The sequence below is a fragment of the Mytilus edulis genome, chromosome 4 (assembly GCF_963676685.1).
Source record: "Mytilus edulis chromosome 4, xbMytEdul2.2, whole genome shotgun sequence".
Classification (NCBI taxonomy): domain Eukaryota; kingdom Metazoa; phylum Mollusca; class Bivalvia; order Mytilida; family Mytilidae; genus Mytilus; species Mytilus edulis.
Window position 1 is genome coordinate 46,656,101 of NC_092347.1, and position 72,089 is coordinate 46,728,189.

Sequence of the window (72,089 nt, forward strand, 5' to 3'; positions counted from 1 at the left end):
GGCTATCTGAACAAGCAATGCAGCTTACCACAGAAATAATAGAGTTCGTACAAAAAGCTTTATATAACTGAGGTAAGATTGAAGTCATTTAATCAATACCTATAAGCTGAAAATTTGTCACTGTGAATAAATCAAGAATTTTGTTTTATGTAATATATACAGCAACAGAGCAACACAAACGACGAAAGGACATGTAAAGGTCAATAGAAAGTCGTCATCAATATACAGGTGTTTTACTATATGCCAAGCTCTATAGCGTCCAAAGTAAATCAAACAGAAATTATCAAATCTTTGTCATCAACACACAATTCTCTTAAAAATAGAATTAAACAAGAATGTGTCCAAAGTACACTGATGCCCCATCTGCACTATCATTTTCTATGTTCAATGAACAGTGAAAATGTGAAAAAAAAAAATCTCTAATTTGGCATTAAAATTAGAAAGATCATATCACAGGAAACATGTGAACTAAGTTTCAAGTAGATTGGACTTCAACTTCATCAAAAACTACCTCGACCAAAAACTTTAACCTGAAGCGGGACAGACGGACGGAATAATGAACGGACGGACACACAGACCAGAAAACATAATGCCCATAAATGGGACATAGAAAACATTTCTGACGAAAAGCGTGACGTGGCACATGTTTTTATACATATTTGGCGGGTTCAACTAACAGTTTAAAGATCTCAACCTTCATTTATATCTCGATCAGTTGGAGTTTTCTATTGTTATCATTTTTCCAAATGTGAATATATATTTTTTCGAACGTATATTGTTGTATTCTTTACAAATGTACCATTTAATGTTCTTTGTACTAATGTTATTTGGTTTATTACTCGGGGTTGAAAGTATTTGTTTCCACGACTTGTATATTCAATTTTAACATAAAAAATATGCAGTGAATTAGGTATTTCATTATTATATCTTTCTTGTAATTAGAAACTTCAGTGGACACGGTAATCGAATTTACCGAAACAATTGCAGAGGCAGGAAAATTTAAAATTGAAAGAGATATTAATCAAAAATCGAATATTGTTGTTAAACATATTTTGTCTCAATCAGAATCAGACATTTTTACTGCTAGTCTTCTTAAAAACAGATAGCACACACAACGTTTATTGTCCAACATGAAATTACTTCAGCTCTGCAAAATATTTTTAAGCCATACAAGGTCAAGAAATTGATATGTTTGTCCTGATCTGTAAAAGAGGGACGAAAGATGCCAGAGGGACAGTCAAACTCATAGATTGAAAATAAACTGACAAAGCCATGACTAAAAATAATAGACAAACAGATAAATAATAATAGAGAAGACACACCATAGAAAACCCAAAGACTAAGGAACACGAACCCCACCAAAAAAACTGGGGATGAACTCAAGTACGACGGAAGCGTAAGCAGATCCTGCCCCACCTGTGACACCTGTCATGTTGCTCATTTTATACAAACCCGGTAAATAGTCTCATTCGGTAGGTCACATTTATGAAAAGAGAAGGGCATTGTAGTTACGACAAAAGGAACATATACAATATCATCTGTTAAACGGCTATTCCACAACGGTCAACCAACTGGTGATGGCGTCAGTAAATTTTACGAAGGAATGATTTCAACTTCACCATTTGGAACTCTTGGTTTAATAGCTTCCTTGTGAGCAGGAACCCTCTATCAAGGAAATCATGATGATAGGAAACACAAGCCCGGAAATATCGTATCAATAGGGAGATATATACTCTGCATGCAGGCACTGCTGGAATATTGCTATATGGAAATGTAAAGTTCACAATTGTGAAGCTGAAATCATCTCTTTTGTTCTAAAGTTTTGTTTTCAACCGAACCTCATTGTCAATTTCTAGATGAAAGTCAAGATATGAGGCAGACTTAACTGTATCTGGTGTATCCTTTATCTCTAGTTCGATGGGATACATGCGTTCAACATAGTCACCAAATTTTGAATTATTTAGTTAAATAATATCTTTATAGCGGAAAATAAAGATAAAGGATATTGCTAACTTCTTATATCGCATCATAAGAAGTTCCTGTATAAAGTCGGCCTCATAATAATAAAAAACCAAGTCGGCAATGAGAGGGGCACACTTGGTCTAGATAGGATTGCCGACAGTCTGTTGAAAAACACGTCCTCCAAACGTAACAAATATGTTTTTTCTATCAAGAAATCAAGACTCTTGCTAATGTCAGTTTCAGAGAAATTTTTGTTTGAATCAGAGTGATCTTATACAAAGTACGATTTATCTCTCTCTAAGACAAGATACTTGTATCTACGTTGACCATTCTTTTTCTGAATTAAAGCAATACCAACTCTTTCAATTTGTCTTTTAGTTTGGAATGGGGAATACTTGTGTAAGGTGTAGAAAAATCAAATGTTTTAATACTATTGCACTATGTATAAGTCTAAGATTGTATGTATTCTAAAAGATCTTTGGAATTTATTAGTATCTTCATCTGGTTCACGCCACCTCTAGAATAGGCAGTTTCAGAATAACTTTAAAAATCGGCTTTGATTGCTGATAAAATAGATGTTAATACTAGTAATCAAGAAAGAGATTTCGTGGAGCACTTGGAAGACCCAGCAATATACCGTTGTTTGTAAGGACACTGATGTAGTTTAGGCATCCAATACAGTGATGGAAGATCCAGTTCATCATCTTTGGTTGAAATTCCAAGCTTAAGGGAACATAGAACAGGCCTATGATTATCCAGCATTTCCTCTTTGGTAAGCGTTGTGAGAGTATATGTTGAGTTTCCAGGTGAATTGTCAATACTTTATTCATTTATTAAGCAGTTTATGTAATGAGTTTTACACACAACATCGATGTTGTTTGGGGCTTTATGAACGGGGACAACAACATATTTGTCATGGAGGTATGGCAATGTTTTGCAACATTAGGGTCTTCAAAGATTGACGTAGCATGGGTATTGATAGACCAATTTAGTTTCTCAATTCTGATTTGTATCAACGACCTCACAGCCTTAATTCATTCGGAAAGAGTGTCTACGTCTTCCTTCTTGCGCTTAGCCCATTGCCTAGCATAATCCTCGACTGAATCCATCAGCATTTTGAAGTTGTATTTTCATATGATGGATTTAGGTTCACGGTATTTCGGACCTCTGGATAACACCATTCGCAGAGAAGTGTTATTGACGATGTTGATGTCATCGGTTATAATGTGACCAGCCAGATTATATGTGAATTGTGAACTTACACAAGTGCAATCAGGAGGTTTAGACTTGAAGTCTTCAATATTGAGATTCTGCAAAACGTGTTTGTAATTGATTTTTAGTAGCAGTTAGTTTGGTATTGGTATAGGTATAAGAAATGATTGGTACAGGCTGATCTTTGAAAAAAGGAGGTATTTTCGACTGAACTAATTTATGATAAAAATATTGGATAAGTTGACGCCATCGAGATCTTTGTTGGTAACATTTCGGTGTTGACATGAATATCAATAATGTGGTCATTTTTAGAAATTTCCTGTTTACAAAACTTAGCCGTATTTGGCACAACTTACTGGAATTTTGAATCCTCAATGCTCTTCAACTTTGTACTTGTTTGGCTTTATAAATATTTCGATATGAGCGTCACTGTCTTATGTAGACAAAACAACGCGCGTGTGGCGTACTAAATTATAATCCTGATACTTTTGGCAAAGGAAAGTTAAAGAATTTCTGTTCTCTTTTTCATCTTTTCCAATGCGAACGGGTTTGAAAAGTCGGTGACTTGCAATATCCAAAATGATAACTGTAAGTTTGTATTAGTTTGAATGAGGTCTGTAACAGTGGTTTCCAAATATAAATTGAACATATTTTCCGCGGCGACATCCAGATTATGCGCCGAAATAAATATATTTTTTTGTGTCTTTATCCACTGAATAAATCATTACATGTGATAATCAAATCACTTTATTCACTACATTAATGAGGATCACAACACCTAAAATTAACAGTTTGAGAACGAATGAATATTTTAAAATGATAATGAAAGCTCACGCTTTAAGTAATTCATAATTCATAGGCATGACATTTCATATACACAAGATAATGAATTGAAAGTTATGTAAGGGACATATAAGATAAAAAGATGGACCCTGGAGTTCAGGTTGATAAAATATTATATGCTCTAGGGAGTTCAGGAAAATATCAAAGAATCCAATTAGCATTATGCTTTCTTTTTACTTTGGAAAACTCATTTCATCTTATTGCAGCTGTTTACATTGGTAAGTGAAACCTAATTTTCGTTTAAAGATAAAAATAAGTATTAAATTCTAATTCGTGAACGTTCTTAAAATTAGTAAACGTGTAAGTACAAAAGATAGAATATACAAAGTCAATAATGATAATATTAACAAATGACCAGTAACCAAACAAAATATGCCAATTAGTAAAACAATTAGGACTAATATCATATGAAAACTATCATAGAAATCAAAAGCGCGAACACATTAAGCGAACCGAAAACAAATGTCATATTCCTGACTTGGTACAGGCATAACTTTTAGTTTGAAGTTTACAGGATCGAATGTGACACAGTTGATCTGTAGCAGTTCATGATTGTGTCAATCAAACTTTTGAAAAATGACTTCAATTTTATATTGAAATAAACAGGTTATGTAATTTCCTATGAAAGAAGTCTTGATAGGAAAACTACTCTCTATTCCATCATAAAGTTTACTCTCATCCTATCTTCATGGTAAGTGCCAAGTCTTCAAAAAAGGTTTTATGACATCTTTATTTCCTAAAATAAAAAAGATACGTAAATAAAGGCAACATTAGTATACTGCTGTTCGAACGTATCAGTTAAACGAAAATTTGCAACAGTCAAAACAAAATTGACGGTGGCAACTATTTAAATACATTACTGTTAGCCCGATTCTAATGCATTGCAAAAAGAAACAATACGTAAAAGGTTTTATTTAAGGTGGTACCTAACACTACAGGGAGATAACTCTGTAAAATCAGCAGAACGTTTTAATGACGTGGTGTTGTTAAAGGAATGTTAAGCTTCTCAATGATCAAAATAAGTTTTTGTCAAACTGCTATATAGCCAGTGTAATTTTTCTGATTAAACGGTTGGTTCAAATTTTTTGAAATTTTTATATTTTTGTCAGAGGGTCAAATTATAAGAAAATTAAACGAGCCAAATTAATTTTAGCTCAGGTGTTGGGTGCCACCTTAAATGATTTTGGCACAAAGACGTCGTGTCTACTACCGGCCTCACACATTGGCGTATAGAACGACATGCAGACGGACAGAGAAAATAGACAAAGTTCGTATAGTTTATGTGCACGCAAAGTTACGCTAAGTAATCGTTAGACGCACGTTGCATAAGTTTGAAGTACGTGGAAATGCAAAGGTATACGCTTAATGAACTTTTTAACTCCAGGAATTTTTTATGCAGCAAATATCCATCTAGCTCTCGATCGATAGCGTTTTTCAAGCGTATACCTGTTTGCTAAACTAACGTAATGCATACATTACAAGCGCGTTGAAAACGCTATAGATAAGTTTGAGACACGTTTAGGAAACGTTATATTAGCCTCAAGATCGTTCGACTTTTATTCGGACTTTTACTTTGACATATACAGGACATGCTTGTAACATACGCCTGGCGTAGTTTCACATTGCCTGACCCTTTAAAGGGCACCCGTGACGTATCAAAAACATATTCTGACATTTAACGAAAATTGCTCTAACATTTATATAGTGGGATATGTCCATGAATTTACAAGACCATGTGTACCTAGAAAACGCTAGTGCAAACAATAAAATTGAGAATGAAAATGGGGAATATGATAAAAGGCAACAACCCGATCAAAGAGCAGATAACAGCCATTTGCTACCTTTAAGGGGTCTTCAATGCAGCGAGAAAATCCCGCACCCGGAGGTTGGCTTCAGTTCGCCCCTAAGTTTATATGTGATCTATTTCACTGAGTAAAACATCCCATAATTATAAATTAAAAGTAGATGGGGTAGGATTGCTAATATGACAACTCTCTACAAGAGACCAGATGACACAGAAATTAACAAATATGTATATATAAGATATAAAAGGCCCCGACATCACAAATGTGAAACAATTCAAACGAGAAAACAAACGGCCTAAAAAATGTACAAAAAAGGCTCCTGACTTGTGACAGGAAAATACATACCGATTGCGGTGGGGTTAAACATGAAAAGGGGATTCCAACCCCTCCCCTAACCTGGGACAGTGAAATAACAGTACAACAAAAGAACATGTGCCATTACAGGTGCCAGACACGCCAAAAGCGCGGGTAATCATACCAGGTACGACCGGGACGCGTCTCATATACGTTCAAGGACATTATTCCTTCAACGCGTGCATTTCATCTACTTTAGACAAACGCCAGACATATTCCAACACCCGTTTCCTAAACGCCCTATAAACGTGTATGTACGCTTCTCGTACGCCCTAAACACGCTTTTAAAAGCTCGTTGAGCACACGATATAAATATGATTGACAAGTAGGATGCGTCAAAAATAACACGTATAGGCAGCGTACGTGGTTTTTAACTACGCCCGACGTACGTTGGTGTTACACACTGATGTGTGACGCCGGTATAAACATGACGTCTTACAAAAAAACCCTTGAAAACTTAGAGTTGTTGCGTTACCTCTAAGGTTCAAATTTGGTAATAAAATCACGTCAAAACGGCGATTTTGAGGTAGGTGTTATTTCATTTCGATAATATTGTAGTAATCGAACATTTCTTGGCCCAAGCATTTCAAAATTGCGAGTCCCTAATTAGTAACGATATGTCAACTCTGGATTTATTGGTAACTTTTAGCCATTGAAAATAAAATTGTTACATATGATTGCATTGAATGTTATTTCATGGTGAACAATTTCATCCCTATTGGAATTCAGGGTACAGACCGTCATACCAATGTCAAGACATCAATACCACAGCATATCTACAGAGACATGACCATAACAACATATCAGATATAAACGTCCAGTATGATAAATGTAAAATCAATATTTTTGTTAATTCATCGGACTCTGAATACCAATACACCGAAGGTTGTCTTAATGGCTACAGCTACGATATTCCCGATGATCGATCCACAGTAACAGAAGTAGGTACTTTAAAAAGGAATGTATACAGTAATCCCCGATTATAGCTCCAAATATTAAACCAGTATCGTAACAATATAAGATTTGATCAACATTATTGAATACACGGATTGGCTTGGCTAACTTGGATGATGAAATAAAAAAAAAACTTGGGACATCCGAAAATCAAATGAAAAAAAATACTTACACCTAGACCCAAAAAAAGAGGTAAAAAATTTAATCATAAACCATGGTTGAGCTCGTGTGTTTCAACTTACAAGAACGAACTACTGGTTGATTGTGACTGAACAAAATGAAAATCTTAATATTTATCAAACGTAATGTTTTACTATGTCTTGATGGCAATAGACAATACACTCACATAATGTAGACTTATATTTCTTCAATATTTGCTTTTGACAACAGTTTAAATTAAAATTGTATAAGTTTAGTATATTTGTATCAATTAACTATGATATCAATTTTGTTTTCAAATAATGTTCACTACTATAATTTAAAATGTGATTTGTTTAAGTGGAATCTTGTTTGTTCTGGTGCAGAGAGATCTGAACTTGCTAAAACAATGATCATGCTTGGGCAAGCAGTCGGTGCCGTTATTTTTTCACCTATAGCAGACAGGTTTGGTAGAAAAACTGGAAGTGTCATATCAAGAATTCTTTACTTCTTAACAGCTTTAGCAACAGTCTTCACACCAAACATTGAAGTGTTCTTACTATTCAGGTTTTTGCAGGGGACATTTCAAGGGGTATGTATAGTCAAAACATAAAGTCATGGTAAAATATGTCCTGGCGGACACAAATTACTAGTAGATGTATAAAAAGTCCATGGATACATGGTTTACTAGCATTTTTATTCCAATGTCGGCAATTTAGGTTCTCAGATAAATTATCAAAGGCATTCATGTCCATGTTCTTAACATTCCTAGTTGAAAATTTATTGTCCTATATTTTACAGGAACATTCTTTGTGAAGTAGACCTTAGATGGATTTTACTATTTTCTTATGTTTTTTTTATTATAAAGCTATACGACTGTTTCGATTCCTATACATCCTTGTTTTTCAAGTAGTTGTTATTTATACACATATTCTAATTTTCCAAAACAAGTGTAGCAATATACATTTGAAGACTTGTAAACCGATCTTTTTAATGTATATATTCGAAGACAAGAACATTATATCGTTAATGAATGTTCATAGCGATAACATATTTTTTTGTAAACGAAGTTTTCCTCTTCTAATTTCATGAACCCGCAGTTTACAATGATCACAAGTTTCTAATATTCAAATTTCGTTATCAGTTTTCGTCTATGTGAATCAAATGCAGGGAAAACTTGAAACATATCTCTTTTTTTATCAATGTTTCTATTCAGGGGAGTGTTATGACGAATACGATAATGTATATTGAAATTATGCCAAAGGAGTTACGCCATCGCGCAGAAGGTCTTATGTTAACTGCATGGACAACAGGTCTTGTCCTCACAACTATGATTGGATACTTGTGTAGGAATATGTCATGGCGTTATATGCAGTTAATCTTGTCACTTCTAACATGTCATACGCTTTTTGATTGGCTGTAAGTATAACATAATAAACACCCATTATCCAAATAAAACCATACCATTGATGGTGCAAAATAAGTATTAAAAAAAAACCAGAAAAGTTGAAAAAATGATTTATGAATGTTATTGGTTCCAATGACAATTTCTTCCTACAACATAACGCACACGAACTGTGGTTCACAATAAATGACAAGTTATATCAACATTGGTCCATTTTGGGAGTGTTACAGACTTGCCTTTTTTTAATCAAAGCGTTTGAAATGTTTGGGCTGTTATGTAAGTAATATCTAAGAATATATATATATATGAATTCTGATATGTGTCGGATTGACAAATGTGTTATGTTATTCCATAAATTGATATTACTTTTTAGTTTTAATTAAAGGAACTAAAGAGTCGGATGATCGGTTCCTTTAAAATATCATAAATAGATATAGGAAGATGTGGTGTGAGTGCCAATGAGACAACTCTCCATCCAAATAACAATTTATAAAAGTAAACCATTATATGTCAATGTACAGCCTTCAACATGGAGCCTTGGCTCACACAGAACAATAAGCTATAAATGGCCCCAAAATTACTAGTGTAAAACTAAGGATTTGTATAGTAAGACTACAAATCCTTGGTAAAACCATTCAAACGGGAAAACCAACGGTCTAATAAAGTACTGATACAAAAAGCCTTCACCAGGTCAGGAATATGACAGTTGTTTTCTATTCGTTCCATTGGTCAATAGAAGTCTTACGTCATATTATATCCGCGGAAGAAGGATGAACACATTTTAGAAAATCTTTATTAAAAAAAACACAGGTGAAAATCAAACACACAAATTTGTGAAATATATTCAAAGCAAATCGTTCTGCTGTCTGTTATTTTTGAATTTGGAACAGTTATTATATATTTTTCAGGGTTTTTTTATTTTGCTATGTTAAAATGTGCTCATATATTAGAGATCACAAAGGATTGGTTTTATGTGACACATATTATTTGTAATTAAAACTTACATCTTAAAAAATATTACTAATTGGTTTTAATTGGGTTGTATTCTATAAAGGAACTAGACTTATCAAACCTAAATGTAGTAAGTGTTGATCGACTATGTAATATAGTTGAGGATGAATTGATAGACGTTTTCTAAATTATCTAAATTATCTAAAAGATTTTTAGAGGAAATACTCTTAAATTAGATGATAACATACTCTTGGTATTTTTTGAATGTCTGTTCAATGACAAATTAGCAAAATTGTCTAAAAGATTTTAGAGAAAATACCATCAAATAAGACGATGGTATACTTTTAATGTTATAAAAGAATGTCTGTTCAATGACAATAAGAAACTATTTATAAAAATGCCCCCCCCCCCCCCCCCCCTAAAAAAGACTTTTATGACGCTGGTATTTTTTGTTATTTTACTTCTTGTTACATAAAGTACGTATATTCACTATTTTCGGCATATTTTTATATCTTATTAACAGAAATTGTAATACCAATAAATAAATATTAAATAGCATACTTTTACCTCAGGCATATACTACCTTAGCTGTATTTGGCATAACTTTTAGGAATTTTGGTCCTTAATGCTCTTCAACTTCGTACTTTATTTGGCCTTTTTTACTTTTTTGGATTCGAGCGTCACTGATGAGTCTTTTGTAGACGAAACGCGCGTCTGGCGTATATACAAAATTTAGTCCTGGTATCTATGATGAGTTTATTTACAACCACTGGGTCGATGCCACTGCTGGTGTAGACTTATTTCCCCGAGGGTATCACCAGCCCAGTAGTCAGCACTTTTTGTGCTGACATGAATTATCATTGATATGGTTATATTTATAAATTAACTGTTTACAAAATGTTGAATTTTTGAAAAACTAAGGCTTTTCTACCTTAGGCATAAATTACTTTAGCTGTATTTGGCATAACTTTTAGGAATTTTGGTCCTTAATGCTCTTCAACTTCGTACTTTATTTGGCCTTTTTTACTTTTTTTTGGATTCGAGCGTCACTGATGAGTCTTTTGTAGACGAAACGCGCGTCTGGCGTATATACAAATTTTAGTCCTTGTATCTATGTTGAGTTTATATACATACACACAGTTTAATGGCATTATAATTTACATACTTTCCTTAGTTTTTTAGATGAATCACTCAGATGGCTTGTAGCAAACGGGAAAAGGGACCAGACCGAAAAAGTATTGAAAAAAGCATGCAGAATGAACAATGTTTCTTACGAAAGTGTAACTGAAAACGTTCTTTTATCAAAGGAAATTAACATTATTGCTCTTGAGGAGACACACGAACTGAACCCTGGGAATGAAAATGGATTAAAAAAGGAAAAAGTCGAGAGATATACAGTTTTTACACTTTTAAAACATAAAAGAATCCTTCTCGGATCCGTTGTATTATGGATAGCATGGTAAGTCATCTCATTCCTCTACTTTTGTCATTAGGATTTTCTTTTAAGCTCACCTGGACCGAAGGGCCAAGTGAGCTTTTCCCATCACTTTGCGTCCGTCGTCCGTCGTCCGTCGTCCGTCGGCGTCCGTCGTCGTCCGTCGTCGTTAACTTTTAAAAAAATCTTCCCCTCTGAAACTACTAGGCCAAATTTAACCAAACTTGGCCACAATCATCATTGGGGTATGTAGTTTAAAAAATGTGTCCGGTGACCCGGCCAACCAACCAAGATGGCCGCCATGGCTAAAAATAGAACATAGGGGTAAAATGCAGTTTTTGGCTTATAACTCAAAAACCAAAACATTTAGAGCAAATCTAACAGGAAGTAAAATTGTTGATCAGGCCACGATCTATCTGCCCTGAAATTTTCAGATGAATCGGATAATCGGTTGTTAGGTTGCTGCCCCTGAATTGGTAATTTTGAGGAAATTTTGCTGTTTTTTTGTTATTATATTGAATATTATTATAGATAGAGATAAACTATAAACAGCAATAATGTACAGCAAAGTAAGAACTAAAAATAAGTCACTATGACCAAAATAGGCAATTGACCACCTAAGGAGTTATTGCCCTTCATAGTCAATTTTTAACAATTTTCTTTAAATTTGAAGATTTTCAATAACATTTTCCACAGAAAGTACTGTTATAGATAGAGATAATTGTAAGCAGCAAGAATGTTTAGTAAAGTAAGATCAACAAACACATCACCATCACCAAAAAACAATTTTGTCATGAATCCATCTGTGTCCATTGTTTAATATTCACATAGACCAAGGTGAGCGACACAGGCTCTTTAGAGCCTCTAGTTTTTAATCGTGTTAATGTGTCATATTAATATATAAGAGTATTCTTTTAATCATATTTTGAGATTTATTCGTAATTTTTTTTTTTAATTTTATATCTTTTAAATTCGTTCATGATTATTGAATTATATCATTTGTTATTATCAATTAGAAAATTGAGCATTATATATATGTGGATTTTTTTTTATTTCTTCTTTCTACATAGTGGCCATCCTTCTGGTAGCTCTTCTTTGCTAGTTTTTTTTGTGTGTTTTAGTTTGACCACATATGGAGGGGAACGTAAACCTGTCTTAACTTTTCCATTGTTTGTCTGTGCACCAAGCAGTGCACTCGTTCCTTAGAAAGACAAAGCATTAGACTTACTATTAAATACGTCCATTTCATATCATGTTATTCGTTGGTCTAGCTTACATTTGATTTTGTCAGTTATTGTGGAATTCTCCGTTTAAGATATGCCAAGGAGTTCTGTATTTTTTTCCCCAACTTTTTTCATATGAAAAGGATTATATATTGTTCTCACATTATGTACTTTTTCATTTGTTCTCAAAGAACATTTGTAATCATGCAAGTTTTTAAAATCTATTATTGTTGTTCTATTTCTTGCAGGATAACGAATACACTTACTTACTATGGTTTAATGCTGACAACATCAAAACTTTCTGGTGATAGATTTTTGAACAATGTTATAGCAAGTCTGGCAGAATATCCTGCGGTTATATTACAGCAGATTCTCATTAACCGGTATGTTTTTACAAATAAAAATTGAATTCTATACTAACCCACCAGCACATTATACGAAATTTTAAAGGACACTCCCAAATAGTTAGTTCCATGTTATTATTTCAGTTGACCCAACGCGTTTGTTTATAACATTTGAATGTGGTCTAGTTGGATCGAGTGCCTAAATCATTGATATGATTATCATGTTGCTGTAAATTTATTGTTTATAATATATTGAATTATAAAAAAAAAACGTGTTTCTTTCCAACATATAGGTGTCCTTAGAAAGATTTGACACAACTTTCCGCAATTTAGTTTTCAGGCTTTCACAACTTCCTATTTAGTTTGGTTTTTTTTCGAGCGTAATTGATCAATTTTTGTACTCGTCCGGCACTAAATCACGAGCCGGATATATTTGGTGATGTTGTTCTAAATAACTAAAAGGACATTGATAACCGAAAGAAGAAGAAAGACTAAAACTAGAACATCGACAAAAATTTACCAAAAGACAGGACAAATTTGTTCATTTGCAATACAAATTTAAAAAAAAAAGTAAGGTTAAAAAACATTTTGCGTTCTTTTATTAATGGACGGACAAGAATATTGTGCAGCTAATTATTCCAGATAAAACATGATTTAGTCATTAGTATAAATAAAAGTCTAACAAAAATATATTACTTCATACTAAATCCATTTATATAGTCATATACTATACATGATATATTACATGCATGATGTGAGTCGAAATTAAATTTGTCTTTAAAGGAGGAACAGTTATTCACAATGCAGAATTATCTTTTTTTTATTTGATATATTGATCATCTAAATTGTGTTTAATGGCGATAAAAAATAAAATGCCTAACTGTTTTCAGGATTGGACGAAAATCTACATTAGTTATTTTTCATGGAATTGCTGGTGTATCCTTAGTGCTAGCCACGGTCTGTACAACATACGGAAGTGAGTTATTAAGGCAACAGATGAGGTTAAAATCTTATAAAACGATTAGTTAAAGACAAATTAAAATAAAAACAGAAAGTAAGGGAATCTCACACTCAGTAAACATGCCATCGAAGTAGGAAAGTGAGATTGTGCACGTTGTTCCAGTACTGCTGTTATTACACACACTTCAATCATCACTATAAAATTAGTTTTTTTCATTATTGTAAATCATCAAAAAAAAAATGCAACAGTATACAACAAACAACATAGAAATCTAAAGACTGAGCTGATCTCAGTTTAGTTTAAACATATTTATTTATAGTGGATTGGGAAACAAGTTTTGCAACTTATATTAATCCCTTTCCACTTTGCGGGTGCGAGTGCTGCCTTGCAGCGGCATTAGCCTGCTCTTTTTCGAAATCTACAAGGGTGTCTTTAACTTGCAAGAGATATGGCTCTCTCTTAACACGGGTCAGCCATGTATCGTCCCCTTCCGACGGACTATCATCGTTTCCTCAAGACCATACTCGCAAATGGTGTCAAGGGAGAGCCGAAAATTCAGTCCCTGAAATTTTCATTCCAGTCGGGATTCGAACCAGGCACCTCTGTGTTAGTAGTCCGATGCACTAACCTCTACACCATGGATCTCAGTTGCTTTGGAAGGGTAAGCAGATACTGCTCTACATGACGGACCCGTCGTGTTACTCATATAAGTGTAAAGCCGATGATAAATCTTATTCAGTTGGTCATTTTTAATATTGTGGTTTAGACATTGGAACATATCCGTCGTCATCTGTAAAACAAATATTCCATAAAGGATAACCAACTTGTGATGGAATGAGTCAAAATTTCGAAGAGATGATTTCAACTTCACCACTCGGAACTCTATCTTTAACAGCATTCTTGTGAGCAGCAACCCTCTATTAAGGAAATTCTGATAGGAAATGTAAGCTATCAACTATCGTATCAACTGGAAGAGATATACTTCGTATGTTGGCGCTGCTGGAATATTGCTTTAAAAAACCGGAAAATTCACAATTGGAAAGCTGAAATCGTCTTCAACTACTAAATTGTCTGTTTTACTTACTAGTACACTTGGTACAATTAAAAACCTGATAATAAATTGTTCAAATAAGGCCTTTGAAAATAGTGGAATTAATTACTTTCGGAGTGTCAAAAACTCGTTGGAAGTACTTGATAAATTGCATGCATATATTGGTGATTTTGAATCTGTTCAAAGTTTTGATTTTTCTACCCTATATACCACTTTGCCTCATATTCTTATTAAGAAAAAATTCACATCCCTAATTAACTGGGCATTTAAAAAGTCGGAATGCGAGTACATATGTTCAAACTCTTTTAGATCATTTTTTAGTAGCAATAAACAAAAGAACTATGTCAATTGGACATGCTTTGATACTATTTATGCACTTGAATTTTTACTTGATAACATTTTTGTTCGTTTTGGAGATTCCGTATATCGTCAAGTTATTGGAATTCCAATGGGGACTAACTGTGCACCACTTATTGCGGACCTGTTTTTGTATTGTTATGAGTTACAATTTATGACTAAAATTAGCAAAGACCCATCAAAACAACATTTGATACAAAAATTTAACAATACTTTTAGATATTTGGATGATATATTGGCTCTAAATAATGACGACTTCAGTATGTATACTAAAGAAATTTATCCTGTAGAACTTACTTTAAATAAAGCTAATGATAACAATGACCACTGCCCTTTCCTCGATCTTGATATCTATATCATAAACGGGAAGCTTAATACAAAAATTTATGATAAAAGAGATGATTTTCATTTCCTATTGTTAATTATCCATTTTTAGATGGTGACGTTCCCTTGTCACCATCTTATGGTGTTTATATATCTCAACTTGTACGATTCGCTCGTGTATGTAACAATGTATTAGATTTTAGCGAGAGAAATTTATGTATTACTGAAAAATTATTACACCAGGGTTTTCGATATCACAAACTGGTCAAAACATTTACTAAATTTTATCACCGGTATAAGGAAATAATTCGTAAATATAACTCAACATGCAGACATCTTATACGTTCAGGTATTTCACATCCAAAATTTTATGGAAATATTCTTTATAAAGCACAAAAATGTCAGTATTCTCCTCAGAAACTAACAAAACCTTTAAATAGACTTATTAAAAGAGGATATAGTTACGATACTGTTGTCAGGTCATTAAAGATTGCATATTTTGGCTTTAACATTGATTCACTGATAGGGTCTTTGCATCGGAACTAAACACATTTATTTCTAAAAAAACAGTTGTTGGCATGACACGGGTTATGTTCTTCTCATATATTTTATGATAGTATGATACTAAACCCCTAACGGGAGGGATTGTACCTGATATTCATATGATGAAGACATAATCTTTCAATCAGTTTAATTGAGGTCTGGAGCTGGCATGTCAGTTAACTGCTAGTAGTCTGTTGTTATTTATGTATTATTGTCATTTTATTTATTTTCTTTTGTTACATCTTTTGACATCAGACTCGGACTTCTCTTGAACTGAATTTTAATGTGCGTATTGTTATTCTTTTACTTTTCTACATTGGCTAGAGGTATAGGGGGAGGGTTGAGATCTCATAAACATGTTTAACCCCGCCGCAATTTTGCGCCTGTCCCAAGTCAGGAGCCTCTGGCCTTTGTTAGTCTTGTATGATTTTAAATTTTAGTTTCTTGTGTATAATTCGGAGTTTAGTATGACGTCCATTATCACTGTACTATTATGCATATTTTAGGGGCCAGCTGAAGGACACCTACGGGTGCGGGAATTCTCGCTACATTGAAGACCCATTGGTTGCCTTCGGCTGTTGTTTGCTCTATGGTCGGGTGGTTGTCGCTTTGACATATTCACCATTTCCTTTCTCAATTTTATTGTTTGTCTAAAACTCTCATTGCCAGTTGCTACATGTAAGTCTATAAATGAGACAGCCTTAACCTTGGTGTATCCTTTATTTCAAGTTCGATGGCATACATACGTTCAAAATAGTAAACAGACATAGTAAGATTACATCATCTATATAGCGTAAAATTAATTAAAAAACATTACAATTTGCAAGTCCGCAAGGAGAAAGGAGAGGTGCACAATTTCAAAAGGACAGAGTTTCAATATGTGTTCGGGTATTCAAAAGTCGTGTTTATACTTCAAATAAAATATAGATAAAAGAAAGATGTTTCTTTTGGAATATGTGCGGAGGGAGCTTTTTCTTGTTCCCTGTACTGTTCTGGCGTATATACAAAATTTAGTCCGGGTATCTATGATGAGTTTATTTAGCACATATCAACATCTTCTTTCAAAATCAAGGTGATAATCGCATTTCCTTTAAGGTCGGTGATTTCATTATAAATCAACATATTTGACCATGAATAGCTTTTTTTTTGTTATGAAAGGTATTTATATGTTTAAGTATATCAAAAACTAATATCTGGTGAATATCTTCAAAATGTTGTTTAAAGACTGGTCCATAACGCTTTACTTAGAATGCAGTTGGCAGAAATGGGCAACAGTAGTATACCGATGTTCGAATATAAATAGGCCTTATCAAGCCTTTTGGTATACTAGATGGTAAAATGTAGAGTGATTTGATCCTATGAAGACTAAAAATAGCAGATTTGTATCGAATTTGTTGTATGAGTGGGGATTTCTTTTCGAAATCATACATCGATTTGGCATTTTCAATCATTTTACGTTTTAAGTATTGTTAACATTTAATTGTGATCGCCGTCATTGCAGGTGAATACTCATGGCTTCCAATACTAGGTACTGTCTTCTCCTTTGTCGGAAGATTTGCTATCACTGGATCTTTTAGTACTGTATTTCTATATACACCAGAATTGTATCCAACAAATTTAAGGTATTGAACAGAGTAATTTTAGTTAATTGTTTGATTGCCGTAGATACTACACGATTTTTCTGGAGAAAACAAACATTAATGAAGTTTGGAAATTCTAAAATATAAAATGAAAAGAAAAAAAACTGGACATGAACAAAACATACAAAATGTGTTGTCTATTGTCAAATATGCCAGAGATAAAATCGTAGCTCAAACGGTTTCATGTTCATGTGATCTGTCAATTCAAAAATAAGTATTTCTTGAACATTTTCAATACCAAAGCACTGCAGTAAAATCTTATACTTTGAACCTGCTTCCCTTGTTCTTGAAGTGCATTTATCAATATTTGGAAACACTTTAGAGTTCGTTGTTTTCTATATTGCTTCAACTAACTTTAATTCCTGTAATTCAAATTGCAGATTCGTCGCAATCTCTTTTAAAAACATTTTTCTATTGATTGCCAAAAAACTTGGTATCTCTTACTGCATCTGGTAAGTTAAATTGATACCATTTGTATCATAAATATTGTTACATTAGAGAGAAAAAGGAAGGTTAGATCTCAACATTAAATATTGACCTATCTTTGTTCTATGTTGTCCTTTTCTTTGATGTGTACATATATCACTTGCGACACCAATATATTAGCAAAAATTACATTAATGAGTCTTGTTATTATTAATACTCTCATTCGTGTGCGGAATCGTTTTGGATTATTATATATAATTGTAAATTCTATAGTATCATTCCGATTTTCACAACATTACTTTAAAGAGACAATTAACCATGTGTTGTAGAAATGTTGGATTGGGTATGGCTTCAACTGTTGCAAGAGCGGGATCAATGATGTCACCCTTTGCTATAACATTGGTAAGTATTTGCAATGTGATTAGAACAAAATGTTTAGTATACGGCAATGCGATAACAAACCATTAATTAATAAACATAAAAGACTTTAAGAGGGTAACATAGTCTTCGTCTGTTAGAATAGAACTTGAATATCAAGCATTCGGCAATCCTCGGTAGAATCCGCTTCTCTCCTTCTATCCTCTTAGATGAGGGTACGGAATCGGCCGAGTTGTGACGAATGGAATATCAAGCTCTAGATTGTCTTGAAAATTATGCATAAATCTGACAGAACCAGTTTGAAGTCTGTCATTCCAACTTTTTCTCAACAACAAAAAAAAGCCAATAAGATATGTTTATTTGTCAGGAATAAGACAAATACTGCTGATGAGAGTCCTAACTTAGGACAGGCAGTTGCAACTAAAGCAGGGTTAAATATCATATGTTGAACCCACCCCTTATTAATCTCGATCATTTAATAAGACTCAACAATAGCATACAATAAAACCCAGTGAAGAAAACAATGATAAAATCTAAAATAACGGTAATATATGTAATAAAAACACCTTAAAAATAACTAATACTGCATATTAAAACATGAACTGATGGAATATCTAAACCAAAAACAGAAAAATACCGATTGCAAAAAACAGGAAATGCAGTAATTCGTCAGTTTATCAAGTCACTGACACAGATTTGAAGGAATATTCCTTTAAGTGATGGCTTTGTAATTAATCTGGATGGTAAATAAACTTTTTATCAAATTCCTTGAATCATACTTCCATAATGAAACCCTCTATTGCTTTTACTGTGTTTTAAAACGTAAATTTCTTGTCTATTGAAAAGGTCTAGAAAAAGTTTTGAGCAATTTATGATATCAATAATCCTGTTGTATATATTCTTTGTAAAATAATGAAAATAATACGTAAATAATAATCCAATTGTTTACTACAAACAAACGCATATACTTAACCAAGAAAGATATATTTATATGAAGGAGCCAACCTGGAAAAATAACAAAGAAAGGGAAAAAGATTCCTACTGCCTTGATTTATCATAAATTTCAGTATAGATGGTACCATGTGCAATTCTTACATAGCAGGGTCTAAAAAAAAAACATCCGTCAATTAAGATTTAGTACGACTAATTTCATTCGAAAAGCAAGAAAAATCTGGATTATTTGCAGAAAAATATCATCTCATTGTTGCTTGTAATGCAAACTTTTTAGACTTTTTTTTTAACAGATTTTAAACCAGGCATGCAAAAAGGTCCGTAATTACTTTTTTCAAAAACAAATGAAATCCGTACCAGACAATACATACGGATAGGTAAAATGAGAACACAAAATATTGTATTATAATTTTTATGTTTTAGGCAGAATATATATCTTGGGGACCAGCTGCAGTGTTCGCTACAATGAATGTCATTGTTGCCATTTCTTTACTGACATTACCAGAGACAATGGGACGAGAACTTCCTACCACTATAACTGAATTGAAAGATTGGTATAAAGACAAGGGTGGCCATGGAACTAAAGCCAAACACTGACATCTATAATTATCTCAATTTAACTTCTAAAAAATTGTAATCAGAAGTGCCTGTCATATTTTGCACAGAGAGAGATTTGTATGTATGTCCCTATGTACACTACTGAGTGTGCGATTCATAAGGCGTTCTACAGATTTCAAATTGCTACTCTAATGTTTAAATTTCAGATCAGTGACAAACTGGCTTCGAGCCTACTAATCCTCTATATGAAATCATTAGTGGTTCTTGTACATTCATATAATATTTGATCTTGTATTAAAAGTTTTACGCTCCCTCCTCTGTTTATATTTTCTCTCATTTCATCATATCTGTTAGTTTGGATATTTTATGTTCTTGAGAGAGGCGAAAGATACCAAAGGGACATTCAAACCCACAAATCCAAAATAAACGGACAACGCAATGACAACAAATAAAGGCAAATACAACCAACAATACACATAACACAACACAGAATACCAAAGACTGAATAATTTATGAATGGACATTTGAACAGATGATCCTCAACAGATTGGATAGCCTTATCAAATGTTTCATGTTTCTACAATGGACGGCCAATTGGTTGATAATAGAAACAAAAAACCAATTGAAGAATTCTTATGACTTTTTTTGGATTTTAGCAATACTGTGTTCCACTTTCAAGTGGGGAATATGTCGACGAGATTAAACATGCGTTTCCGGGCAAGGTTCCATGATGTCACAAAAAAAAACCCGCTTGAAGCTCTGAATCCGTTTGACGTTTCAGTTCAATTAAATTTGCCGAGAAGTTGCATGTATCAGATAGCTGTTCCGAAAGTTAAAAGAAAGTTATGGATAAGTATTTGAAGGTCGGGTTTTTTTTATTTCTCAACAAACAATCGACATTCTCATGGGAACCAACTGTGATCCTCTTCTCGTTGAATTGTTTCTTAATCTATTCATTTGAGATAGACTTCAAACAGGGTCTTCTGATGACGAATTACAGTATACATTAACTTTATTTTCGGCTATATATACACCCCGCCAAAAGTAAAGCAACACCTGATGATTTTTCAGAATCGTTTATCACTGAATTCATAACTAATTGAAATATCGATACAATGAACTAAAGTGTTTTTTTAAGATAACAGATATAATGTTATTTGAAAAGTGAAATTTTGGACTGTTTTCATGATTTAATTTTTTACTATTTCATTTTGAGCATATGGTTGTAAAATGTCAAAATAAAATACAAGATCTAAAGTTTCAACTTATTCTGACGTTTTTGAAAAATTTGCTTTGCAATATACACAAAATTCTTTTTTAAACTCGAGAGTGACAATTTGAAAATACATTAAAGTAACATTTAGATCACTAGCGAGTGTATCCTTCACGCTTCCGGAAAATTTCATTAACACGTCGTCTCATGCTTCGAAGTAAGCGTCGTAATGTTCTAACGGGAATTCTTTGTCATTCTTCAATCAAGGCTGCTAGTAATTTCTGTTAAATTCTTACCAGCAGGAATCATATTGTTGATTTTTTTTTATCAATTTTCATCCAAGACATGCTCAATGGGATTCATATCCGATGACATGGGTGGCCAAGGAATAGTGTCAGTTACCTCCTTGTGTAAACAATCTGAAACAATGGGTGCTCTGTGTGGCTTAGCATTATCGTCAATGAATATTGGTCTAGATTGTGATAGTCAAAATGCGGCACATCGATATCCCAGGTATGTTATCGCGATATTTTTGACACGTCATTGTCCCATCTAGAACATAAACCTCTACCACCAAACGCTGTAGTTCCGAAAATGTGCTGTTTCCTGTATGCTGTATTCCGAGGACGCCATGTGCGCATGTGCTCATCAATATTATGATGGAGGAATCTTCTCTCGTCAGACCAATGGACTTAACGCCACTGTCTCAAAGTCCCTTTCCGGTAACCAAGTGACCACGACTAAAACGTGTGCAAAACAACACCAATATTATTAGTTACATAGTGTGCTAGTGACCTAATACGGTATATATGGGGTCAGTAAATTCCATATGGGGTGAGAGCGAAGCTCGAATCCCCATATGGAATTTATTGACCCCATATATACGGTATAAGGTCACTAGCACACTATGTAACGAATTTATCTTACCGACTATCTTAACGTGTGAAATTAAGACTAGTGATTCTCAAAATGAGCAAGTCTTCAATACTGTTAGCACTAATACTTCCATTGATCCTACACAAACAGATGCCAACAATAACGACTTGTAAGGTTTAAATGTGTTTTATGAATTTATATCAATCTTCATCATCAATTTCTTCGTCTGTTGGAACTTTTAAGTTTTTTTGTCAGTACCGTTTTGTTTTGATAAAGGGACATAACACCATTACCAACCGTGTATGAAATAAGCCCCGCCCCTTCTTACCTAATATGGCATATAAAGGGACGTAACTCCACTACTAACCGTGTATGAGATAAGCCCCGCCTCCCTACTAACCTAATATCAAATATACACGGTTTGCACGCGGACGCTTTTAACCAATCATATTCCTGGAAATGTATAGGAGGTAAGATAATAGATTATCTCCTAGTTGGTACGATATTTCTTGTACGATTTCCTTGATAGTTGGTAGCTGTTTATCTAGTTGTTATTAATATATTATAGTGAACGCGAGAGGTTTAGCGCTATAAAACCAGGTGTAATCCACCATTTTCTACATTTGAAAATGCCTGTACCAAGTCAGGAATATGACAGTTGTTGTCCATTCGTTTCTTATGTGTTTTGTTATTTGATTTTGCCATGTGATTAAGGACTTTCCGATTAAATTTTCCTTGGAGTTCAGTATTTTTGTGGTTTTACTTTTTACAAGAAAAACCGAGAATTCCAAGTGGTGAAGATGAATTCTTCCTTTGGAAAAGTTTACAGACACCATCAAGAGTCGGTTGACTGTTATGGAATACTAGTATCTGTTTTACAGATGACGAAGGATGTGTTACAATTGTTGTAACATCAATCTCGTCCCATCGGACCTCTTTCCTCAAATATGACCTAGTGATCATGAATGGGGCTTATCACTGGATATTTATTTAACGTAAGCAACACGTGTGTGTCACATTTGAACGGTATAATCTGTTTAACCTTCCAAAGCACCAGAAACCGGAGAGTTTTGGTCATTCTCAAGTTAGTTTTCAATTTTGTATTATTGCATACTGTTGTTTGTCTTTTGATGATTTTCCGTGTTTACCATGACATTTTCAATCAAGTAGTTTTCGACTTGTGAGTTTGAATATCCTTTTGGTATCTTTTGATTCTTTTGATAATTTGATTCTACCGTGAATGTCTAGAATTACCATGATATATAAGAGTTTACAGTTCCCGGCATACCAAATCGCGATCGTTGCCCTGACTTACTATGCAGGACACATCTTTTGTTTTCTTATTTTTGTTTGTATTTATTATACTGTCTTTCTATTACTAGCTGACACAGAGACGTTTTCTACCGAATTCAGTGTTGTAATATCCGCTTGCAGGATTTGTATAGTATATGTATGGTATACAAATCCTTGGTTATATCGTCACGTAATATTATTTAAAGGCATACGATACAGTTTTGATCCCATATTGACAGTTTGTTGACAATATGCATATAAGCTATGTTGTGCCTGATTAAATCAAATATGTAAGAGAAAATATAACTTCATCTCATGTGCTACTTCAAAGTTTTCAAGAGTAAAATGAGGTCGAAATTTTATATATTTGCTTAAAATTCGGATTTGTGGACGTATTTTCCTTTCGAAAGAAATATATATTTTGTTTGTTTTAGAACATAAACACAAGCTGTGTTTTATTGAATTATTTGTAAATTCAGTTGCGCCTGTGGGACATGAACCTTTTGTTATTTTGGATCTTTCTCGTTCTAATTTTACACCTTCGGTTTTCGGTTTTAAGCTACCTCTTCAGTTCCGTTTTTGATTTTAATATTACTATGTGTGGTTTACTTGGGTTACACTAATGACTGGACCGAATGACAGGACCGAATGACAGGACCAAATGAAAAATGCTAATAACTTTTTCATTTCTCAAAGGATTGATCTCAAATTTGAAATATAATAAGATTTCATCATTTGATATATAAATTTAAAAATATATATAAAAAAAAATTGTAAGAAACTTTAGAAAACGTGACATGACCAACTCTGGTAATGACAGGACCAACATCGACAATGACAGGACCAACATCGACAATGACAGGACCAAATAAAAATGCTAATAACTTTTTTATTTTTCAAAGGAATTATCTCAGATTTGAAATATAAAATGATATGTCATATTTTGAAACCAAAATGTTATAAAAAGTATAGATTTTTTTCAAAAACTTTTGAAAACGTGACATGACCATCGCTGACTGACATGACCAACCTCGACAATGACAGGACCAGATAAAATTGCTAATTTCTCTTTTATTTCTCAAAATATTTTTCTGAAATTTGAAATATAATAAGATTTCATTATTTGATAAATAGATTTGAGAAAAATAATAAAAAAACATTGTAAGAAACTTTAGAAAACGTGACAGGACCAACTCTGGTAATGACAGGACCAACATCGACAATGACAGGACCAAATAAAAATGCTAATAACTTTTTTATTTTTCAAAGGAATTATCTCAGATTTGAAATATAAAATGATATGTCATATTTTGAAACCAAAATGTTATAAAAAGTATAGATTTTTTTCAAAAACTTTTGAAAACGTGACATGACCATCGCTGACTGACATGACCAACCTCGACAATGACAGGACCAGATAAAATTGCTAATTTCTCTTTTATTTCTCAAAATATTTTTCTGAAATTTGAAATATAATAAGATTTCATTATTTGATAAATAGATTTGAGAAAAATAATAAAAAAACATTGTAAGAAACTTTAGAAAACGTGACAGGACCAACTCTGGTAATGACAGGACCAACATCGACAATGACAGGACCAAATAAAAATGCTAATAACTTTTTTATTTTTCAAAGGAATTATCTCAGATTTGAAATATAAAATGATATGTCATATTTTGAAACCAAAATGTTATAAAAAATATAGATTTTTTTCAAAAAAAAGCTTGCTGTAATGTGACCTGGTCAACGTTGTCAATGACAGCTAGGACAATCCTCGACAATGACAGGACCAAATAAAAATTCTCATTATGCTTTATTTTTTGTCTTAATATTCCTCTCAAATTTGAAATAATGACAATTTAGACCATTTCGCACATCATATAAGAAAAATATAGAAAAAAAACGTATTGTGACCTGACCAACATCGGCTATGATCTGGCCGATGAAACTGAATCATAATTTCTTTCTTATTTTACTGAAATTGTTCATTTCTGATCAATAATAAGTAAGATATTTCTTAAAAATTCAGGAAAATATTTTTTATGGTGGTTAAAAATCTTGACCTGGCTGCTAAACGTATGTTGGCGTAGTTAAAGAGATAGTTCATTTAACTAAAAATAAATTAACATTTATTGAATTATCATCATAATATTTCTTGATATCATGAAGTCCAATTTAAGCCACTTTGGAAAGGTATCAAATCTTTTAAAGTAGTCCGTGAAAATGTTTGCTTCAGTATATTTTATGAAAATATTTTAAAACTACCAAGAAATCATGCATGCAATGGTCGGGCATACTTCAAGAAATGTTTATTTGTTTATTATAAGAAATAAAACTAACAAGATATATCCTGCATTTACTCGAGCATTCCTTAAGTAATGCATGGAAATAATTATTTACTGTTCTGAAAATATTAATAAAACAACGACATGCATGAACTATTATGTGATTTTAATTACTGTCATCACAATCTTTATTGGATATATCAACTTATTTATGGCTTATGTCACATCTATTGTTTGTTACCTTATAATTGTTTTCAGACGTGTCAGATTATGACCAGTAATTAATATACAAAATATTCTGAATGAATGAATGAATGATCTTTATTCTCATACACCAAAAACATATAGTTACAGAGAAGATATAACAATGATATATATAGCATACATGAGATATAGCATGTGTGAAATATCAATTAATATGATAAATATTTGCACAAAAGATAAATAAACATATAGTTGTACTAATCAGAAGGATAGACTTTCACAGAAATATATTTAATAAATCTACAAAGTTTCTCAAGCTCAACAATATTTCTACACCTCTATTTAATATAATATACCAATAAAAAGTTCAAATAACGCAGTGGGCGTTCGCAGACCTAACGTTTTTCCCCAAGTTAGTTTTTTTCCCCTTATTTGCTAAAAACTTAATCATTCAATCTTAATGTGTGTTTTTTTTATAATTAATTTCAACAAGGATTTGTATAGTAGGAACTATGGTCATTTCACGTTTTCGCAATAAAAAAAAATAGATTTTTTTTCTTTAGGTATGCCTTGTCTTTAATTGATGTATCAAAAGATGAGATCTTATTATATCTTAAATCTGAGATAATTCCTGTCATTGTCGAGGTTTGTCCTGTCATTGTCAGTGTCGGTCAGGTCACACTACAGCAAGCTTTTAATAAAAAAATTTCTATATTATTCCTTTCTCTATGTATAAAATGGTTAAATCTATAATTATATTATAAAAATCTATATTTTTTTATAACATTGATGTTTCAAAATATGACATATCATTTTATGTTTCAAATCTGAGATCATTCTTTTGAAAAATAAAAAAGTTATTAGCATTCTTATTTGATCCTGTCATTGTCGATGTGAGTCTTGTCATCATCAGAGTTGGTCCTGTCACGTTTTCTAAAGTTTCTTACAATGTTTTTTTATTATTTTTCTTAAATCTATTTATCAAATAATGAAATCTTATTATATTTCAAATTTCAGAAAAATATTTTGAGAATTAAAGAGAAATTAGCAATTTTATCTGGTCCTGTCATTGTCGAGGTTGGTCATGCCAGTCAGCGATGGTCATGTCACGTTTTCAAAAGTTTTTGAAAAAAAAATCTATACTTTTTATAACATTTTGGTTTCAAAATATGACATATCATTTTATATTTCAAATCTGAGATAATTCCTTTGAAAAATAAAAAAGTTATTAGCATTTTTATTTGGTCCTGTCATTGTCGATGTTGGTCCTGTCATTACCAGAGTTAGTCATGTCACGTTTTCTAAAGTTTCTTACAATTTTTTTTATTTTTTTTTTAAATTTATATATCAAATGATGAAATCTTATTATATTTCAAATTTGAGATCAATCCTTTGAGAAATGAAAAAGTTATTAGCATTTTTCATTTGGTCCTGTCATTCGGTCCTGTCATTCGGTCCAGTCATTAGTGTAACCCGGTTTACTTCCGTCAAAAAAATTGTCTCTCTCAATCTTCTTTGCTTTGGAAATATCTCTAAAGAGATTGTAATTCAACTTAAAAGTACCTTCATTTGGGGTTTTAAATGTCTCTCGTCGCATACTATACTTCTAGTGACAATGACAGTGAAGACGAGACGGATGTCAAACACCATAAAAACAGCACTAATGTCAATGAAACAAACCACAGTGTGGGGTCCGTCGGACAAACAACAACAAATGTTTCCATAGAAAAAACGACGAAATCGGAAAATGAAAAACCACACCAGACACAAGAGATTCAAAGTTTGATACATGGAGTTGATGATTCTGTTAACTCTCTCTTAAAAAGTATGTCCATGTGTCTACTTCATAATTTTTCTAAATTATTCAGTGTTCTTCTCGGCCTGTCTAGCGTCGCAGTACTCCAACGCTATATTTTTTCCAGTAACGCTATAATTATTTCTGCAGTGCTATAATTATTTGTGGATGCTATTTTTCCTCGTCTCTATACATTATACATTGCCAAAAAACCAATATTTAAATTTAAATCTAATTACGGCTTGTGATCATAATACATACATTATGTTTTAATGGTACATTTCTCCAATTTTTGTATTGTATCTTCGATATTCATTCACCTAGTTATATGAAATTAACTGAAACTTGAAAATGAATACATTTTCTGAAAAATCAACATGAGCTTGTCCTGCATTAGCTAGATATAACAGTATTCGTCCACACCAATTTTAAACAAATTAAGTTGTCTCGCAGGCCTCCAGAAATTTTTGAAAATTTAGTGTTCACCCCAAGAACCGGTTTGGCCATAAATAACAATTTCAAGTTATCTACTTTTTACAGTCATGACAGTGTGTTTAAGTTAAGTATGTTTCAATGAACATATGTTCCCATGATTTAGGATTTTATTCAAAATGCATGTACATTGTAGGTTGAAAAATACAAAGTTTGGATGTTTATGAAGTGTCCTATATTTTGACTTTAATGGAACCTTAAGGAGTAGTCAAATACAATGATCATGGCATCTTTTTCCACTTTGAAAAAAATATAAAAATCTTTTTTCTTTAAATTTAAGGATGTTTGCTTCTCTTACATGTCTTATTTCAAAATTACAAGCTCTTTAAAAGACTTATAAATTAATAGTAGTTAAATATAGGAACTTAAAAAGCAGACAAGAAATGGGTCTACATGTTATGTATGTGCTTGTTGTTGAAATACATACATACATACAAAATACATACAATTAAATTTTGGCTGGATATTATTCTTTCTAGATGTTTCATACATTTAACACCTGATTTTTTTTTAAAGCAAAAAATGACAAGAAATTGAAATAATTTTCAAATATGGATTTTTGAACTGCATGTATAATTAGTATACTAAGTACATGCATGACATGTAATAAGAATTTTAAAAAGAAAAGTAGGGATTAGGCTAGCAGGCAAAACGTTTCAAACATTTTCAAAAGCACTATATAGATAAAACCAGTGGTTTCCAAATATCTTGCAAAATTCCTAAAGAAAAGGAGTATACATGTACATGTACATGCACATGCTTAAAATGTGGATAGGAAAAGTCAAAGCCATTTTAAAAAAAATACCAAACAATACATATTTTTATTCAGAGCCCTTTGATAAGACTAAAAGTAAGGTCATAATGAATTTCGATTGAGGACGAATCACTACCTGTCAGATGATGATTTTAGATACACGTTAAATAATTGTCTTTATAGTGTAATTTTACAGTATCCATGGTACCCATTAATTATTATTATGGTTTTGGGTATTTATATTTAAGGGCATACAATACAGTTACAGGAGAGGTAATGACGTTGCTAACGTAAATTGTTATTTTTGCGACGTCAAACTATGACTTATTAGGAAAAGATGCAGTTTTCGACTGATTTTTATCATTCAAACTTATCTAACTTGAAAACAAGTTCATGGACCCCTCTTTTTAAAAATGCCATTTGGTTTGATTACGTGAGAAGATTATGAGTTCCAATTTTTATGAAAACGAAAATAGTGCAATGTTTTATTTCTACATCCATATGACATTTGTGAAAACAAATTGCACAAATTTAAAGGACATTTATATAAAACAGATTTTACAAATAATTTCACAAAAAACAACTTGTGTTTATCTTTTCAAACAAAAAAGTTATGTATTTCTGTCGAAAGATAAAATACGTCCACAAATCTGAATTTTGAGCAAATATATAATATTTGAACCTCATATTACTCAAAAAGTAGCACATGAAGGTATATTATTTAATACATATTTGATTTAATTTGGCACAAAATAGCCTATATTAAAATTGTCAGCAAAATTTAAATATGGGATCAAAACTGTATTGTATGCCCTTAAATGGTGAAAACGAAACAATGGTGTGGGGTTAATATACTATCATGACAAATGTTTTTCAAATAAATATATATATACATATGTATCATTTCATAGTAGATCTCAGATGTGCAAGAGACTACAGCGCTGCTAAAAGAAATTTAGCTATACATTTGTAGGTACTTTACAAAGAGAAAAATATATGAAAGTTGGTGAAAATAGTATTGTTTTGGTGAAAGGGGTGGCTAAAAATAAAATGAACCCAGGGGAAACAGTGATAAGAATGTACATAATTCCATAGTGTCATCTTATTAGGTTTATAAGACCTATACACATGTACACATAATGTTAGTTAAATATTCCCATCCTTTAATATTTTTAAGAAGAAACTGAGAGAATAAATTAAACAACAGATGCTTGTAGCCTTGTGTGGATTCAATATCTGTATAAAAATTTATTGGCGAATTCTAATTAATGTAAATAAAGTATAAAATGTTTATAGACTGGTATGCACTGATTGCAAACTTTGGCAAAACTACAAGTCAAATAACCTTGAAAATATGATTTTTCCTCAATCCACAAAAGTTGGTACTCACAACACTGAATGAATCCATACTATATTATCATGATTATGGTTAATTGTACCTCCTTCTTTAATGTTTACAGAGTTACCTGCCCATAGTATATTATGGTTAATTGTACCTCCTTCTTTAATGTTAACAGAGTTACCTGCCCATAGTATACTATGGTTAATTGTACCTTCTTCTTTAATGTTTTACAGATTTACCTGCACCAAAAACAGTGACACAATCTGATAGAAAACAAGATGATTATCTGGAAGATGCAGTCAAAGCTAAACCATCACAGATAGCAGATGCACCCAAACCTCCATCAAAAATTAGAAAGCCAGTGAAAATATCTATCCCTACCATTGATTCAGTAAGATTATTTCAGTATATTTTCAATTTAAGTTTGGAATATGCAGCATGGTAAAAGAGAAACCCCTTGACAGTTTTCCATGAAGTAATTTTTCAAGGCTGTAAACAGTTACCATGGTTACTGATAGATGATTTCTAATTTTTATAAGGTTTTTATGACAATTGGATGTCATTATGAAGATTTCTTTCTTTTAAGAGGACATTCATATGTGCATCGAACATGTATTGTGTCTTAACCAATGTGTTAAAAGGGTACATGTTAAAAATAGCCATGTACATTAGATTAAATATTAGGTATTCATAATGAGTCAGCAACCAAACAATAAAAAAGAAGCATAAAGGCATCTAGAGGTCAACATATGGTTTTCAACAATAGGCAAGTGTCCACAACATAAAACTTCATTTTAGTCATTAATACATATGGAACATTCATGTTAGAATCTTTCTTTTTTGCCATTTACTTGTTTATCAATTTTGTTTAAGGGCTCATAGAGATGAATACAAGTAAAGACATCTGCCTTTTGAATCAGATTTTGTCAGATATATAGTATTTCATTGAATGTGATAAACGTATGTATAAAGATATTTATTTTTTTAATTTTCAGGATTCAGATGATGAAAAAGAACCAAGAAAAAAGAAACAGAAAATAGGACCTCAGACAGTAGGTTATTGGTTTACTATGAAAGAGAGGTCGTGAGTATGTATGTCAATGGGATGGGAGTAACCAAACAATACAAAAATGAAATCTATAGATTTTGTCTAGCTGAGGGAGACAAATTATGTTTGAATGTAGAAAAAGTACCACTTTAACTTGTTGCATTACCATGATTACCCGTACAAAAAAAATCTTTCATTAAAATAATACTGTGACATATTTATTCAAAATATGAGTGTTTATGTTTTCATTTTTTGTATATACAACTTAGTAAAAACAAAACTTGACTAAGGAAAGGAGTTCTGAATTTTATAATTTTTTTTATTTTTGGGTTCAGTTTTCAAATTGGTCCACATAATTAAAAATCAAACTGATTTTAATTTTCCGAAAGACTGAATTCAAGGGGTTCTTTGTAAAATGAATGTATGTAAGCATGTATTTAGATTTTTGATTTTGGACCAAGTATTTCTTTATTGTGTTCCAAAATTAAACTTCTGTGTCAGAAACCTATGCTATATAAAATATTTAATCACAATCCAAATCCAGAGCTGTATCAAGTTTGAGTGTAGTGTACATACTTGCCCCAACTGTTCAGGGTTCAACCTCTGAGGTTGTATCAATCTACTACAGCAAAGCATTTTATTAAATTTATATTGATATGAGGATATCTTTTTAATGACATTATTAATATCATTACAGGGTAAAACAGGATTAACAGCAAGCTTACCACCTCCTATTCATTCTTCAAGAAAAGAATCTGGGAGAACATTATTACCTTATGTATTCACAAAGAAGAAACAAACAGACTCTAAGCCAGTGAAAAATAGTACTACCAATAGTGAGAAATCAACAACTGTTACTAAACCTGTAACATCAGTAACAACTAAGACTTTAAATATTGCCACATATGGAAGTGAAAGTGACGATAGTGGAAATGAAGATGACTCATCAAATTTCTTTTCTTTAGGTTCAGTTGAACAGACAGTTAAACCTGCTGAATCATTAAATTTTTTCTCATTAGATACGCAAATTCAGCCCATAAGATCTGGTGTGCAACCAACTATGCATTCAACTTTACCTAAAGTAAATTTAAATCTTCCTCCTCCAATTAAATCTGTGGAAACAAAAGTGACAATAGAGACTAACCAATCAGATCTATCAGCACAACATACAAGTTTGAAGAGAGGTGTAACTGAAAATGATTCCTCAATTGTGGAAAGTCTTAATAATCAGGACAAGCCATCAAATTTGAACTCTACCATGGAAAATGCGCCTTTGACTTTTAAATCTACAATGAAAAAAGCTTATAGAAATTTTCCAAGTTTTCATACTCCAGAAAGTTCTTACCAACCTGCAAATTATGAAACAGACACAGTAGGTCCTACTATCTGTGAACAGAATGCTGAGGTAATGTTTTATTTTGGTCAGTTATTTTCCTTTTGGGCAAATAATTTCATAGTTCTGCAGATGAATGGGGCAATAGATTTAATCAATTTGACCCAGTAGGGTTCATTCAACTTTGGTGAGGAAGTTGCCTCCCTTTTTTTAGCTCACCTGGCCCGAAGGGCCAAGTGAGCTTTTCCCATCACTTTGCCTCCGTCGTCCGGCGTTGTCCGGCGTTGTCCGGCGTCCGTCGTCGTTGTTAACTTTTACAAAAATCTTCTCCTCTGAAACTGCTGGGCCAAATTAAACCAAACTTGGCCACAATCATTATTGGGGTATCTAGTTTAAAAAATGTGTGGCGTGACCTGGCCAACCAACCAAGATGGCCGCCATGGCTAAAAATAGAACATAGGGGTAAAATGCAGTTTTTGGCTTATAACTCAAAAACCAAAGCATTTAGAGCAATCTGACATGGGTTAATATTGTTCATCAGGTCAAGATCTATCTGCCCTGAAATTTTCAGACGAATCGGACATTTCGTTATTGGGTTGCTGCCCCTGAAATGGTAATTTTAAGGAAATTTTGCTGTTTTTGGTTATTATCTTGAATATTATTATAGATAGAGATAAACTGTAAACAGCAATAATGTTCAGCAAAGTAAGATCTACAAATAAGTCAGCATGACCAAAATGGTCAGTTGACCACTTTAGGAGTTATTGCCCTTTATAGTCAATTTTTATCCATTTTTCGTAAATCGTAGTAATCTTTTAGAAAAATCTTCTCCTCTGAAACTAAGGGGCCAAATTTAACCAAACTTGGCCATAATCATCATTGGGGTATCTAGTTTAAAAATTGTGTCCAGTGCCACGCCCAACCAACCAAGATGGCCGCCATGGTTAAAAATAGAACATAGGGGTAAAATGCAGTTTTTGGCTTATAACTCAAAAACCAAAGCATTTAGAGCAATCTGACATGGGTTAAAATCAGGTCAAGATCTATCTGCCCTGAAATTTTTAGATGAATCGGACATTCTGTTGTTGGGTTGCTGCCCCTGAAATGGTAATTTTAAGGAAATTTTGCTGTTTTTGGTTATTATCTTGAATATTATTATAGATAAAGATAAACTGAAGACAGCAATAATGTTCAGCAAAGTAAGATCTACAAATAAGTCAACATGACCAAAATGGTCAGTTGACCAATTTAGGAGTTATTGCCCTTTATAGTCAATTTTTAACCATTTTTTGTAAATCTTAGTAATCTTTTAGAAAAATCTTCTCTGAAACTACTGGGCCAAATTTAACCAAACTTGGCCATAATCATCATTGGGGTATATAGTTAAAATAATGTGTCCGGTAACTCGGTCAAAAAACCAAGATGGCCGCCATGGCTAAAAATAGAACATGGGGGTAAAATGCAGTTTTTGGCTTATAACTCAAAAACCAAAGCATTAAGAGCAAATCTGACAGGAAGTAAAATTGTTGATCAGGTCACGATCTATCTGCCCTGGAATTTTCAGATGAATCGGATAATCGATTGTTAGGTTGCTGCCCCTGAATTGGTAATTTTGAGGAAATTTTGCTGTTTTTTTGTTATTATCTTGAATATTATTATAGATAGAGATAAACTGTAAACAGCAATAATGTACAGCAAAGTAAGAACTAAAAATAAGTCAGTATGACCAAAATAGTCAATTGACCCCTAAGGAATTATTGCCCTTCAATTTTTAACAATTTTCTTAAAATTTGAAGATTTTCAATAACATTTTCCACAGAAAGTACTGTTATAGATAGAGATAATTGTAAGCAGCAAGAATGTTTAGTAAAGTAAGATCTACAAACACATCACCATCACCAAAACACAATTTTGTCATGAATCCATCTGTGTCCATTGTTTAATATTCACATAGACCAAGGTGAGCGACACAGGCTCTTTAGAGCCTCTAGTTTGCTTTGCTTTATCTGACTGCCAAAAACTATAGTTAACAGTCCATTTCGTTATTGGTTATTTTATATTTTTGTTCAGGTTGATGTAACTTCAATCCTTCATTTATAACATGTATAAGTATAGAAATTAAAAGACAGAACCAATTTATGTTTTTATTCATCAGAAACAAAGTTAAAGCGTTGGCACTTTGTATTTTATTTGAAAGAAACAATGTTTTATGTAAACACATTTTCTGTCGTTCTTTCTGTTTTAACTACATGTACCTTAATTCAGGGTTTGGAAATAATAAAGTCCAATGAGAAAATTATTGATCTTAAAAGTGATGTAGGAGTCTCTCCTCTCATATATTTAAGTGCTTGTACAAATAATTTGTGGATGTCAATGCAGAAGATTTCATTAGTATAGCTGAATACCAAAAATCACTAAGTAAAGAATAAATGTATAACTTGAGAGAGCTCATTCACAAGAGAAAAGGTAACTTCAAATGTCTTACTGTGTTTATTCTAGGATTATATATATATGAAAGGAAGATGATTGTCACTAGATATTTTCATGTGCTGTATTTATTTATTTTAGGTTGAAGGCTATTCTAATGTAGATGACATTAATGTTTTACAGCAGGATGAAGAGGTATGTATTTTCAAAATGAAGCTATAAAAGAAAGTTGCAACTTTTGCTTTTTATGCCTGCATGTAGCAGAATTATATTTACTGGTAAAACTGAAACTTATATGTTATATTTAATTGCAAAGACTAGAACAAAATAAATATCTGATAATTAAAGCCTGTGTTTTAATTTTTGTCTCAATTGTGAAAGTCAAATTTGGTTAGAAGAAGGAATTGCTTTTCTTAATATCTACTATATATAATTTACATTTTCGTACTACAAAATAAATATGAATGAAATTAATTGAATACATATTAAATTTTGAAATTATTCTGTAAAACTTCATGAATTTGACAATTATATCACAATAATGCATCAATTGTACAAGGTTCCTTTGACACTTTTCAGTAAAAAAATTACCAAAAACAATTCCTGTATGATTTGAACGTTTTAGTTTTACTTGAAAAACAGATTTTTTAGTGAAAAAAGCTACTGAATTGAAATTAAATTATAATTTATAAGGTTTCATTATGATTTATCAATTGAATAAAGATATTCTGAACTTTGGAAACGAAGTATTATTTATGGAGAAAACATTTGTTTAGTAAAAAGCAGTGATCCTATGTTGATTGTTTGTTTATGTTATTTTGTAGTTTCTTAGGTTACAAGGTAAACACTCACGTGGCAAAGAACCTATACAATTTGTAGATGTCAATGCAGATGATTTCATTAGTACAGCTGCATACCAAATAGCACTGACTGAAGAGACAGAATATAGACCTTCACATAAAAAGGGGGATGGACCTTCTTCACAACAGAAAAGAAAACATCACATTACTTACCTAGCTCACCAGGTAAAGTATTGTAATTTTTAAACATTTGATAAATACTATTGATTAAAAAATTATCATGAAAGTTTATACATATATTAGACTTTTTTCATATTACCGACTTTTGACCCTAAAGTATGTAAATTTTTGACAGATTACGTACTTTTTGGTAGGCATTCTGGTACTCCCTCAAGTAAGAGCAATTAAATGAAGTAAAGTCAAGCTTACAATCATTGTAATTTAAATGAAACATAACTTTTATGTTTACTACACATAATAAAAATTACTGGAAAATAGTTTATTTTTCCCCAAACTGTATTTATAGTCTAGACAATAAACTTAAAATAACCCAAGACTATCCTGATGAAAACTATCAACATCAACAAACTATCCTTTTTCACAACTATGTCAAGCTATATATTGTCTTGAAAAATTGTAAATAAATCTTTCAGAGAACAAGAAAGATAAAAAATACAAAATTATTAAAATACTTTTTAAGATGGACAAATGCAAAATAATACTTTTCATTTAGTACATGTATAACAAAAAATAATTAATCTATAAAAAATGATATATTGTAATTTCAGGCTAAAGAAAGGGAGATTGAACTGAAAAATGCTTGGTCACAGAATGCAATGTCCAAAAGACAAACACAAGCAAAATATGGTTTCTGATAGTATATGTAAATATAGAACAATTACAATACACGCGTGTCAGCCTAAATTATAATTGTGTACAAATTGGAACATATTGTAAACATAAATTATAAAAGAATAAAACTATGTCTCTTTAAAAAAAGATGTTCTGACAATTTATCTATACCCCTGTAGCAAAGACTAGGCTAGTGATGTCATGTTACCATTCTGTGTTCCATTTTAATGTGCTTGTGTCATTTGAATATGGTTTCTAGATCATCTCTCTTATTTCATCATCTTAATTCACTAATCTACATTATATCTTCATTATTTTGCATTTCTTGATTATATAAAAATTAATAAATAAAAAAAAATTCAATGAAAAACATTTGGATATTGTTTATTTTAAGCAATGAAATACATGTATTAATATTGTTGGGGAAAATCCTCTGTGAAAAATGTAGTAAAAAAGAAACCCTGCATGAAGTTGTGGTCACATCAATTTAAAACTAAAGTACAAAATTATGATGAAAACTTTTAGATATAAGGATTTGCAGAATTCTTGTATTTTATTGAAAAGATAAAAAAAAAAAAAAACTAAAATGCCTTCAATTAAGGGACGACATCAAAAGTTCAATGTAGGATAAAAAACTTAATTCAAATAGTTTTTTCACTGAATGGAACACCACCAAGAACTAAGGTAGGACAGATGTGTTTTTAAAGATTAAGCATTTTAAACTCCACAAGTAGCACATGTCAAGTAAACATTGGGTGATCAAATAATTAAGAGCACAAAGTTCTGAATTTGGACATCTGTGACTGCTTACTTTGGTAAACCTCTGACAAATCATGTGAAATTTAATAAAAAATAGTAAGGAACTACTCAACACAGGTCCACTTTTAATTGACCAATTTCACACTTGTCTTTCTAGAGTTATGTGCCTTTATTAAATTGATGGGGTTAAATAGTAATCAGGTCATCATCTATCTGTCCTGAAATTTTCAGTTTGATTGGACAACCCGTTGTTGGGTTGCTGCCCCTGAATTGGTAATTTTAAGGAAATTTTGCTGTTTTTGGTTATTATCTTGAATGTTATTATAGATAGAGATAAACTATAAACAGCAATAATGTACAGCAAAGTAAGACCTAAAGATAAGTCAACATGACCAAAATCAGTGATATTGTTTGCCTTAAATTACCGGAGAATAAAGGCTTTTTCCACTGGAGAAAAATCCCAATTTGAAAAAAAAAATGGCTTAAAATTATTCCCCAAAAGACTACTTTTTCCAAAACTGAAAAACACTCTTTTAAACATTTTTCATGCCAAAAATTACTATATGTGCAGATTTGAGCGTCTATTTATGTATCATAAGGGGTCTTATTTTAAATGAGGGTTTACCTCTTGAAAGGGGGTCTGCATATTGAATTCCAGTCAAACTCATGGTACATAATGAATTTCCCAATTTGATAAAAATGGCGCATATTTTCCCAATAAAAAAGGGTAGAGGTAGTTTTGAAAAAAGCCAACAATATTACTGAATTACTATTAAACAAGAAGACCTCATTTTTAAGGCAAACAATATCACTGAGTATAGATGTCACAGTTTGACGTTGCGAAAATAACATTTTAAGTTAGCAACGTCATTACCTCCCCTGTACATAGGCGTAGCATGCCCCAAAATAATGGTACGGTTTCCGGAAATGAGACATATGAGACACGAAGTGGCCCATCCAGCGAGGCATTTCGACAGGGGGTTTATAGCGTTAAAATCCTGCATTCTGAGTTTCCTAGCTCTTTAAATTTTTTGAAAAAAAAAATGAATGTCTGTTTCTTGCGGGTTTTGTAGTTTGTTTTTATACAACCGCAAAAATTGAAAATTTTTTGGTCGTATATAGGTATCACGTTGGCGTCCTCGTCTGCGTCGTCGTCCGAATACTTTTAGTTTTCACACTCTAACTTTAGTAAAAGTGAATAGAAATCTATGAAAGTTTAACACAAGGTTTATGACCACAAAAGGAAGGTTAGGATTGATTTTGGGAGTTTTGGTCCCAACATTTTAGAAATTAGGGGCCAAAAAGGACCAAAATAAGCATTTTTTTGGTTTTCTCACTATAACTTTAGTTTAAGTAAATAGAAATCTATGAAATTTTGACACAAGGTTTATGACCACAAAAGGAAGGTTGGGATTGATTTGGGGAGTTTTGGTTCCAACAGTTTAGGAATTAGGGGCCAAAAAAGGGTCCAAATAAGCATTATTTTTGGTTTTCGCACAATAACTTTAGTATAAGTAAATAGAAATCAATGAAATTTAAACACAAGCTTTATGTCCACAAAAGAAAGGTTGGGATCGATTTTGGGAGTTGAGGTCCCAACAGTTTAGGAATAAGGGGCCAAAAAGGGGCCCAAATAAGCATTATTCTTGGTTTTCGCACCACTACTTAAGTATAAGTAAATAGAAATCTATGAAATTTAAACACAAGGTTTATGACCATAAAAGGAAGGTTGGGTTTGATTTTGGGAGTTTTGGTCCCAACAGTTTAGGAAAAAGGGGCCCAAAGGGTTCAAAATTGAACTTTGTTTGATTTCATCAAAAATTGAATAATTGGGGTTCTTTGATATGCCGAATCTAACTGTGTATGTAGATTTTTAATTTTTGGTCCCGTTTTCAAATTGGTCTACATTAAGGTCCAAAGGGTCCAAAATTAAACTTAGTTTGATTTTAACAAAAAATGAATCCTTGGGGTTCTTTGATATTCTGAATCTAAAAATGTACTTAGATTTTTTATTATTGGCCCAGTTTTCAAGTTGGTCCAAATCGGGGTCCAAAATTAAATTTTTTTTGATTTCATCAAAATTTGAGTAATTGGGGTTTTTTGATATGCCAAATCTAACTGTGTATGTAGATTCTTAATTTTTATACGACCGCAAAATTTGAAAATTTTTTCGTCGTATATTGCTATCACGTTGGCGTCGTCGTCTGCGTTGTCGTCGTCGTCCGAATACTTTTAGTTTTCGCACTCTAACTTTAAAAAGTAAAAGTGAATGGAAATCTATGAAATTTTAACACAAGGTTTATGACCACAAAAGGAAGGTTGGTATTGATTTTGGGAGTTTTGGTCCCAACATTTTAGGAATTAGGGGCCAAAAAGGGCCCAAAAAAGCATTTTCTTGGTTTTCGCACTATAACTTTAGTTTAAGTAAATAGAAATCTATGAAATTTAAACACAAGGTTTATGACCATAAAAGGAAGGTTGGTATTGATTTTGGGAGTTTTGGTCCCAACAGAATAAGGGGCCCAAAGGGTCCAAAATTAAACTTTGTTTGATTTCATCAAAATTGAATAATTGGGGTTCTTTGATATGCCGAATCTAACTGTCATGACTGTGTATGTAGATTCTTAACTTTTGGTCCCGTTTTCAAATTGGTCTACATTAAGGTCCAAAGGGTCCAAAATTAAACTTAGTTTGATTTTGACAAAAAATGAATCAGTTAGGTTCTTTGATATGCTGAATCTAAAAATGTACTTAGATTCTTGATTATTGGCCCAGTTTTCAAGTTGGTCCAAATCAGGGTCCAAAATTAAACTTTGTTTGATTTCATCAAAAATTGAATAAATGGGGTTCTTTGATATACCAAATCTAACTGTGTATGTAGATTCTTCATTTTTGGTCCTGTTTTCAAATTGGTCTACACTAAAGTCCAAAGGGTCCAAAATTAAACTTAGTCTGATTTAAACAAAAATTGAAATCTTGGGGTTCTTTGATATGCTGAATCCAAAAATGTACTTAGATTTTTTATTATGGGCCCAGTTTTCAAGTTGGTCCAAATCAGGATCTAAAATTATTATATTAAGTATTGTGCAATAGCAAGTCTTTTCAATTGCACAGTATTGTGCAATGGCAAGAAATATCTAATTGCACAATATTGTGAAATAGCAATTTTTTTTTAATTAGAGTTATCTTTCTTTGTCCAGAATAGTAAGCAAGAAATATCTAATTGCAAAATATTGTGCAATAGCAAGATTTTTTTTTTAATTGGAGTTATCTTTCTTTGTCCAGAATCAACTTAAATCTTTGTTAAATACAATATACAATGTATATTCACTTTTTACTACCAACTGATAAATTAAAATAATCTTTACCATTCAGTGATAACTAGCAGTTTTTTTACATCTTAATATTTTATGATGTATTTAAATGAGTAGTTATTGTTGCAAACTAGAAATTTTAATTGAAATTAGTTTTGGAATAAGGGAAGGGGGATGTGAAAAAAAATGGGGGGGGGGAATTTTTCTCATTTCAGATTCATAAATAAACATTTTTTTGAGAGGATTAATATTCAACAGCATAGTGAATTGCTCAAAGGCAAAAAAATATTTTAAGTTCATTAGACCACATTCATTCTGTGTCAGAAACCTATGCTGTGTCAACTATTTAATCACAATCCAAATTTAGAGCTGAATCCAGCTTGAATGTTGTGTCCATACTTGCCCCAACCGTTCAGGGTTCCACCTCTGCAGTCGTATAAAGCTGCGCCCTGCGGAGCAACTGGTTCTATTTTTGTGTCATTTACATAGCAAGATCGGTGAATGAGAACAACACTGTCATACTATACCTCGCCACAAATCATTGTGCAAAATTCATGATTTATAAGTGATTTCTGTCAGTTTATTTATTATACGATCTTAAATATTATTATAAAATAAAATAAAAAAAATCAAAGTGCAGATAGCAATCATTGAGCTATGATAGTGAATAGAAAAATGAATGAGGACCGGGAATGTGTCGAAAAAAAATACGGGAATCCTCACCTACTGCATGGGATAGGCTGCAGCCAGCACGGTAGTCCTATAATATAAGACTTCCGAGGTTCATATCATTTACATTTAACGTTTTCTGTGGATATTGTTTTTTTATTAACAATGTTGAAACTGAATTCGGGTAGTATCGGACATTTTTTTTACTATCAATGTTGCACCAAAACTCGGGTTCAACTTTGATAGTAAAAAAAATATTTGATGAAAAACGTTGAGTGTAAGTGATGTGAACCTCAGAAGTCTTTATTATAGGACTGTCGGCTCAGAAACAACTTGTTTCGAGGAATGCGCACCTTTCTAGACTCCATAACATACAAAAGAACTAAATAAGAACATAAACATACAAAAGAACTAAATAAGAACATAAACATACAAAAGAACTAAATAAGAACATAACCAATCCCCACTTTTAATGAACAATTCCGGAGTTCCGATAAAGGTAATAACCCCTTTTGCAATACGATATCTTACATTATAAAGAAAGTCCCTTCCTCTGATTTCAACTGACGTTATGGTTGAAATATTTGCAACTACGTTAAGAAAATAAACAATCAACTGATTTTGAACTTGACTAGTGGTGGTTTTATTAAAAAAAAACGAGTGAAACGGTTACCTGCTAAACCTAAGGACCGGATATAGCATTGTGCAAACAATAATATTTATTACTATTTCCAATTGTTTTTGAATGCTATGAGGTTATATCTACATCATCTGGAATCAAAACTTTCAATAATTAATCAAAAGAAAAACTCCATGCAGGCTTCTTCGACCGTGGAAATGTTACGAAACTGAAGCGTTAAACTTAAAGAACTAGCAACATCATGTTGAGATTTTCCGAATAAGCTGGCGATTGTTGCTGGCTATGGCATTCTCCAGATTATCTATCAGTTTCAGTGTATCATCAGTCTGTGTCAGATTGACGTGTGACAATGATGTTGTTACTAGAATGTTTGTTACTGTGCAACAGGTTCTGTTGCTGAAACTGGCGAAGATGTCGAAACGAATGACAGTGACCGAAGACTGGTCCCCTGCCTATTGAACATAAATCCACTGGCAGAACTAACTCACAGATTGGTAAGCGGCGAATACAAACGAAGACTTTCAGTATGAATTTTTATTTTCAATTTTAATGAACGGAAGATGATAGTGATAATGACTGAGCCGAAGGCGAGGTCATTATCGCTGTCGCAATCAATACCACTGTCCTACGGGCAGTCCATGTATCACGATAATGACCAGTTTTTCAAGAACTATTATGTTTATTTCATTGAGAAACCATGTTTTGGAAAATTCGCATAGTTTCAAAATGCCTAAAGCAAACTCGATTAGTTGTATTATTTCTATGACAAAGAGTGAAGATCAGTCGTAGTAATACTGCCATTCATTTAAGTGCAATTTTTCAGTTCATATATAAATACTTAATCAAGTTCTTCATCTATAATAAACAATTCAACAACTTAAATATAATATTGAAAACAGGAAAATCTCTCTTCTAAACAGAGAACCATGCACGAACGGTCATTATCAGACGGAAACCACGCCCCAACGCTCATTATCAGACGGGAACCACGCCTCACTGGTCATTATCATGTAAAAGCTTGTTAACGACCGGTTTTCTGGTCCGTTTTGTTCTGTTAATGACCGATTGAATTTATTACTGAAGAATAATGAATGTCATGTGGCCCCTTTTTATCCAATAATAGAAGCTTATTCTTAACCGATATGAAATAAATAATAATAATAGAGTTTACAAATTTTACAAACATAAGAGTAACACTTTAAAGTAACAATAGACCGTAATTGAAAAACGGATTAATGTCATCGTTATCATACATGTCCTGGCCAAGAACTGATAAACAGATATTGAAAAGAATTATCTATGTACGAAATTAACGGATTAAAATAATTATGAAATGAAATAGTTGTGTAACATAAATTAACACAATCCCGGCCTTGTATATTTTTTCTCACAGTTTTAGATTTAGAAAAATGACACACATGAAACATCTTTAAGAATGCAAATCAAAGCACATTGTCTGGTGACAAAGATAGATATCGTCTGAAAGATTAAACAGTAACTATGAATAATATAAGAAAAAAGTCTAAATGTCCGAAATAAGAAATACATAAATTGGTCCGACTTTTTCCACGTTCACAGATTTCTCCCTCCTCGAATGAAACGCGTCCTCGCGTTTCGCAAGTATTGAAAAATTGATAATTATCTATAAAAAGTTCTTTGGTTGTTGAAACGTCCATTTCCGGAACACTGACTTGCATGGGGACATCTGTATTTTTCCAGAAGTTAACCAGTCAGAGGTTATTATCAGTCTGAATCACCAACCAGTCAGTGGCCAGTTATCAGTCAATCTATTGGTCAGACATATGTTGGTCGCACACATTACAATTGCAGTCACAAGTAGTTCAGCAAAGCAATTCCACACATCAAACAAACACGCAAAGTTACAATATCACAGACGCATGAACCAATAACAACACCCCACATTATTCTCAACAGCACGTGACCCAGACAATTCCGATGTATTAATTCTTTACTGTATTTGCTAATCAATAAACTGATTGCGGTAATACTGCGGTTACGTACACTGGCGTGCTCAGTACTTTTAAGGGCATACGATACAGTTTTGAACCTGTATTTACAAGTTGATGAAAATTTGCATATAGGCTACTTTTTACCTGATTAAATCATATGTAATAAAAAATATACCTTCATGTGCTACTTTTTGAGTAAAATAAGGTCGAAATTTTGTATATTTGCTCAAAATTCAGATTTGTGTCCTTATTTTCTTTTTAGAAAGAAAGACATTTGCTCAAAATTCAGATTTGTATCCTTATTTTCTTTTTCGAAAGAAAGACATGACTTTTTTTGTTTTAAAAGATAAACACAAAATGGTTTTTGTTAAATAATCGGTAATTTCTGTATTTTATAAGTATCATTAAAACTGGTGATGAAAGACTAAGCAAAGAAAAAGGCTGTCTAAGAGTGGGTGCAAGGATGGGAGGGGCAGCAATGTAACATTTAAACAAACTGCATTTTAAAAAAATAGTCTACTTATTACTTAACAGCCTTTTTCTTTGCTTGGTCTTTCATCACCAGTTGATATCGTGCGTTTGTATGAGGAACACAAGTCTTCTTGATTGGAGTTCTATTTGAGACATCAGGTCAGATGTGACTCTGTATATCTTTAGTATTTTTGTAATGTCTTTTAATACTTGAATTGTCATTTCACATGTGAGATCTTCTTCACGCACATTCCCATTTGTGGTTAGTAGGTTCTTAATTGTGTGTAGTATTGGATCTCGCAGGTAATTCCACCTTCATATTCTATAAGCAAATGTTCGAATGTCTCTTCTTTACAGTCACAGACTATACAATGATCTTTAGTTCCTTCTTTGTATATCGGCTTATATCTTAAACGTTGTAGCATATAAGTTCCAGTGAATAGTTTGACCTTGGTAGGTCTCTTCAGTAGAGATTGGTGCTTGATTCGCAATATTGGATGCATTTTTCCTGTCATGAATATATCACTGTTCAGGTATCGAAGGCCGGTATAGAGCTTAGCTTGAGTTGTTATTCGCTCAATCCAGTAGGCACTGATACCTTTTTTTAGCTTTATTTAACAGTTCATCCTTTTTTATCTGAATATCTAGCCACTCACTTGCATTTCCTAGATCGTATTTTAGCATGGTTGTTTTTACTTCAATAAACCAACTGTTACTATTCATTGACTTGAAGCACAATTGCCTCCTTGCTAATTGTTTTGGGTATAAGTATATTGTTAGTGTGCCGGGAACATTTAGTGCTAATTTTACCGTGAAATGGTGATTGATATTGTGTATATTATATATGGTGTATATATATATAGCCGAGTGTATACAAATGTGGTGATAGATATTATTGACATGATTGTGATGACGGATTACTGTTGTCTGTAGATATTGAAGAAAGAAAATTCTACTCAATTGAGGTTGTCCCAACGTGAACGGAAAAAAGTACCAGAAGAAGAAGAAGATGGATCTGTGAACATATATTTGTTCCGCATAATACTTGTTCCCCCTGGAAAAAACTATGGATAATAAAAGTTCTTGGGAACAAACATTACATAATATTATTTCCACTTTCATAAGGTATTTTCCTGGAACTAAAATATCATATGGTGTCAAAATATTTGTTCCTTTAAAGCTGAGACTACTATAACATAACACATGTTATAGTAGTCTCAGTTTAAAGAAAGAGTGTCATTTGATTTCTTTACACCTGATTAAATCTCAATTAATGTTCACCTCACATGATATTTACCTGTACATGTAGTACATACAAAGATGGAGTCTGAGGAATACAACAAAACTTTTACAGGCTCTTATTCTAAGCAAGGCTAGCATATATATTTTTAATATTTTATCACTGCATGCCCCACTGTGACTTAACTAAAGGATCCTTTAGTCTGTACCAATGAAGAAAGATATGCTAAAACTTTAGTCAAGCATGAAGTTAGCCACCGTGTGGCAAATTTCAGGTGAAAATGTCTACTTTATTATTGGAATTTAATTCCATACATTTGTAGCTAGACATAATCTATAATATTGTAGTATATATTCCCAAAACTTTGATCATACAATAAATATTTCAAGAACTTTCATTATCTAATAACCATGATAACTATTCCTGGAAAATTTATAATATAGCCAATATTCCAAATATGCCTGGAACTTTTATAATATATCAAATATTCCTAGAACTTTTATTATATAACAAATATTCCCAGAACTTTTATAATATGACAAATATTCCTGGAACTTTCATTATAATATCATGAATATATAAAGCATTGTCCATAATATTTTTTCTAAGAACTTTTAGCATATAACAAAAGTTCCATTGGGAACTTTCCTTATGTAATATTTTATCCTTTGTGAAGGAAATTGTCTTATAGCATTGGATAAAATATTATATAAGTAAAGTTCCCAATGGAACTTTTGTTATATGTTAAAAGTTCTTTGGAACAAATATTATAGGGGAACTTATATTCTGTCACTATTTTCTTCCAATACAGTGCAGTCCTCTATTTGAGTATTATCGCACTATTGCCCATGCTGGGTGTGACAACAAAGGTGCAAGAAAATATTTACAGGTGCAAGTTAAAAACAGTCTGATGGTGCGATTAAGGGATACTGCAGCTCAGTACCCCCTGCTTGAAAGCATCTAGTGAGGTACTGTCCACCAAAGGTTGTGGGAGGCTGTTCCATATCCTTATGCTGTCTGGGAAGAAGGAAAGCCTGTAAGTCGAAGTTCTGGCATACGGTACGAGAAATCGTGTTGTGTGTCCTCTTGCTACGGATGATGTAGTGTGTAGCTCTTGCGTTGGTATTGCTACGAGGCCATTTACTATCCTGTACATCATTACTGCTTTGCAGTTTGCCCTCCTCTCGGCTAGTGGTTGCCACTGTAGAGTTTTTAGCATTGATGTTACACTGCTGGTTTGTTGGTAGTTGTTCAATACAAACCGGGCTGATCTTCTTTGCACACTTTCTAATTTCTGTATGTTAAGGTTGGTGAACGGGTCCCAGACTGAGCATGCATACTCAAGCAATGGTCTTACTAGCGTTGTGTAGCATACAGCTTTTGTTTTTTGGGGACAGTGCTGAAGATTTCTTTGGATGAAGGCCCTGGTTGAATTAGCCTTTTTAGCTATACTCTCTATGTGGGTGTTCCAATTAATAGTTTTGTGGATTGTGACGCCTAGATATTTTGCTGAGTCAACCAGTTCTAAATTGTGCCCATGAATGTTGTAGCTTGTTAGAAGTGGTTTGCACTTGTTGGTAACGCGTAGCAGTTGGCATTTGCTGGGATGGAATTCCATTTGCCAATCAGATTCCCATCGGAGCAAGTTGTTCATGTCTTCTTGTAGTAGCTTCGAGTCTGCATCATTTTGGATCCTTCTGTACAGTACGCAGTCATCAGCAAATAGACGGACTGTTGATGACTGAACATAGTCTGGTAGGTCGTTGATGAATAGAAGGAACATGAGTGGTCCAAGTACGCTCCCCTGTGGTACCCCTGATTGGACTGGTGCAGTGTGGGATGTTTTACCATCCACAACGACTCTCTGATTTCTGGAGCTTAGGAAGTCCCTGATCCATTGGAGTGTTGGCCCGCTTATACCATAGTACTCTGCTTTGTACAAAAGTCTCTCGTGAGGGACTTTATCGAATGCCTTGGAAAAATCAAGCAAGATAAGGTCAATTTGTTCACCGAGATCTATGTTTATCTACCCTTAAGTGCCTCATCTTGCACTGATAGCCAATCAAAAAAGCTCCATTCTTTATCAAGTTGAAACGACAAAGAATACAAAATTATTAAAATATAAACTTTTACATTTTCTAAAATTAATCGTAAAATAAAACATTTCTGTAACAGTTTCAACAAAAATTAAGGTAAACTACTTTATTCTTTTAATCGACCAATGAAATCGCTAGCCTTTCGTTAACCCGAATAATCCAGTCGTTATATTCCGACTCACTATCGATCGCTACATTAACCTAGAGAGGACATAGGCCGCTAGAGGGCGCAGAATTATTCGAGTTAGCCTTTCGTCTGAAGTAATGGCGATACATGCTGTCAACAGATACGAAGATCGACAAGTTTAAACAAAATGCATAACCTTCAGTGGGGAAAAGTAAATTCTAGAACTCGAATTTAGAAAAGAGTGTATATATGTAAGTTTGGCTGTCATTGTCCAAAACTGACAGAAAGTAGATGTCTAAAGTGATCCCGAAAAAGTTTCAGATGAAAAAGGACGGGAACTTTCCACAGGCACTTGTTTCTATCCATAGGAAGGTCGACTATCCATATAAATAGTCGACCTTCCTATGGATAGAAACAAGTGCCTGTGGAACTTTCTCAAAATTAAGCAAGTCTCAAAAGTCTGAATATTACAATATTCCTCATTTTCTACCCATTTGTTGGTACAAGTTAATAAACAAACACAATTATTAAAACATTTGCAATGACTAGATAAACATAAAAATATGGAAATTCAAAGTAATTTTAACAAAATCTTGATGTTTACAATTTATGCAAAAATGAAAACATTCCTGACTTGGAATACTTTATGATAATATCTCTACATAAACAATAAACAAACAGTAAAGTTCTATTATCCTAGGAACTTAGCACTCATATAGAATAAATAACATTATCAACAATTTTAAACATATATATATCTTATCTATAAAAAGGAAAAAACATATTTACAGCAAATATAAAATCAAAGTACTGAAGTACTGTACATCAGATGACCGCAGGTTCTTGTGGATGGTCAAAAGCACATGTCACAGAAACAGATCACATGTTATACCTGAAACTGAGGTTAATTCACAGATATTTTTTTCTGATACAAGTTCGTGCTTGGAAGATGAATAAATGACAGGAAATTCATCCTCATGGTAATAACTATCATATTGTAGTGATACAAACCTTGGACTATTATACTAATATAATAATAATAAAGAGAATACACTGGTTTGTTGTTATATATTATATTAATATTATGGTTGTATGTATCATGTATTTATATAATATGAGGCAGGCCTGTGTATGGGGACGAAGTCTGTATGAATTTTTTTTTTTGTTACTTACATAATTGTTAAAAAAAAAGAAACAGAAATACGGTAACTTTTCTGATTTTTATTCTGTTGTTGGAGATTTTACTTGGGACGTTGTTTAAGTTATGACGTCATGTTCAATGTTAAAGAAACACAATGCATCAGGTAACATTAATTCAGTATAATCAAAGACAAAGAATTATTTAAAATGAAATATTGGTATTGTGTTCCTTGAGTTCCTATATTTTACTAGACTACTAAAAGTCTCACAACAACAAGTAGATTTCTGCATTCTGCACAAATGCAGGAATTAAAAAAGCAACAAAATTTTTTATGCATGATGGAAATTTAGGCGATAGCAAGACATTGGAGTGACCTCAGGGTCAACCTCTGTAAAAATATATGCCCTGGGGGGTTACTTGTCACAGTATTAAGGGGAGATAATCAATCCAAATGAATTCATAGGGGGTGAACAATAAACATTTGTTTTATACTATCAATTTGAGGTAACGGTAGGTTATACTTTGCGTATATATTGTATTAAAAGGAGATAATCAATCTAAATGACTTCATAGGGAGTGAACAATAAAGATTTGTTTTACACTGTCAGGTTTGAGGTAACGGTAGGTTATATATACTTTGTGTATAATGTATTAAGGGGAGATATTGATAATCAATCCAAAAAACTTTCTAGGGGGTGAACAATAAAGATTTGTTTTATACTGTCAGGTTTGAGGTAACGGTAAGTTATACTTTGTGTATAATGTATTAAGGGGAAATAATCAATTGAAATGACTTCATAGGTGGTGTCACAATAAAGATTTGCTTAGTACTGTCAGGTTTGAGGTACATGTAAACATAGGTTATATATACCTTGTGTATAATGTATTAAGGGGAGATAATTAATCCAGATTACTTTATAGGGGTGAACAAAAAAATTGTTTTATGCTGTTAGGTTTGAGGTAACGGTAGATGATACTTTGTTTATAATGTATTAAGGGGAGATAATCAATCCGAATGACTTTATAGGGGTGAACAAAAAGATTGTTTTACACTGTCAGGTTTGAGGTAACAGTAGGTTATATATAATTTGTGTATAATGTATTAAGGGGAGATAATCAATCCAATTGACTTCATAGGGGTGAACAAAAAGATTGGTTTTATATTGTAATGTTTGAGGTAATGGTAGGTTATACTTTGTGTATAATGTTTTCAGGGGAGATAATTAATCCAAATGACTTCATATTCGGTGAACAACAGAGATTTGTTTTATACTGTAATGTTTGAGGTAATGGTAGGTTATACTTTGTGTATAGTGTTTTAAGGGGAGATAATCAATTCAATGACTTCATAGGTGGCGAACTAAAAAATTGTTTTATGCTGTCAGGTTTGAGGTAACGGAAGGTTATACTTTGTGTATAATGTATAAATGGGAGATAATCATTCCAAATGACTTCATAAGGGGTGAACAGTAAAGATTTGTTTTATCCTGTCAGGTTTGAAGTACATATGTAACGAAAGGTTGTACTTTGTGTATAATATATTAAGGGGAGATAATCAGTTGAAATGAGAACAATAAAGATTTGTTTTATACTGTCAGGTTTGAGGTAACGGTTGGTAATATATAATTTGTGTATAATGTATTAAGGGGAGAAAATCAATCCAAAAGTCTTCATAGGGGATGAACAAGAGAGATTTGTTTTATACTGTCAGGTTTGAGGTAATGGTAGGTAATACTTTGTGCATAATATATAAAGGGGAGATAATCAATTGAAATGGCTTAATAGGTTGTGAACAATAAAGATTTGTTTCATATTGTCAGGTTTGAGTTAACAGTAGGTTATATATACTTTGTGTATAATGTATTTAGGGGAGATAATCACTCCAAATGACTTCATATTGGGTGAACAATAGAGATTTGATTTATTCAGGTTTGAGGTATTGGTAGATTATACTTTGTGTATGATTGTTTTATGGGTGATAATCAATCCAATTCAATAACTTCATACAGGGTAAACAAAAAGATTTGTTTCATTCTGTAATGTTGGAGTTAAAGAAAGGTTATAGTTTGTGTATAATGTATTAAGGGGAGATAATCAATCGAAATGACTTCATAGGCGGTGCAAAATAAAGATGCGTTTTATACTGTCAGGTTTGAGGTAACGGTAGGTTATACTTTATGTATAATGTATTCAGGTCAAGTTACAGTAAATGAATGCCATCTAGCGGATTCCGCGAAATATTGCGACGTTTTGTACGAATTACGTCCCTTTGACCAGATTTTGCAATATTAAAATGTCAACGGTAGGCCCAAGACCACAATTAATGACTCCGCTTTTCGTTGTTCACGAATATAGTTCCCTTTAATTATAGTGTATTTTTTCTTTATTTTTTTTCTTTCCCTTTCTCATTCATTTCTTAGCTTTTCTGGGGTGGAAATGAAAGAGAGCTGAAATAAACTTTTAGATGTTTTATTTTAACTGATTTTAATAAGGAAAGAGTGATTAGGCCAGGTGCAAAAAGGTAATATTTACACTTTTCGGATCATCTCTTGACTTGCCTATAGGGGTATGGATGTGTATTGGCCAAATTTGTATGATGTAAACCAGGGATCTCCATGGATGAAAATTGAACCATGGAGGAACTTTCACCATTACAAACCATGTCTACGCTGTACAGTATAGCGTGATCGGAAGTATTTTATCCCTCCATACAAGGAATGGTGAACATGCTAATTCATTGCTTATTTAAATTATATTTATTTTAATTTTCATTATAGAATTAGAAGTATCAATATTTTCATTTATTGCCGTTTTTGACCATTCAAATGCCAAGTCTTCATGGTCCCCCCTTAGTCGAGAATGATCAAAAGCTGTCATGAAGGTCCCCATGTAGATTTCTTGTATTTTTAGTAATTGTTATGGGGGTTAAAAATCATATGATGTGGAGCTTATTTTTCATGGACACTGTCAAATTCAGAACCCATTACCGGTATGGCTTATTTGCATCAACAACAAAACGATTCGTACGGGTTATGTTAAAGGTTAAAGAGATTTGTAAAGCAAACGTTGACAAATGAAAAGGTTTTTAATGACTTTATCTGGCAAATTGATGCTGTGCAACATGCACCTCTCTTTCGAGTCTGAATAGAAACCGGAAACGCGGATGTATCAATTTGATTGTAATATACGAAATGAATTCGGAATTACGATACGATATTTTTTTACAGGAAATATTTAAGTTTTTACTTTTAAACTTTTAAAGTAATTCTAAATTATCGTTACAGCAGTACTCGAGTTATTTGCGATGAAATAATATTTACTGTTTTGCGTCTTGTACTTCTTAAGAAAAGGGGGATGCTGATTGCGTAAGTCAAAATAAAGCACGTGTTCGACTTGTTAAACTGTTTTCTTTGTAACTGGATTATTAATTTATTTATTTAACCTAAATTATCATAATCATTTGCTGAAACTTAGTTGATTAATTCGACAAATGGATCGTCTATCCTCAGATACTATTCTCCTGTCTGGTTTGTTGATCTACCTGTATACAAGCTCAGGTACAAGTGATTAGTGATCTTAATCCGGATATCCCTCAGGCGTTAAAACTGTATTGATTATAACATAAAAAGCCCAAGGGTTATGCAATGACATGCATTTGATTATAATTGATAAAAAAAATGGCGTCGGGCTACAAAAAACGACGAAGTTTTAAACGATGGCGGAAGACAATTTAACGATGGCGCAAGACAATTTAACGATGGCGCAAGTCATTTGACGCTGGCGCAAGACATTTGAACGATGGCGGGGTTCCATCGTTAAACAGGCCATGGAAATCCCTGGTAAACATGCAATTGCATATACTTTTGGACTTGTACTGTACATTACACACAAAAAGAATAGGCAAAACTTTTTTAATGCGAAAAAACGTTATAAAGAAATGATAGAGGAATTAATTGTGGTCTCGGGCCGGTAAATTTGACGGAAAGTATGTTACTTCTAGGAGAATGAACTTGTTTTTCTTAAATTAAATATTGAAAATGAATATGAAAACAGTCCTGAACACGATCTTCAAAATGAAAATCAGGACGTAGGGTGGTAGAGTGTAAAACAAGTGTGAAAACTGTTGCTCACTACTATTTTTACATAATTGTGATGAGAAAAAAACAGTGTGGTCTCGGAAGTATACTATATGTACTATGTCAAAACTGTCCTTTCAAAAACCCTATATTCATTGGGAAAAGACATCGTATAGCAGAAAATAATTAGAAGGGGTGCAAGTTTTGGACATTAATACTAAAGTTAAAACTTAGTATTGTACGGTAAGACTATATCTCCAATATTTTGAAAATTATCACACCAGTTGGAACACGTAAAAATATTTTCAAATTAGAGAAAAGGAAATGAACCACATAAACTAATACTGGTCATAAATTCGCCGCTGCTGTCAGTGAGTCATAGATAGGGGGGGGGGGGGGGTGGAGGGGACTGATCCTGAAATTCCGGACTTAAAAACAAGAAATCCTGAGGACCCGAATTTATAGAAATTTCAATCCCGCCATACCAAAATTTGAAAATAGAATAGCCGGATTCATAAAGGATCAATCCCGAAATCCCGTGCTTAAAAACACCCGATCCCAGAGTCCCGTTTAAGGTCCCCCCTCATTTGTGTAGATGGACTAAATAAGGCATATTAAACATAAATATGTACATCTGTTTTTTATGTCATATCTCATTCTCCATTTATTTGGTTTCCTTGGAAATGTTATTACACGATGTATTTTCTGGAAAATACACTGTACTACAAAGACCGTGCAATGTCTTGAGAGAAAGCGAAATTCAGAGAGAGAAACACATTAATTTATTGTCACATATAATTATATCTCAAAGGGAGTTGCAGAATAACGGATACTGGCGAATGTCAAAATTGAACAAAAAAGTTTGCAAAATTATATAAGAATAACATCGGAAAATAAAATAATTATTTAATACAATAGTGTAGACCATGTACAGAATTAAGAAATCAAGTAATGATAGAAGAATTTTACAAAATCGTTAATTGAAGATTTTACAGAATAAGCATTATTTTTAAAGGTAAAGAACATTTAGGGCCACACTTCATATGGACCCTTAAAAATCGTTGGATTATCTCAGTGTTTCTGGTCAGTAATGAATAAAAAATCACTGGTCAATTTAAAGGTTGTTGTAAGTGATGCAATATATTCTTATTTTCCTGTTCCCCTTATTTAACTTTCAGTTTTATTAAAGTTTACATTCATCAAAGCCTTAGTTTAATTTAGTTTCCTGTCATTACTACCCCTCCCCTTTATTTGTCGCATGTTGTGTATCATGTACTGATTCTATATATTCTTCGAGCATACATATGTACACTTATGGAACAATAACCATTTAGTAAACTTTTTAAAACGTTTTTGTAGACAATTATACAATAAATTTTATACAGAACAAAAAAGATATTAACAAAGATGTCAGTTTGTCTGCGTGTTTTACTTATTAACTTGAAGATGTATAAATAACCACAGGACACTCTTTCAAGAATTTGTAGAATCATTGATATAATGTTTGTTTATATGTGCTATGTTAAGCAGCAGTATATGGACAGAACACGTTCTGTCATGATATAGTACCAAAACACAAGCTATTACATGTTCCGCTGCTGAAAAAAAAAGTTATATTTTCAAAAGTGGCCAAATCATATATCGGAACGGAGAAAAAGTGTTAACAGATGACTTACAAGATAGTCTAAGAGATTTATGAATTGGTTACCCAAAAATGACAAAGTTCAACTATCTCTAATTAGAGCAAATATTAATAAAGATCAAAACCCTGACCACATGCAAACAGACAGCAAAGTACGTTCTAGGATTCAAACTGTAGATGTTTTGCGGAATAACTATAAACTATGAAAAGGGACGGAAGGACGGGCAGCCAGACAGAATGACGGACTGACAGATGTACAGGGGTAGTTGAGGGGGGCATAAAAAATATAGCTTCAATTACATCTTTTATTGCGTCAACTTGTAGACAGTAACCCTGATGATTTCTATTTTCAAGTTTTTACATTTTTGCGTTCATGTACTTGCAACATATTTTTGTCTGAATTAGTAATTGTTTTAGATATGTATATTGATAATGAACATACATGTATCACATTTTTTACAACGTATAATTTCTTTTTAAAATGTTCCATAAAAGACGGTCTGATTGGGGTTTACGGAATACAGAAAAATAGGCAAAAATTGCGGAATAAATGCAAAAAAGGAAAAAAAAGAAAAAGTGTATAATGGGGTGCTAAAATATAAAGAATAAAGAATATTGGTAATACTAAATAAAAATTTATGATAATTATCCAGACTCTTATGATAAAAATCATCTTTTAATACGAAACACATAATCATCATGCATAATCAACACGAAGAACGTTGGAAATTATTAGCATGATAACTTAATGTTATATAATAAAAATTACGACGTCACAAATTTTGATGGTTTGTTTTTTTGCCAAAAAGTTGGGTTTGGGTCGCTTCTACAGGGAAAACGAAGTCAGTGACCATATTTTTTTTTAATATCATCTAATTCGAAAGACAAAGAGTTAAAAAAATATTTAATTTTAAAAAAATTCTATGGAGCGGTTCTCGTGATTTATACCAGAAACAGAAAATTGTAGAAGAAAAATATAGATTTACCCTATATATTCAATGTAATTTAGTACCCTCTCAGACCATTTTAAAAATGGATTTTTCATGAAAACAAAGTCGGTGACACATACTTTTTTTTTTACATTTTCTGATGTATATTTTCAATATCTAATTGAGTTTTAAATTTTAAAAAAATCTATGGACTAGTTTATTTACTGATCCTTGACCTTAAGGGGAGATAATCAATCCAATTGACTTCATAGGGGGTGAACAAAAAGATTCTTTTATACTGTAATGTTTGAGGTAATGGTAGGTTATACTTTGTGTATAATGTATTAAGGGGAGATAATCAATCCAGATGCCTTCATTGGTGGTGGTGAACAAAAAAGATTTGTTTTATACTGTCTGGTTTGATGTAATGGTAGGTTATATATACTTTGTGTATAATGTATTAAGGGGAGATAATCAATCCAAATGACTTCTTATGGGGTGAACAAAAAAGATTTGTTTTATACTGTCAGTTTTGAGGTAATGGTAGGTTATACTTTGTGTATAATGTTTTAAGGGGAGATAATCAATCCAAATGACTTCATATGGGGTGAACAATAAAGATTTGTTTTATCCTCTCAGGTTTGATGTAATGGTAGGTTATACTTTGTTTATAATGTGTTAAGGGGAGATAATCAATCCAAATGACTTCATAGGGGGTGACAATAAAGATTTGTTTTATACTGTCAGTTTTGAGGTAATGGTAGGTTATACTTTGTGTATAATGTTTTAAGGGGAGATAATCAATCCAAATGACTTCATAGGGGGTGACAATAAAGATTTGTAGTATACTGTAAGTTTTGAGGTAATGGTAGGTTATACTTTGTGTATGTTTAATGTTTTAAGGGGAGATAATCAATCCAAATGACTTCATAGGGGGTGACAATAAAGATTTGTTTTATACTGTCAGTTTTGAGGTAATGGTAGGTTATACTTTGTGTATGTATAATGTTTTAGGGGGAGATAATCAATCCAAAAGACTTCATAGGGGGTGACGGTAGGTTATTCTTTGTGTATAATGTTTTAACGGGAGATAATCAATCCAAATGACTTCATAGGGGGTGACAATAAAGATTTGTTTTATACTGTCAGTTTTGAGGTAATGGTAGGTTATTCTTAGTGTATACTGTTTTAAGGGGAGATAATCAATCCAAATGACTTCATAGGGGATGACAATAAAGATTTGTTTTATACTGTCAGTTTTGAGGTAATGGTAGGTTATTCTTTGTGTATAATGTGTTAAGGGGAGATAATCAATCCAAATGACTTCATAGGGGGTGACAATAAAGATTTGTTTTATACTGTCAGTTTTGAGGTAATGGTAGGTTATTCTTTGTGTATAATGTTTTAAGGGGAGATAATCAATCCAAATGATTTCATAGGGGGTGAACAATAAAGATTTGTTTTATACTGTCAGTTTTGAGGTAATGGTAGGTTATACTTTATGTATAATGTTTTAAGGGGAGATAATCAATCCAAATGACTTCATAGGGGGTGACAATAAAGATTTGTTTTATACTGTCAGTTTTGAGGTAATGGTAGGTTATTCTTTGTGTATGTATAATGTTTTAAGGGGAGATAATCAATCCAAATGACTTGATAGGGGGTGACAATAAAGATTTGTTTTATACTGTCAGTTTTGTGGTAATGGTAGGTTATTCTTTGTGTACAATGTTTTAACGGGAGATAATCAATCCAAATGACTTCATAGGGGGTGACAATAAAGATTTGTTTTATACTGTCAGTTTTGAGGTTATGGTAGGTTATACTTTGTGTTTGATGTTTTAAGGGGAGATAATCAATCCAAATGACTTCATAGGGGGTGACAATAAAGATTTGTTTTATACTGTCAATTTGAGGTAATGGTAGGTTATTTTTTGTGTATGTATAATGTTTTAAGGGGAGATAATCAATCCAAATGACTTCATAGGGGGTGACAATAAAGATTTGTTTTATACTGTCAGTTTTGAGGTAATGGTAGAATAATGTTTTAAGGGGAGATAATCAATCCAAATGACTTCATAGGGGGTGACAATAAAGATTTGTTTTATACTGTCAGTTTTGAGGTAATGGTAGGATATTGTTTTAAGGGGAGATAATCAATCCAAATGACTTCATAGGGGGTGACAATAAATAATTGTTTTATACTGTCAGTTTTAAGGTAATGGTAGGTTATTCTTTGTGTATGTATGTTTTAAAGGGAGATAATCAATCCAAATGACTTTAGGGGGGTGACAATAAAGATTTGTTTTATACTGTCAGTTTTGAGGTAATGGTAGGTTATTCTTTGTGTATAATGTTTTTAGGGGAGATAATCAATCCAAATGACTTCATAGGGGGTGACAATAAATATTTGTTTTATACTGTCAGTTTTAAGGTAATGGTAGGTTATTCTTTGTGTATGTATAATGTTTTAAAGGGAGATAATCAATCCAAATGACTTTAGGGGGTGACAATAAAGATTTGTTTTATACTGTCAGTTTTGAGGTAATGGTAGGTTATTCTTTGTGTATAATGTTTTAAGGGGAGATAATCAATCCAAATGACTTCATAGGGGGTGAACAATAAAGATTTGTTTTATACTTCAGTTTTGAGGTAATGGTAGGTTATACTTTATGTATAATGTTTTAAGGGGAGATAATCAATCCAAATGACTTGATAGGGGGTGACAATAAAGATTTGTTTTATACTGTCAGTTTTGAGGTAATGGTATGTTATTCTTTGTGTAAGTATAATGTTCTAAGGGGAGATAATCAATCCAAATGACTTCATAGGGGGTGACAATTAAGATTTGTTTGATACTGTCAGTTTTGAGGTAATGGTAGGTTATTCTTTGTGTATAATGTTTTAAGGGGAGATACTCAATCCAAATGACTTCATAGGGGGTGACAATAAAGATTTGTTTTATACTGTCAGTTTTGAGGTAATGGTAGGTTATACTTTATGTATAATGTTTTAAGGGGAGATAATCAATCCAAATGACTTCATAGGGGGTGACAATAAAGATTTGTTTTATACTGTCAGTTTTGAGGTAATGGTAGGTTATTCTTTGTGTATGTATAATGTTTTAAGGGGAGATAATCAATCCAAATGACTTCATAGGGGGTGACAATAAAGATTTGTTTTATACTGTCAGTTTTGAGGTAATGGTAGGTTATACTTTGTGTATAATGTTTTAAGGGGAGATAATCAATCCAAATGACTTCATAGGGGGTGACAATAAAGATTTGTTTTATACTGTCAGTTTTGTGGTAATGGTAGGTTATTCTTTGTGTATAATGTTTTAACGGGAGATAATCAATCCAAATGACTTCATAGGGGGTGACAATAAAGATTTGTTTTATACTGTCAGTTTTGAAGTAATGGTAAGTTATACTTTGTGTATAATGTTTTAAGGGGAGATAATCAATCCAAATGACTTCAATTGGGGTGACAATAAAGATTTGTTTTGTACTGTCAGTTTTGTGGTAATGGTAGGTTATTCTTTGTGTACAATGTTTTAACGGGAGATAATCAATTCAAATGACTTCATAGGGGGTGACAATAAAGATTTGTTTTATACTGTCAGTTTTGAGGTTATGGTAGGTTATACTTTGTGTTTAATGTTGTAAGGGGAGATAATCAATCCAAATGACTTCATAGGGGGTGACAATAAAGATTTGTTTTATACTGTCAATTTGAGGTAATGGTAGGTTATTTTTTGTGTATGTATAATGTTTTAAAGGGAGATAATCAATCCAAATGACTTCATAGGGGTTGACAATAAAGATTTGTTTTATACTGTCAGTTTTGAGGTAATGGTAGGATAAAGTTTTAAGGGGAGATAATCAATCCAAATGACTTCATAGGGGGTGACAATAAAGATTTGTTTTATACTGTCAGTTTTGAGGTAATGGTAGGATAATGTTTTAAGGGGAGATAATCAATCCAAATGACTTCAAAGGGGGGTGGCAATAAATATTTGTTTTATACTGTCAGTTTTAAGGTAATGGTAGGTTATTCTTTGTGTATGTATGTTTTAAAGGGAGATAATCAATCCAAATGACTTTAGGGGGGTGACAATAAAGATTTGTTTTATACTGTCAGTTTTGAGGTAATGGTAGGTTATTCTTTGTGTATAATGTTTTTAGGGGAGATAATCAATCCAAATGACTTCATAGGGAGTGACAATAAAGATTTGTTTTATACTGTCAGTTTTAAGGTAATGGTAGGTTATTCTTTGTGTATGTATAATGTTTTAAAGGGAGATAATCAATCCAAATGACTTTAGGGGGGTGACAATAAAGATTTGTTTTATACTGTCAGTTTTGAGGTAATGGTAGGTTATTCTTTGTGTATAATGTTTTAAGGGGAGATAATCAATCCAAATGACTTCATAGGGGGTGAACAATAAAGATTTGTTTTATACTTCAGTTTTGAGGTAATGGTAGGTTATACTTTATGTATAATGTTTTAAGGGGAGATAATCAATCCAAATGACTTCATAGGGGGTGACAATAAAGATTTGTTTTATACTGTCAGTTTTGAGGTAATGGTAGGTTATTCTTTGTGTATGTATAATGTTTTAAGGGGAGATAATCAATCCAAATGACTTGATAGGGGGTGACAATAAAGATTTGTTTTATACTGTCAGTTTTAGGTAATGGTAGGTTATACTTTGTGTATAATATTTTAAGGGGAGATAATCAATCCAAATGACTTCATAGGGGGTGACAATAAGATTTGTTTTATACTGTCAGTTTTGAGGTAATGGTAGGTTATACTTTGTGTATAATGTTTTAAGGGGAGATAATCAATCCAAATGACTTCATAGGGGGTGATAATAAAGATTTGTTTGATACTGTCAGTTTTGAGGTAATGGTAGGTTATTCTTTGTGTATAATGTTTTAAGGGGAGATAATCAATCCAAATGACTTCATAGGGAGTGACAATAAAGATTTGTTTTATACTGTCAGTTTTGTGGTAATGGTAGGTTATTCTTTGTGTATGTATAATGTTTTAAGGGGAGATAATCAATCCAAATGACTTCATAGGGGGTGACAATACAGATTTGTTTTATACTGTCAGTTTTGAGGTAATGGTATGTTATTCTTTGTGTATGTATAATGTTCTAAGGGGAGATAATCAATCCAAATGACTTCATAGGGGGTGACAATAAAGATTTGTTTTATACTGTCAGTTTTGAGGTAATGGTAGGTTATTCTTTGTGTATAATGTTTTAAGGGGAGATACTCAATCCAAATGACTTCATAGGGGGTGACAATAAAGATTTGTTTTATACTGTCAGTTTTGAGGTAATGGTAGGTTATACTTTATGTATAATGTTTTAAGGGGAGATAATCAATCCAAATGACTTCATAGGGGGTGACAATAAAGATTTGTTTTATACTGTCAGTTTTGAGGTAATGGTAGGTTATTCTTTGTGTATGTATAATGTTTTAAGGGGAGAAAATCAATCCAAATGACTTCATAGGGGGTGACAATAAAGATTTGTTTTATACTGTCAGTTTTGAGGTAATGGTAGGTTATACTTTGTGTATAATGTTTTAAGGGGAGATAATCAATCCAAATGACTTCATAGGGGGTGACAATAAAGATTTGTTTTATACTGTCAGTTTTGTGGTAATGGTAGGTTATTCTTTGTGTATAATGTTTTAACGGGAGATAATCAATCCAAATGACTTCATAGGGGGTGACAATAAAGATTTGTTTTATACTGTCAGTTTTGAGGTAATGGTAGGTTATACTTTGTGTATAATGTTTTAAGGGGAGATAATCAATCCAAATGACTTCAATGGGGGTGACAATAAAGATTTGTTTTATACTGTCAGTTTTGTGGTAATGGTAGGTTATTCTTTGTGTACAATGTTTTAAGGGGAGATAATCAATCCAAATGACTTCATAGGGGATGACAATAAAGATTTGTTTTATACTGTCAGTTTTGAGGTTATGGTAGGTTATACTTTGTGTTTAATGTTTTAAGGGGAGATAATCAATCCAAATGACTTCATAGGGGGTGACAATAAAGATTTGTTTTATACTGTCAATTTGAGGTAATGGTAGGTTATTTTTTGTGTATGTATAATGTTTTAAGGGGAGATAATCAATCCAAATGACTTCATAGGGGGTGACAATAAAGATTTGTTTTATACTGTCAGTTTTGAGGTAATGGTAGGTTATTCTTTGTGTATGTATAATGTTTTAAGGGGAGATAATCAATCCAAATGACTTCATAGGGGGTGACAATAAAGATTTGTTTTATACTGTCAGTTTTGAGGTAATGGTAGGTTATACTTTGTGTATAATGTTTTAAGGGGAGATAATCAATCCAAATGACTTCATAGGGGGTGACAATAAAGATTTGTTTTATACTGTCAGTTTTGTGGTAATGGTAGGTTATTCTTTGTGTATAATGTTTTAGCGGGAGATAGTCAATCCAAATGACTTCATAGGGGGTGACAATAAAGATTTGTTTTATACTCTCAGTTTTGAGGTTATGGTAGGTTATACTTTGTGTATAATGTTTTAACGGGAGATAATCAATCCAAATGACTTCATAGGGGGTGACAATAAAGATTTGTTTTATACTGTCAGTTTTGAGGTTATGGTAGGTTATACTTTGTGTTTAATGTTGTAAGGGGAGATAATCAATCCAAATGACTTCATAGGGGGTGACAATAAAGATTTCTTTTATACTGTCAATTTGAGGTAATGGTAGGTTATTTTTTGTGTATGTATAATGTTTTAAAGGGAGATAATCAATCCAAATGACTTCATAGGGGTTGACAATAAAGATTTGTTTTATACTGTCAGTTTTGATGTAATGGTAGGATAAAGTTTTAAGGGGAGATAATCAATCCAAATGACTTCAAAGGGGGTGACAATAAAGATTTGTTTTATACTGTCAGTTTTGAGGTAATGGTAGGATAATGTTTTAAGGGGAGATAATCAATCCAAATGACTTCATAGGGGGTGACAATAAATATTTGTTTTATACTGTCAGTTTTAAGGTAATGGTAGGTTATTCTTTGTGTATGTATGTTTTAAAGGGAGATAATCAATCCAAATGACTTTAGGGGGGTGACAATAAAGATTTGTTTTATACTGTCAGTTTTGAGGTAATGGTAGGTTATTCTTTGTGTATAATGTTTTTAGGGGAGATAATCAATCCAAATGACTTCATAGGGAGTGACAATAAAGATTTGTTTTATACTGTCAGTTTTAAGGTAATGGTAGGTTATTCTTTGTGTATGTATAATGTTTTAAAGGGAGATAATCAATCCAAATGACTTTAGGGGGGTGACAATAAAGATTTGTTTTATACTGTCAGTTTTGAGGTAATGGTAGGTTATTCTTTGTGTATAATGTTTTAAGGGGAGATAATCAATCCAAATGACTTCATAGGGGGTGAACAATAAAGATTTGTTTTATACTTCAGTTTTGAGGTAATGGTAGGTTATACTTTATGTATAATGTTTTAAGGGGAGATAATCAATCCAAATGACTTCATAGGGGGTGACAATAAAGATTTGTTTTATACTGTCAGTTTTGAGGTAATGGTAGGTTATTCTTTGTGTATGATAATGTTTTAAGGGGAGATAATCAATCCAAATGACTTGATAGGGGGTGACAATAAAGATTTGTTTTATACTGTCAGTTTTAGGTAATGGTAGGTTATACTTTGTGTATAATGTTTTAAGGGGAGATAATCAATCCAAATGACTTCATAGGGGGTGACAATAAGATTTGTTTTATACTGTCAGTTTTGAGGTAATGGTAGGTTATACTTTGTGTATAATGTTTTAAGGGGAGATAATCAATCCAAATGACTTCATAGGGGGTGACAATAAAGATTTGTTTTATACTGTCAGTTTTGAGGTAATGGTAGGTTATTCTTTGTGTATGTATAATGTTTTAAGGGGAGATAATCAATCCAAATGACTTCATAGGGGGTGACAATAAAGATTTGTTTGATACTGTCAGTTTTGAGGTAATGGTAGGTTATTCTTTGTGTATAATGTTTTAAGGGGAGATAATCAATCCAAATGACTTCATAGGGGTTGACAATAAAGATTTGTTTTATACTGTCAGTTTTGAGGTAATGGTAGGTTATACTTTGTGTATAATGTTTTAAGGGGAGATAATCAATCCAAATGACTTCATAGGGGGTGACAATAAAGATTTGTTTTATACTGTCAGTTTTGAGGTAATGGTAGGTTATTCTTTGTGTATGTATAATGTTTTAAGGGGAGATAATCAATCCAAATGACTTCATAGGGGGTGACAATAAAGATTTGTTTGATACTGTCAGTTTTGAGGTAATGGTAGGTTATTCTTTGTGTATAATGTTTTAAGGGGAGATAATCAATCCAAATGACTTCATAGGGGGTGACAATAAAGATTTGTTTTATACTGTCAGTTTTGAGGTAATGGTAGGTTATACTTTGTGTATAATGTTTTAAGGGGAGATAATCAATCCAAATGACTTCATAGGGGGTGACAATAATGATTTATTTTATACTGTTAGTTTTGAGGTAATGGTAGGTTATTCTTTGTGTATGTATAATGTTTTAAGGGGAGATAATCAATCCAAATGACTTCATAGGGGTGACAATAAAGATTTGTTTTATACTGTCAGTTTTGAGGTAATGGTAGGTTATACTTTATGTATAATGTTTTAAGGGGAGATAATCAATCCAAATGACTTCATAGGGGGTGACAATAAAGATTTGTTTTATACTGTCAGTGGAGGTAATGGTAGGTTATTCTTTGTGTATGTATAATGTTATAAGGGGAGATAATCAATCCAAATGACTTCATAGAGGGTGACAATAAAGATTTGTTTTATACTGTCAGTTTTGAGGTAATGGTAGGTTATTCTTTGTGTATAATGTTTTAAGGGGAGATAATCAATCCAAATGACTTCATAGGGGGTGACAATAAAGATTTGTTTTATACTGTCAGTTTTGAGGTAATGGTAGGTTATTCTTTGTGTATAATGTTTTAAGGGGAGATAATCAATCCAAATGACTTCATAGGGGGTGACAATAAAGATTTGTTTTATACTGTCAGTTTTGAGGTAATGGTAGGTTAAACTTTATGTATAATGTTTTAAAGTCATATGAAACGAGTGAGTGGTGAAAAATAATGTTTATCCAATTCTTGAACCAATGCATGCATATATCATAAACGTAGTCCTCTGTGCACGATTTTATCATTATTTTCGCAAATATATCATATAATCGTCAATTTTTTTTCTCTCTGTTTGTTATGATTTAACAAATATGGCTGCTCATTAAATGCCGTGTTTTGAAGCCGAGTTTTATCGATTGTCACCTTAGAGCAAACAAATCACAAAAAGCATGGGTATTGAGCACGTGTTTAACATGTATAATCAGATATTTGTTTATTTCAATGACAGATCCATGCATATTGCGATCACCGGATTTTTACGAGGAGGGTTACGCTCGGGTCACTGCATACGGAAAAAATGTCGGCGAATTGCTTCCTGGAAGCAAACAATTAAAAATAAGTAAACTTCTTCTAAATGTGGACAAATTAAAGAATTTTCCTCAGAAAAAAGTATATGTACATCAGTGGTATAATGAAAACTATCCATTTTATTAAAAAAATATATGCATAGTTTTTTTTAATTTGAGGTTTCTTATGACTTTAAGGGGAGATAATCAATCCAAATGACTTCATAGGGGATGACAATAAAGATTTGTTTTATACTGTCAGTTTTGAGGTAATGGTAGGTTATTCTTTGTGTATAATGTTTTAAGGGGAGATAATCAATCCAAATGACTTCATAGGGGGTGACAATAAAGATTTGTTTTTTATTGTCAGTTTTGAGGTAATGGAAGGTTATACTTTTATGTATGTATAATGTTTTAAGGGGAGATAATCAATCCAAATGACTTCATAGGGGTGACAATAAAGATTTGTTTTATACTGTCAGTTTTGAGGTAATGGTATGTTATTCTTTGTGTATGTATAATGTTCTAAGGGGAGATAATCAATCCAAATGACTTCATAGGGGGTGACAATAAAGATTTGTTTTATACTGTCAGTTTTGAGGTAATGGTAGGTTATTCTTTGTGTATAATGTTTTAAGGGGAGATACTCAATCCAAATGACTTCATAGGGGGTGACAATAAAGATTTATTTGAGACTGTCAGTTTTGAGGTAATGGTAGGTTATACTTTATGTATAATGTTTTAAGGGGAGATAATCAATCCAAATGACTTCATAGGGGATGACAATAAAGATTTGTTTTATACTGTCAGTTTTGAGGTAATGGTAGGTTATTCTTTGTGTATAATGTTTTAAGGGGAGATAATCAATCCAAATGACTTCATAGGGGTCGACAATAAAGATTTGTTTTTTATTGTCAGTTTTGAGGTAATGGAAGGTTATACTTTTATGTATGTATAATGTTTTAAGGGGAGATAATCAATCCAAATGACTTCATAGGGGTGACAATAAAGATTTGTTTTATACTGTCAGTTTTGAGGTAATGGTATGTTATTCTTTGTGTATGTATAATGTTCTAAGGGGAGATAATCAATCCAAATGACTTCATAGGGGGTGACAATAAAGATTTGTTTATACTGTCAGTTTTGAGGTAATGGTAGGTTATTCTTTGTGTATAATGTTTTAAGGGGAGATACTCAATCCAAATGACTTCATAGGGGGTGACAATAAAGATTTGTTTTATACTGTCAGTTTTGAGGTAATGGTAGGTTATACTTTATGTATAATGTTTTAAGGGGAGATAATCAATCCAAATGACTTCATAGGGGGTGACAATAAAGATTTGTTTTATACTGTCAGTTTTGAGGTAATGGTAGGTTATTCTTTGTGTATGTATAATGTTTTAAGGGGAGATAATCAATCCAAATGACTTCATAGGGGGTGACAATAAAGATTTGTTTTATACTGTCAGTTTTGAGGTAATGGTAGGTTATACTTTGTGTATAATGTTTTAAGGGGAGATAATCAATCCAAATGACTTCATAGGGGTGACAATAAAGATTTGTTTTATACTGTCAGTTTTGTGGTAATGGTAGGTTATTCTTTGTGTATAATGTTTTAACGGGAGATAATCAATCCAAATAACTTCATAGGGGGTGACAATAAAGATTTGTTTTATACTGTCAGTTTTGAGGTAATGGTAGGTTATACTTTGTGTATAATGTTTTAAGGGGAGATAATCAATCCAATGTGCACGATTTTATCATTATTTTCGCAAATATATCATATAATCGTCAATTTTTTTTCTCTCTGTTTGTTATGATTTAACAAATATGGCTGCTCATTAAATGCCGTGTTTTGAAGCCGAGTTTTACCAATTGTCACCTTATAGTAAACAAATCACAAAAAGCATGGGTATTGAGCATGTGTTTAACATGTATAATCAGATATTTGTTTATTTCAATGACAGATCCATGCGTATTGCGATCACCGGATTTTTACGGGGAGGGTTACGCTCGGGTCACTATGCATATGGAAAATATGTCGGCGAATTGCTTCCTGGAAGCAAACAATTAAAAATAAGTAAACTTCTTCTAAATGTGGACAAATTAAAGAATTTTCCTCAGAAAAAAGTATATGTACATAGTGGTATAATGAAAACTATCCATTTTATTCAAAAAACATATGCATATTTTTTTTTTAATTTGAGGTTTCTTATGACTTTAAGGGGAGATAATCAATCCAAATGACTTCATAGGGGATGACAATAAAGATTTGTTTTATACTATCAGTTTTGAGGTAATGGTAGGTTATTCTTTGTGTATAATGTTTTAAGGGGAGATAATCAATCCAAATGACTTCATAGGGGGTGACAATAAAGATTTGTTTTATACTGTCAGTTTTGAGGTAAAGGAAGGTTATACTTTTATGTATAATGTTTTAAGGGGAGACAATCAATCCAAATGACTTCATAGGGGGTGACAAAGATTTGTTTTATACTGTCAGTTTTGAGGTTATGGTAGGTTATTCTTTGTGTATGTATAATGTTTTAAGGGGAGATAATCAATCCAAATGACTTCATAGGGGGTGACAATAAAGATTTGTTTGATACTGTCAGTTTTGAGGTAATGGTAGGTCATTCTTTGTGTATAATGTTTTAAGGGGAGATAATCAATCCAAATGACTTCATAGGGGTTGAACAATAAAGATTTGTTTTATACTGTCAGTTTTGAGGTAATGGTAGGTTATACTTTGTGTATAATGTTTTAAGGGGAGATAATCAATCCAACTGATTTCATAGGGGGTGACAATAAAGATTTGTTTTATACTGTCAGTTTTGAGGTAATGGTAGGTTTTACTTTGTGTATAATGTTTTAAGGGGAGATAATCAATCCAAATGACTTCATAGGGAGAACAATAAAGATTTGTTTTATACTGTCAGTTTTGAGGTAATGGTAGGTTATTCTTTGTGTATGTATAATGTTTTAAGGGGAGATAATCAATCCAAATGACTTCATAGGGGGTGACAATAAAGATTTGTTTTATACTGTCAGTTTTGAGGTAATGGTAGGTTATACTTTATGTATAATGTTTTAAGGGGAGATAATTAATCGAAATGACTTCATAGGGGGTGACAATCAAGATTTGTTTTATACTGTCAGTTTTGAGGTAACGGTAGGTTATTCTTTGTGTATGTATAATGTTTTAAGGGGAGATAATCAATCCAAATGACTTCATAGGGGGTGACAATAAAGATTTGTTTTATACTGTCAGTGGAGGTAATGGTAGGTTATTCTTTGTGTATGTATAATGTTCTAAGGGGAGATAATCAATCCAAATGACTTCATAGAGGGTGACAATAAAGATTTGTTTTATACTGTCAGTTTTGAGGTAGTGGTAGGTTATTCTTTTTGTATAATGTTTTAACGGGAGATAATCAATCCAAATGACTTCATAGGGGGTGACAATAAAGATTTTTTTTATACTGTCAGTTTTGAGGTAATGGTAGGTTATTCTTTGTGTATGTATAATGTTTTAAGGGGAGATAATCAATCCAAATGACTTCATAGGGGGTGACAATAAAGATTTGTTTTATACTGTCAGTTTTCATGTAATGGAGGGTTATACTTTTATGTATAATGTTTGAAGGGGAGATAATCAATCCAAATGACTTCATAGGGGGTGACAATAAAGATTTGTTTTATACTGTCAGTTTTGAGGTTATGGTAGGTTATTCTTTGTGTATGTATAATGTTTTAAGGGGAGATAATCAATCCAAATGACTTCATAGGGGTGACAATAAAGATTTGTTTTATACTGTCAGTTTTGAGGTAATGGTAGGTCATTCTTTGTGTATAATGTTTTAAGGGGAGATAATCAATCCAAATGACTTCATAGGGGTTGAACAATAAAGATTTGTTTTATACTGTCAGTTTTAAGGTAATGGTAGGTTATACTTTGTGTATAATGTTTTAAGGGGAGATAATCAATCCAACTGACTTCATAGGGGGTGACAATAAAGATTTGTTTTATACTGTCAGTTTTGAGGTAATGGTAGGTTATTCTTTGTGTATAATGTTTTAATGGGAGATAATCAATCCAAATGACTTCATAGGGGGTGACAATAAAGATTTGTTTTATACTGTCAGTAGAGGTAATGGTAGGTTATTCTTTGTGTATGTATAATGTTCTAAGGGGACATAACCAATCCAAATGACTTCATAGGGGGTGACAATAAAGATTTGTTTTATACTGTCAGTTTTGAGGTAATGGTAGGTTATTCTTTGTGTATAATGTTTTAATGGGAGATAATCAATCCAAATGACTTCATAGGGGGTGACAATACAGATTTGTTTTATACTGTCAGTGGAGGTAATGGTAGGTTATTCTTTGTGTATGTATAATGTTCTAAGGGGAGATAATCAATCCAAATGACTTCATAGGGGGTGACAATAAACATTTGTTTTATACTGTCAGTTTTGAGGTAATGGTAGGTTATTCTTTGTGTATAATGTTTTAATGGGAGATAATCAATCCAAATGACTTCATAGGGGGTGACAATAAAGATTTGTTTTATACTGTCAGTGGAGGTAATGGTAGGTTATTCTTTGTGTATGTATAATGTTCTAAGGGGAGATTATCAATCCAAATGACTTCATAGGGGGTGACAATAAAGATTTGTTTTATACTCTCAGTTTTGAGGTAATGGTAGGTTATTCTTTGTGTATAATGTTTTAATGGGAGATAATCAATCCAAATGACTTCATAGGGGGTGACAATAAAGATTTGTTTTATACTGTCAGTTTTGAGGTAATGGTAGGTTATTCTTTGTGTATAATGTTTTAATGGGAGATAATCAATCCAAATGACTTCATAGGGGGTGACAATAAAGATTTGTTTTATACTGTCAGTTTTGAGGTAATGGTAGGTCATTGTTTGTGTATAATGTTTTAAGGGGAGATAATCAATCCAAATGACTTCATAGGGGTTGAACAATAAAGATTTGTTTTATACTGTCAGTTTTGAGGTAATGGAAGGTTATACCTTGTGTGTTATGTTTTAAGGGGAGATAATCAATCCAAATGACTTCATAGGGGTTGACAATAAAGATTTGTTTTATACTGTCAGTTTTGAGGTAATGGTAGGTTATTCTTTGTGTATGTATAATGTTTTAAGGGGAGATGATCAATCCAAATGACTTCATAGGGGGTGACAATAAAGATTTGTTTGATACTGTCAGGTTTGAGGTAATGGTTGGTTATTCTGTGTGTATGTATAAAGTTTTAAGGGGAGATAATCAATCCAAATGACTTCATAGGGGGTGACAATAAAGATTTGTTTTATACTGTCAGTTTTGAGGTAATGGTAGGTTATTCTTTATGTATGTATAATGTTTTAAGGGGAGATATTCAATCCAAATGACTTCATAGGGGGTGACAATAAAGATTTGTTTTATACTGTCAGTTTTGAGGTAATGGTAGGTTATACTTTATGTACATGTATAATGTTTTAAGGGGAGATAATCAATCCAAATGACTTCATAGGGGGTGACAATAAAGATTTGTTTTATACTGTCAGTTTTGAGGTAACTGTAGGTTATTCTTTGTGTATGTATAATGTTTTAAGGGGAGATAATCAATCCAAATGACTTCATAGGGGGTGACAATAAAGATTTGTTTTATTCTGTCAGTTTGGAGGTAATAGTAGGTTATTCTTGGTGTATGTATAATGTTTTAAGGGGAGATAATGAATCCAAATGACTTCATAGGGGGTGACAATAAAGATTTGATTTATACTGGCAGTTTTGAAGTAATGGTAGGTTATACTTTGTGTATAATGTTTTAAGGGCAGATAATCCAAATGACTTCATAAGGGGTGACAATAAAGATTTGTTTTATACTGTCAGTTTTGAGGTAATGGTAGGTTATACTTTGTGTATAATGTTTTAAGGGGAGATAATCGATCCAAATCACTTCATAGGGGGTGACAATAAAGATTTTTTTCATACTGTCAGTTTTGAGGTAATGGTAGGTTATTCTTTGTGTATGTATAATGTTTTAAGGGGAGATAATCAATCCAAATGACTTCATAGGGGATGACAATAAAGATTTGTTTTATACTGTTAGTTTTGAGGTAATGGAAGGTTATACCTTGTGTATAATGTTTTAAGGGGAGATAATCAATCCAAATGACTTCATAGGGGGTGACAATAAAGATTTATTTGAGACTGTCAGTTTTGAGGTAATGGTAGGTTATACTTTATGTATAATGTTTTAAGGGGAGATAATCAATCCAAATGACTTCATAGGGGGTGACAATAAAGATTTGTTTTATACTGTCAGTTTTGAGGTAACGGTAGGTTATTCTTTGTGTATGTATGATGTTTTAAGGGGAGATAATCAATCCAAATGACTTCATAGGGGGTGACAATAAAGATTTTTTTTATACTGTCAGTTTTGAGGTAATGGTAGGTTATTCTTTGTGTATATATAATGTTTTAAGGGGAGATAATCAATCCAAATGACTTCATAGGGGTTGACAATAAAGATTTGTTTTATACTGTTAGTTTTGAGGTAATGGAAGGTTATACCTTGTGTATAATGTTTTAAGGGGAGATAATCAATCCAAATGACTTCATAGGGGGTGACAATAAAGATTTGTTTTATACTGTCAGTTTTGAGGTAATGGTAGGTTATTCTTTGTGTATAATGTTTTAAGGGGAGATAATCAATCCAAATGACTTCATAGGGGATGACAATAAAGATTTGTTTTATACTGTCAGTTTTGAGGTAATGGTAGGTTATTCTTTGTGTATGTATAATGTTTTAAGGGGAGATAATCAATCCAAATGACTTCATAGGGGATGACAATAAAGATTTGTTTGAAACTGTCAGTTTTGAGGTAATGGTAGGTTATTCTTTGTGTATAATGTTTTAAGGGGAGATAATCAAT

General features: G+C 32.5%; 2 protein-coding genes across 2 annotated transcripts; both read left to right on the top strand.

Moving 5' to 3' along the window:
- The first annotated feature begins 4,085 nt into the window (after positions 1-4,085).
- On the top strand, positions 4,086-20,128 carry LOC139519803 (organic cation transporter protein-like). Its single transcript, XM_071312069.1, has 10 exons — positions 4,086-4,235; positions 6,906-7,117; positions 7,630-7,860; positions 8,485-8,687; positions 10,799-11,083; positions 12,531-12,665; positions 13,517-13,602; positions 17,364-17,484; positions 18,258-18,330; positions 19,681-20,128. Exons 1-10 carry the CDS (start codon positions 4,100-4,102, stop codon positions 19,852-19,854), a joined length of 1,656 nt encoding a protein of 551 aa, XP_071168170.1. The 5' UTR covers positions 4,086-4,099; the 3' UTR covers positions 19,855-20,128.
- Positions 20,129-27,162: 7,034 nt separating this feature from the next.
- LOC139519804 (proline-rich protein PRCC-like) lies at positions 27,163-36,677 on the top strand. The gene is made up of 7 exons (XM_071312071.1): positions 27,163-27,512; positions 30,304-30,461; positions 31,066-31,122; positions 31,816-32,523; positions 35,020-35,073; positions 35,703-35,903; positions 36,467-36,677. The coding sequence occupies exons 1-7, from the start codon at positions 27,269-27,271 to the stop codon at positions 36,551-36,553; spliced, it is 1,509 nt and encodes a 502-aa protein (XP_071168172.1). The 5' UTR covers positions 27,163-27,268; the 3' UTR covers positions 36,554-36,677.
- The last annotated feature ends 35,412 nt before the right edge of the window (positions 36,678-72,089 follow it).

Bases quoted from the DNA above. Each gene is read 5' to 3' on its own strand.
- LOC139519804 (XM_071312071.1), top strand. From the start codon at position 27,269: ATGTCTCTCGTCGCATACTATACTTCTAGTGACAATGACAGTGAAGAC. The intron at 27,513-30,303 runs GTATGTCCATGT...AATGTTTTACAG, and splicing joins TGTTAACTCTCTCTTAAAAA to ATTTACCTGCACCAAAAACA. The intron at 35,904-36,466 runs GTAAAGTATTGT...TTGTAATTTCAG, and splicing joins TTACTTACCTAGCTCACCAG to GCTAAAGAAAGGGAGATTGA.
- LOC139519803 (XM_071312069.1), top strand. From the start codon at position 4,100: ATGGACCCTGGAGTTCAGGTTGATAAAATATTATATGCTCTAGGGAGT. The intron at 11,084-12,530 runs GTAAGTCATCTC...TATTTCTTGCAG, and splicing joins GTTGTATTATGGATAGCATG to GATAACGAATACACTTACTT. The intron at 12,666-13,516 runs GTATGTTTTTAC...AACTGTTTTCAG, and splicing joins CAGCAGATTCTCATTAACCG to GATTGGACGAAAATCTACAT.